This window comes from Gavia stellata, chromosome 9, assembly GCF_030936135.1.
Source record: "Gavia stellata isolate bGavSte3 chromosome 9, bGavSte3.hap2, whole genome shotgun sequence".
Lineage (NCBI taxonomy): Eukaryota > Metazoa > Chordata > Aves > Gaviiformes > Gaviidae > Gavia > Gavia stellata.
In genome coordinates this window covers 13,033,947-13,087,486 of record NC_082602.1, presented here as the reverse complement: position 1 = coordinate 13,087,486, position 53,540 = coordinate 13,033,947, and the positions used below count along the sequence as shown (strand labels likewise).

At 41.6% G+C, this 53,540-nt stretch overlaps 1 protein-coding gene across 2 annotated transcripts; it reads left to right on the top strand.

Moving 5' to 3' along the window:
- Nucleotides 1–26,246: 26,246 nt before the first annotated feature.
- Nucleotides 26,247–44,833, top strand: CSGALNACT2 (chondroitin sulfate N-acetylgalactosaminyltransferase 2). 2 transcript variants are annotated; one of them, XM_059821102.1, is made up of 7 exons: nt 26,247–27,229; nt 35,805–36,021; nt 36,559–36,660; nt 38,324–38,502; nt 40,097–40,191; nt 41,652–41,733; nt 42,906–44,833. In XM_059821102.1, exons 1-7 carry the CDS (start codon nt 26,566–26,568, stop codon nt 43,196–43,198), a joined length of 1,632 nt encoding a protein of 543 aa, XP_059677085.1. In that variant the 5' UTR covers nt 26,247–26,565; the 3' UTR covers nt 43,199–44,833. The 2 variants fall into 2 exon arrangements, with proteins under 2 accessions (XP_059677085.1, XP_059677086.1); XM_059821103.1 differs by lacking the exons at nt 38,324–38,502; nt 40,097–40,191; nt 42,906–44,833 and having other exon boundaries at nt 41,652–41,728.
- Nucleotides 44,834–53,540: the final 8,707 nt, after the last annotated feature.

The window sequence follows — 53,540 nt, the reverse complement described above, 5'->3', positions numbered from 1 at the left end:
AAAGGCTGAGATGTGGGAAAAGCCTATAGAAATACCCAAGAGATAAATACCAGATTTATAGTGTATTTTTTTTAAATGTGTATGCTGCTTCAAAAATCAGCCAGCAAGAAGCAAGCAGAGTTCTCCAAGATATTTCTTGTCTGGTCAGGACTGTCAGTGATTGGTTTGACAGCAGAAGACAAGAATGATTCTTTTTGCTACAGGGTATAAATAATTGAGAGAGGTTTTAGCCTTGAGTCAGGAAACCATTGAAACACCTACTTAACTGGTCTTCCTGTGCAGAGAGGCTTTCTGAACAGTGGCCTGGTCCAGACATAGCAAATAGAAAGGCATTAAGTTTATGCTGATAATAAGGATTTTTATTTTAAAACATGACTGTTGGAAGTCTCACCCAGTGTTTTTCTTCCAGGATCATTTGTTAAAGCGAACTGTGACAAGTTGTTAAATACTGAGCAGAAACAGATTATGTGGGGTTTTGTAAAAACACTACTGAGAATATTTTAATTTAGATTGAAAGACATTTTATCACCATTTTTACATGCACAAAGGTAAAGTAAGCAATCAAATTAGATTGCAACAAGTTGTTATCAGAGACAACTTTTTAACCAAACAGAAATGATGTTTATTGAATCATTTTGACTTGCTTAACTGAGTCTCCGTTATGGTTTACTAGTGCTACGAAATGTGAAATGAATGTTTTGAAATGCTAGGCCTTAAACTAGAGATTACTTATAATAGTTACCATTTCAAATGATAATCATATATTTATTAGGCAATATGTAACAGAACACTATTCATGCTGTTAGACCTTGAAATGCAGTAATACGAATAGCACATATTATCTTTATTGCTATACAAGGCATCAAACATACAGTAAAGACCTGGCCATACAAGATTTGAACATAGCTCTGGGGAGCAGAGGGAGAAGGTGGAGTACTGTACCTTGTGTATTGACCCTATAATCCACGTTACAACAGAAAGTGCACAAAAATATCACATGCCCCTCAGCAATTAAGCAGCACCTCCTCACGTGTCACAGGTATGCAAGAGTCCCTAGTTAATCTGGATACTGGAGTTAAGTTAAAAACAGAGATGAGGGCTTTTAGCCTACTTGCTTATTCCACGCAGCTCCCCGGTAGCTCCCCGTCCCCAGCGCTACGTTCGCTGTGCCCCAACCTCTCTCCGCAGCAGGGAGGCTGCTGCTGGCCGGGAAGCTGGGGCAGAAAGTTGTGCCAGTTCGTGCCAGACTGCTCCTGGCAGTTACCCATCTCAGGCAAGGGACGGCCAAGGATCCCTCACCTTTCCAGACCCCCAGCCCCGCTGGGTTTTCCCCACGTAAATAGCCTGTGTGCAGAAGCACAAGCGAGGGCCATCCTAACCGCCAGTCCTGCCTCTCCTCTCGCTGTTAGCTGGAGGATTCAGGACATGCTGCTTGTGTTTAGCCTGGGTCTTATCAAACCTTAGAGCCAGCCTGTACCAGGTGCAGCTATCAAGCAGAAGGCTTCTGCCTGAGAGATAGAAACTGTAGACATTTGCCCCACACAAACATATGCAATATAATCAGCAGCCTGTCAGCACTCACAGGTTAAGCTATTTTTTTTCACCTGCTATACCTAGCCAAATTCAATAAACCAGTCTGCAATTAACATCCTTATGTTTTGAGTACGCTTCAGTAACTTTAAGACTGCCTGCATACAGTTTCTAAGATGCTTGCATTGCAGTAACAGTCAATATTTCTCTCTATCCTTATGCTATCATAGATATGATTTGTTTTTTAAAATAGTACAAATCGTTGCTTATCCAGCACAGTCCAAGAACTGGTAACCGACATTCTTGAAATTTAAATTGAAGAGAAAAAAATTGAATAGATATATTTCCATTGCATTCCTTCTAGTAAATACTTCTGAACCTGATATTCCTTAATTTAAATGGGGCACAGGCTGCCAGATCAGATCTTTGTCATTCTAGTTCTAAAAATAGCAGCAGGAAAGGAGAAGCAGGAACAAATTTTTCCTTGCTCTTGAGGAGAAGTGGGAACAAATTCCAGTGAATTTCAGAGCATCTTGCTATTCAGCTGTCCTATGATTGCATTTCTAATGTCAAATCTTGCTTTTAGTTAATTTGATTTGGAGCTCCGTTTTACCAACAGATGTGAGCCATTGCAAGATTCTTATTAGCAAAGCTTTTTCTTAACAAAGATAAAGATAAAACAATTGTTACAAGTCAAAAATTAAAAGAGGAGCTTGTGAGACCATTAGGAAGGTAGTGCAGTGGCATTTCATCCTGACTTTGCAAATCAGTTCATCTTTACCAATTGGTTTTATAATGATAATAGCGAAGTCTCAACAGCGTGCTTTTCTCAAAATCAGCCGCTGTTTTTATGCACCACAGGATGAGATGCCGATTTCCATGAAAATCTGAACACAGTATTTTCAACTGCTCAATTAAGTTATGGTATTTTTTTCAGGTTATCTGTTAATATCTTGTGGTACCCAGGACGGGTCCCTCTTGATGAGGGAACAGTGTACATCCTACCTTCCTTCAGCCCTGTCTTACACCGTTTCAACACTGCAAGAATTTTTCAGTCCTTGATAGTAAAGTACTACTAATAAAATCAAACTTGTAATGTGATTTTATTATTATTTCCATGTTATTTTATGGGAGGAATAGTTTACAAATACAGAAAATATTGCACTTAAAGATATTTTAATGATGTACGTGCAACAATGAGTGGTACCAGAAACAAGAGAAACAAACATAACTTATTTTATGAACTAACTGACTGGAGTTTGTACTCAAAGGGAGGGAGACATTTTTTGGGCAGTTACAGACAAGCCTGTAGCTAACACTGGCAAAAAAAACCCCAAAACTGGATTGGAGTAGATAGATATTGGCAAAAATGGGCCAGCACAGTACAGACAATGAACACATGAGAAGTTTCTTTGTCTCTGGTCGGTCTATTGTACAAAGAAATGAACACCGGCTTTGTACTAACTGTTTGCTGATCTGTCAGCATGGATGATCATCTCGGGACTGTACCTTCCTACAGCTTTGTCTTTATTTTGTGTGGAAGATGGTGATGTTTTTTTTGGCTGCTGGACAGGGGCAGTGGGTACAACAGATTATACTGTAAGGCATATTAAATACTGATATACTGAATATTTTGTATAAAACATGAAGCATCTCAGATTAAGGAAGCTCAAATATTTCCCTCTGTAAAGATACTGTATTTAATGTAGATATTTATCTGAATAACTTGAGCTTTGGTGCGTGAGGTTTTCAAGTACAAAAAAGGAACACAACCAGATAACCAACTAAAAGACCTTGATAATTTACACTGTTATCTTCTCAGACACAGAGTGCTCATCAAAGATTGTCTGGCTTAAATCTCATATGTAGAATGATCTAACTTATTTCTCTTTCTGCATCCTAGACAGTGAAATCTACAGTTAAAAAAGTAATTTAAAAGGATGGATTTTAAATATATTACTTTATAGTTTTAACAGGTTACCGTTCTGTAATACTGGAGTAGAAAAAAAACCAGGAATGTGTCATTTTTGGTATGTTTTGCATAATATTGAGTCCTCTAGTCAAAGTCCTTCTAATTTGTTTTCCATTCTAGATACAGAATATGGCTGCTTGGACCTTGTTTCAGAGCTGCTTTATAGGCAATATATTTGTGACAAAATTGTCGTCTCTTTTTAGAAAAATGCCTAAAGCACTTCTTGGTGTCATGAGACGGAAGCTATATAGTAAAGGTGTCTTGGAACAGTCATAAGTAAACCAATAGAGAATTCCAGCACTACGTACGTGGGTACTTTCCATGCATGTTGTTACTGGTTAGTGTGGTGTGACACCCGGGTGCAGTTGCAAGTGAGCGGTGGAGCCCTGGGCATACGACCCATTGTGCCTGCCAGAAAAATAAGGCCATGTGGCCAGGAAAAACGATCAGCTACCACTGCAGAATATTGCCTGCTGCTCTCAGCTGGAGCAGGCAGCAGAGCCCGGGAGCTTAACACAGCTCCCTGCAATTCCCCTTCTGTGTTCCCGTTCCTCCGCGGCAAAAACCAAAGTGACGCCTGTATTTCTTGTACAGTAATGTTTCTGGGATCCATTTGCTACCATCAAAGAGTTCAGCAAATACTTGTTGCTAACAGTGACTATATATTGATTTCAAAAATAAAAAGTTATTTTAAGAGATTGTATCCAAACAATTCTGATATATCCTTCCATACGCTTTTCCAGATGCCAATACTATTGTTAAAAGTTAAACTAAATTATCACTATTCAAAGAAAAAACAAGTGGACTATAATAAGCATTTTTGTTACCAGAAGAAAGTTTTTTCAGATAGTAGATAAAACTAAATCTTATTTATATTCACTGACAGCTGTGATTGTATTGATTACCTTTTCCGGTAAGGAATGTCTTCTATTTTCATGAACAAGTATAAAAAATACTAAATCTGCTTTAATTTATGAAAAGACTCTATATAAATTTAAAGTTGGTTGATACTGTAGTTGATACAGTCTGTACAGACTGTTTTCTAACAGGAATTTCTGAAAGGAAGTAATTTAGGAACTATGATCTCAAAACAGCAGGAAAAAACAATCTATAGCAGTTCATTTCCCAAACATTACATAAATTATATGTTTCTGGGTCCAAAATTTAGTACATAATAATACCAATGAATTAGTATTTATTTGATACCAAACCACTACACAAATAAATGCAGTCCTTCAACATTCAAAGACGTAGAGGCTAAAAGTCTAAGCATTGCCAAAATCAAAATGTCGCTACAATGCAAAAGAAAGGGAACAGTAATAACAAATAGAGGAAGATTACTGCATGGTAGAGTTGCTCTGGTGTGTTGGTACAAAGTAAGTATGCACTGTCTCTCCTAAACCTATCATAAGTCAAGAGATGCTTTCAACCTCTAAAGCAGTGAAGTAAAATATCCAGACCTTCCAAGGACCTTTAACACTCATCGTAGATGCCCCATGACGACGATAAGACAGTAATGGTGTCCTTTTTACTTTGGGAGGTACAGACAAAGTGAGCCCTAGGTTAGCCTTTCAGTGACCTGGTTGATGCTCACACTACAGTGTCGACAGCAGAGCCTGAGGTCAAGGTTAGCATTCCCCAAGCCAGACATAAGTTAATTCTACTGTAGCGCACCACGTCTCCTATGATCCCATATTTCATAGCCCATAGCAACAAGATGTATTTGGACAGGACCAGTGACAAAGGATTATGGAATATAATTTAGACTAAAATCTCAAAATGAGGATTTTAAGGGAAGAAAATATAAATCAGGTTGATTAAAATACTGTAGGATGTTTATTTCAGGCTATTAAAAATTCTTTATACTTCTGGTTGTGTTGTTCAATACCTGTTATAAATAATTTGCAACAATTAAAACAAGGATAAAGAAAGCAGCTTCCATGGGATCGTGTTGGAATTGTGCCATCAGTAAGGCTGAGCTGTGGTATTTGACAAAAAGCCCTGTGTCAAGGCAAACTAATGACTATTGTTTGGCAATTAAAGCTCTGAATATTCAGGCAAAGTAATAGACCATTTTTCTTATTCCGCATACACATTTCATTTCGGCTCGAGAGGATAGGAGAACAAAAATATCCACTGTTGAAGGATTGATTTTTTTTCTTTTCTCCCTTGCTCTCATTTACATTACTCCTTGCTTCGGCATCATGTTCTCAGATCAGCTCCTCTCTCTTTTTTCTATTGTTTCTTCCCCTCCAGCCCACACATATGCTTAAAAAAAAAAAGGGGGCAAGAAAAAAAAAGAAAAGAAAAAAACCAAAAACCACTAGAGGCTGGAGCTAATGCTGTTCTGGAAAACCCTTCTTTTTTGTATCAGCTATTGCTAGCCACTTCCTTTCCCTTAACTGTACCAATTTAAGAACAGCATTTACCAAAGTTTAGCAAAACATTTTTAAATTCTGTTTCTAGGTCTCTAAAATAATCATACTATCATAATATTTTAGTAAAATTCAAAGCTGTGTTACCTACATATATACAGTTATTGCTTTCAGACGCTCAGAGGTCTGCAAATACCTCTCTAAGGAGAATCCCCAAGCTGAAATGAATTGTGTCTTAAAACACAGACATTTGCTAAATGTTTTATTGCCTGCTTTATTCACAAACAAACCAGCAACTCCTCTGTAGACCTCTAAGACTAACACCAAATAGGAACTACAACATCTGTCAGCATAAATATAGGTCTGAGGTATGTCTAATCTTGGAGTAGCTCATTCTAATAGAAAAGTCAGGAAGTTACACACAACATCACTGCAAAAATGTCATTTTTCCTGTCGTGCTAGACCTCTTATACAGAGACGACTATCAATACCCAAGTTGTTACTACTAGAGTTTAAGAAACCCATTCGTCTTTCCTTCTCTCAATCTGAAAAAAAAACAAAATAATTTTTCTGGGAGTGAAAGAACTCTGGTAAATAGAGGAAACCAGCACTTGAAAAAGAAGAAAAAGTATTCTGTGTACAATCTCCTGTAAGGTACTGTAGAGATCTCCCCACATAGGGGCAACTATCTCTTGTGCAGAAAAGCAGTACCTGGGAAGCCTCAAGGACAGTATTCAGTCTGGTTGCTCTCTGTAGACCAACCAGTGGGTGATGCAGGGTTGTCAGAGTTTGTTTGAGATCTACATTGTACGTTCGTTAATGAAATCAGTAATTTCAGTTATTTCCATTCTGTTATCTCCTTGTACTTCTAAATAATATTATATCTACAGAACACTGCAGTCTCCACTATCAGTAAAATAACACGGGTGTCTAGTAAACTCCTACCCGTTTACCACAACACAGAAGACAAGCACGAGCTAAGGGGTACTCAGCAGTCATCTGTAATAGGCAACACTGAAACTTCACATGAGGTCAGGTTTAAAATAGTGGTATATTAACATACTGTTTGAAAAAAAGAATGAACCGACGTTTACCTAGTTTCAGGAGCGCATATGTGAAAATCTAAAACCTTCTGATAACTCTCTTCTCTGTGAACTTCTTCAAATACATTTTTGATGGATACCTAACTTTGACGATCCAGCCTCATGACAAGCTTCAAAGGATAGGGAAGTGCCTGCACGGACGGCTGGTCACACCAGCCAAGTGTGGTTTCCCTGTCAATGGACCAGAGCAATGAAGTGGACCCTGACAGCAAAGAGTAGTAAGAGGGTTCCCAGTCCATATTGAAAAACCCTGTCTAATTTAAAATCACTGTTTATTTAAGGTATTCCCTGGAAAGACCTTTCTTGTCTGAGGGCTTGAAATCTAGATTGAACAGACCAGGTCCTTGGACACGCAGCCCCCGCTCCAGGCTGTGCGGTGTAGCTATTTATGAACGAATGGGTTTCCATCTGCCTTAAGACAAAGGGCTGCTCTGAGCTAAATGGGGTGCAGACCTCAACAGAGCAATAAGGTGACAGAGGAGGTGGCCTCCGCCGCTGAGACCATCGGGGGCTCCGCTCTGGAAAGCACTTAGTGCCTATCTTTCAGGCAGGTGAGCAGTCACAGGCAAACCAGCAGTGATGTCAGCTGGGGGGTGCAGGTCTTTGCAGAGCAACCTTTACTTGCTTCGGAGCGCCTGTGACTCTGTTTTTGATGAGTGGGGCCAAAACCATTTGATACATAGTTACGAAAGAACATTACTACCTCATCCCCTTCCTGAGCTGTTCGTGGCCTTACCCTTTTAAGCTGTTACAGGCCACCCTCCATGCAGATGGCTGAAAAGTGCATGAGATCCTAAGCCTGGCTTCCGTTCAAGTCAAACCCTGAAAAAAAAATTAAAAAATAATATAAATGACATGTTCTTCTGGAAATACAGAACTGTAGATAAACACTTGGGGAAGCAGAAAATAGTTATCAGTAAAGTCTGCTTGTTCTAGAGCCTGCGTCTCCAGCATAAAGGCTACATCACAATCCTAGGGTTGCGTTAACACCTGAAAAACCGGCATCGCTGTGCTGCTGCTGGACCTCTGCTAGCTCTTGCTCTCCACAGCTGGCACAGCAGCGTCCGCCGGCCGTCCTCGTGTTCTCCCTTCCCGGAGAAGGGCACGAGCACCCTGCGCCGCAGGGCTGGAAACGCCTGTCCGGGCGGAGCGGCTGTAGAAGACAGAGGGCGGCGGGTGCAAAGCAGCGCAGCGCAGCACGGCCCTCAGCAGCGCGGCTGCTTCCCTGTGCCACACGTGCAGCGGCGGTACCGCCAGTGGGATGCTGAGCACGCAGCGGGTCAGCGCCAGCGGAGAGGCCCTGCGCGAGGCGGGCAGCGCTCGCTCGCGGGCCCGGGGTCGGACGCGCCCTCCTTGCCCCCACGCCCCAGGGGACCTGCCGCGGTCGGTGCACGTTCCGCGCGGCCTAGGGCGCCGCAGCGATGATCAGTCCTGCCCCCCCGGTAGACCTGCGGGCTGCTTGTTCCCAGTCAGCCACGGGTCTGCCTATCACCCCCCTGACGTTAGCCCTCAGCCTCCCACTTCTCGCCTTTCCAGGGTGCACCGGAGCCCGACGTGCCGCCAGCCTCAGGGTGTCTGGAGGACGGGGTGAGGGCACCCCGGGGCGCTGGGCGGGCGGGAGGCCGCGGGGCACTGCCGGCCCCTCCCTGCCGCCGCTCCCGCCGCGCTACCGGACGCTCGGCGACGGCCCCGACGGCCCCACCGGCCCCCCCCAGCCCCCCCTCCGCGGGCACCCCGCGGATCGCCGCCACGTGCGGGGGGGGGGGGGGCGGCCGCTCCCACAGTGCGGCCGTCACCGGCACCCGGTCCCGCCCCGGGGGCGGTCGGTGACCGTCCCCTTTAAGGGCCGCGGCGGAGGCGCCCCGCCCGCTCATTTCCTAGCGCACAGGAAGTGGGGCAGCGGCGCCGCGGCGGGGCCCGCGCGGTGAGTACGGCCGCCTCGCGCCCCTCCGGCCCTCCCGCTCGGCGCCTCCCTCCCCCGCTCCCCTCCCCGGCCCGCTGCGCTCCTCGCCCGCCTCCTCGTTCCCTCACCTGCCCGCCGGCCTCGGCCCGCCGAGGGGGCTGGCCCGCGGCCGCCTCTCTGCTGCCGGGGGAAGGTGCCGAGCAGCGCCCCGGGAGCCCGCCCGCCCGGCGGGTCGCGGCAGCGCGGCGGGTCCGTCCCCGTCTGCCGGCCGGGCGCGGGTCGGGCTGCGCCGGGCGGCGCGGAGCGTGTGGCGGTGCCGCGTCCAGCCCGCGCTGACCGCCCCCAGCCGGCGGAGGGGAGAGGGAGGCGCGGCCGCGGGCCGGCCGGTGGTCTCCGCTCCGCTCTGCGGGTGGCGGCGGCGCCCGGGGGATAAGCAGATGGGGTCTCTGAGCTCGACTGCGCCTCGTCGTCCTCGTGGCGGGGCCTTACAACCCGAATTCGGTTTTTATCTTGGCGCTATCTCAGCACTGAAATTCCTCGCTCTTCCTCCCCGCGGTTGCGTTTCCATTGCGTGAACCAGCCTTAAATACGCAGGAGAGCGCGGTTTTGGAGATGCAGGCATCCGGAGGCAGCGCTGGAAATGCAGTGGGGTTTACCATCTCTGCAAAAGCAGCACTGCCCGTCTCCCCCGCCTCGTCGCCACCGGGCGTGATCGGTGAGGGCGCAAAGCTGGAGCGGTCACCGTGTCATCCCCCGTGCCAGTGCATGGGCTGCTCGGGGACTGTGCTTTAACTTGCTCAAACCGCTGCGAACGCAAATTCCTGCCACCGACACCCTCCCCTGCGCCTTCCCACCCCTCAAAGTAGGCGACAGGATGCCAAGGTGGCACTTAACCATTTTCAGTGGGACACTTAGACTTGTTTAACTATGGCCTATATCGCCTGCTTTTTGTCAGCCAGGGTCTTGCTCAGTAAATTCTGTGCTCTCTACATTTCGGAAGTTGGAACATTTCAGTATTGAACAACATAAAAAATAAAATTGTGTCATTGTCATCAGTCTATTAATCCTGAAGCAACTCATTTATTGGAGGAATACTAAAGCAGAAACAGGGGGTTTGCGATTTCCAAGATGGTTTTTAAAGCTGAGTATACGAAAAGTTGAACTTGATACTACATGTCTTCAGTGAAGTATAATCTGGATCTGCTTAATTAATGTATACTTTATTCTGTGGTTTTCATAGTTTGTTTGTGTTGTTTTTTCTCTTCAAGTCCTTCTATCAGGCGGAACTTGAGACACTGATCTCTTCTACTGTGCTTGTAGATGACGGATAAGGACTAAGTGTATTCTATTGCTCTGATGGGTAACTTGGAAGGGCTGCAAAAAAGAGTGAGGTTGTTTTAACACAGACTGAATATCCCTCAAGCTAAGGTCATACAGTAAAATTTTTTTTTATTTTTTTTTCCGAGACTGTAAATGCCAGGGCCTGTGAGTAAGACAGTTTCTTCTTTTCCAGCGTGTGCTAGCTGAAAGTTCCTATTCTGCTTCAGTGTGTTTGAAGGAAACTTCTGGCTTCCCTTTATTTATTAGCTAGATAGCGAGTCCCCAAACACTGTCAAAGACGGCAGCTTGGAAGTGTTCCCAGTAGCTGTCAGTGGAGGTAGATGTGTTCTGTGGAAGGGGTGTTAGCTATGGGCCTCAATTAAACCCTGAGGCTTTTATGGGAGACTCATTGCCAGTAAGTCCTTATTGTAAGTATCAGGAGACCCACACTGAGTGTTGCTACAGCACCACTGTCCTAAACCATCAGTAGGCTGAGAATGGAAGGAAGAACGATGATTTTTGAAGTACAGGACTGTACGGCACAAGTAGAAATAGTTTAGCTTGTCTGTTCCTGGAGGAAACCCTTGAAAACTTCAGTGTGATTAAGATCAGTTCATCGTGAATAGTTCTTTCCCTTCTTGATCCTGTGACTTTGTTTCAGTGTATTCCTCAGGCTTAAAGGGTGAAGAAAAAAAAACACCCCAAAAAACAACCAAATGAACAAAAAAATCAAACCCCCAAAACAAAAAAAACCCCCAAACCTATCATTAAGGCTGCTGCATCATGGTAGAAGTTGCACCAAATTGTTCTTGAATTTAAATTCTTTGCTTTTAAGTTCCAGCCCTGGGATATGGGTCTTCTCAAGTCAGTAAGAAACATCATCTGAGGGCATAGTTAAATGATAAGTAGCTGTGGTTTGTTGCCAAGAAAACCCACAGGCGTATCTGGCACAACAATTTCTACCCCTGTACCACAGTCTGCTACTTCCGTGCTTGCCAGAAGTGTTCTGTGGACCTCTTTGTAAAAAGGATCACCAGAATGACCTGAACTTTTAAAAGACATAAAACTAAACTTGGGGGAGGGAGGGTATGAGAAATATGAGGCCAGTTTTTTTTACTGCAGAAAACAAATTGCACAATATTTTTCTTAAGTCTGAAAGAGTCTGTCATTATGAAGCAAGCTTCATGACTTGCAGTATTTTTAAATAATGCTGAAGCACAATCGTAGAGGTGGGGTGAAACTCAGGCTTTGGATAAACACTGGAACTGATAATGTGCTTGCCTTTCCCTTAGCTCATCTGTCTTCTACCCTCTTAGAGGACCAGCCCTCCAGAATAAAAGTGTGGGAAGAGACCATAATAATCTTGCTTCTGGAAAAATAAAAAAGCAAATAGACAGGGATTTCAAGCACAAGACTTACTTTAAAAAAAAAAAAGTCTTTAAAAAAGAGTTCTCGAAGGGCACAATGGAAAGAAAAAGTTTCAGGAGCAAAATAGCTCTTGTAAAAAAGAAAAAAAAAATGGTGCTTTATCTATGCAACTAATTGTTTTCTTGCAAGCTTAGTGCTGGAAATGGGAAAATGAGGTCATAACTCACAAGATGTTCATAAAGAAATATAATGCTCTTTTTTAAGGGAATGGGAATATAGTTTTACTTCTGAGTTACAGCCACAGCTTGCAAGAGGAATTTGCAGAAGGACGCTTCTCACAGTCTGCCGGAACAGTTTCATTCTGAATGATGATTAGAAAAGCCCAGCACATCCATTAATATTATTGTTTATTAGAAAAATCTGAAAGTGTACAATGACTTAATACTCTTAATTTCTTTTTTATGAAGCTCTTTTGAAAAAAAAAAAAAAACATTTCTGGAGGCAGGAACAGTTCTGCAAGTTGCAGCCCTCCTTGTCATGAGTGCCTTCTGGTGCAGAGGGAGTGAGACAGAATACTCTCTGAGGCCTTTTTTAGGTGCATCTATCTGCTGCTTTCATCTAAGCCTGTTTAAAAATTTTTATAGTAAGGCTGTGGGTATCTTGTGTGTACCTAAAAATGTAGACAGGCGGGTTAGACAGCTTAATAGTTCTTGGGTATCTTACACCTTGTTATGTGTCTAATCCAAATTGATGATTCTGATGGTCACTGCTAGCTGAGAAACTTTTTTTAAAAAGTGAGAGTAACTACGTAATCATTGCAAGCTGTATGTAGTCACTAAAGATCAGAGGTTCAAGGGGAAAGGAAAATGAGCTTTTTTGCTAATCATGGAAGACGCTGCACATGAAAATACAGCATGCTAAAAATCCATATGAGAAGCTTGTATTCTTTCTATGCTGTCACTAGGCTGTCCATACTGCTTCTCTGTTGTTCATGGTAAGGCTGGCAGGAGACCCTTGCTCCACAATTATTTCAGAGTGGAGTGTAGTGGGAAGAATATCTTGGAATGATCTCTGGTTTACCTTGCCTGTTTTTAAAGTCTTTTCCCATTCACAAACCAAATGCTCTAAAACTCTTATTAGCGAGTTGATAAAGCAGCTGGCAAGACATTGCAGGTGCTGTGAGTGCAAATGTGAGTGTTGGAAGGAACATCAATGGAGTGTCAGTGTTTCAATGCAAAGTTCAGAGCATCCAAATACGACTTGAGGCAAGGAAGCTATCGTGTGAGGAAATCTTGTGCATACTTTTTTTTCAGTCTAGCCATTTCCTGCTGTTCTTAATCATATCCAGCTGTGATAAAAATAACTATAGTGATTGGCCTGTTTAGTCAGTAGTGTCTTTCTGCAGTACAGGTGCCTTGCAGCACCGTGCTCTTGGGTCTAATGGCTTCCTTTAGCCCTTACTGTTGTCCTACAGTTCTTGGTCTGGACCCCCTCTGCCTCCCTGGCCTGCAGTGGAGGGTGAGCGTGTCTTCTCAATAGGTGCGTTTGAGGATGGTGTTGTTGGCAGCTGCGTTGGTGGGTGACAGAAAGGGCAGGTCTGCCTGTGTTTTTCTTTCACCTTCTTCCTCCTTCGTATTAAACGAGTCTTTCACTGGTGGAGTGGGTGGGTGGTAAAGGGCAGGCCTGTCTCGCTGTTTGTCTTGCCCTTTCTTCCTCCCCCGTACTAAATGGTGCTGTTTCACTGGTGGAGCAGCTTCTGGAAGAGGATCCTTCTCATTGATGGTACTGGGGTTTCTGGTAGGGATGTCACTTAGGGCAGCTGTCTGGAAAGCCTGGATCAGCACCCGCCGGCCAGCATACGTGTTCTTCTCGTGTCAAAAGTGAGTCTTCCCAACAGCTTCTCTACCATGGCCAGAAATGACCTGAATTGTCAATTAATGCATTACTTCAATAGACGGAGGGGTAAGAACATTTACCTGTGAGAGTTCGAGTGCAAGTACACAACAGGCGACTAAAGAAAAAATGAATACTTGCACATATTAAATATTTCCAAGTAAAACTGCTAAACGGCTTAGGGTTTTTATCCCTATATAGATATCTGCTTCTCATATTTAACTTTGACAAATGAGCATCAACCACAAAAGGAGGTTAGTTTGTCTGCACTGTTAATGGTGCTTTTTGTCAAGACAATAGATCAGCGCTTTCGTAAAAGATCAAAATTGTAGGACACCTGAATTCTCCAAAAAGTTGTATATGAAGCTAGGCTAGTTTTGTATTAACATATTAGGATGTGGAAATCAAGGTGGCTAGTCCCAGATAATCTTGTAAGGAAAAGGGCCCTGATAATTTTTCAGATGCCAGTTGCAAGAGAAAGACATGGTAGGACAGTTTCTGGCTGGCAGGTGTCTGGTTGCAGAAAGCTGTGCGTGTTTAAAGCTGATGGCTGAGGTGCTTGTTGTACAGAGGTGCAGCAAGTATTTCTGCTTGTACATGTTGGAAGCTTGATTTGTGGGTATACCCTGGGACATTTAACATGTGATAGTTAATTGTAGCAAGGTAGCTAACCAGGCAGATTTTCTGCTACTCCAGTGTGTGTGTCTGGTGTTTGCATATGTGTATCTTCTCTGTAGCAACAGTAGAAATAAAACTTAAACAATTCTTCTGGGTTGAGGTTTTCCTTGCTGTTGCAAGGGCAGGTGTTGAACAGCGATACACACAGGGAACAACTGAAGCTCGTTGGGAACACTGCTGCATTAAAGCAGTGGAAATGTGTTAAAGCAGAGGAAACAAGGTAAACAAGCTTGTGTTTTGAAGCAGACTCTGAAAATACAAAATGCTAATCCTGTACACAATTTAGAGTCACTGGAATTAAATGGAGGGCTAAGTCATTAGTTTCTATGAAATAAAATCTGTCCTGGAAGAGTGTTTTGGGTGATGGCTTTCAGATGACTTGTGGTAGCACTTCTGCTGTCTCCTAAAGGTTTCCCCAAGCAGTGGTGTCAAAAACGGTAAGACACTTGTCAGCACTGTTGATAGTACTCGCAGCCCTGGGGGCAGCAGATGGCTTGCATGTCTTCCTAGCGCGCTGGTAGAGTGGAAGTGACGACTGCTGAGTGGTAGTAGTTTAGTCCATCTTTCATGTGATCTGGGAGCTTCTGATACAGATAGAAGTCTTCTGAAGAAGAGACATACAATTTGCGAATAGGAGATTGAGTATCGGTTGGGGTCGGTGCCAGCTGGACAGAGGCTGGTGCCACTGGTGTGCCTGCCTCTTCCCCACACACTCTGGAAGCAGTGCTCCAGTAAGATGTCTGTACAGGGCAAACTCTGCTGTAGCACCCCCTGTTTGGAACAGGACTGAGTCTTAACATCCCAAATGCTGTATTAGATATTGCTATTAAGTGCTACTAAGCCCTGTTTCTTTAATTTTTTTTTTTCAGATTTCAGACATAATCCAGTGACTATTAATATTTTGTATTTAACCCTTAAGAGTTGCTCCTTGTTGTTGTGTAAGGTCCTGAGCTTCTATTACAGTTTTACCTAGCTAGATGGAGAAGTGGAAGTGTGATAGGGGTTTAAGTCAACAGTCTGAAGGGGCAAGAGGAGAAAGTAACCAGATTTTAAACCAGTCTTAAAATAGCATAGCAGAAGTTGCTGCTGGTAGGATCATGTGTCAAATGTGGCACATTGAATAAATAGTTTGCAACAAGTGTCTGTGGTAACAACCTGTATTTCCCTGCTGTGAAGCAAAACTAGCAAAAACAAGTTGTGGAATATGAGCACAACGGAAGAATGGCACAAGGAACCTGCAAAAACTCAACAGAGATTTACAGAAACTCCTGGCTTCTCACCCCTCCAAATCATGATCATCTCTTTCTGAAGAGAAGAGGAGGAAAGACGGTCCAACTGGTCCAAAGGCTGACTTCAGGGACTTGAAAAATAAAACAAAGGGAGATGGAGCAGGGTCATGTGAAGTGTTGAGTGTTTGGCGTTTCTATTTTTCATACTGGTGACTTTTTCAGTAAAAGGCAATTTTAAAAAAAGACAAACCTAATATCAAGATAGATAGTTCTGACAAGCTGCTAGCTTCTCTGCTTTCAGTGAAGCCTGGTATTGCTAGTCCTTTAAGAGTAAGTTAATGCTTAGTTATAATGTCAAATTGAAAAATTACAGATGACATAAGTGTAGCTAGCTGTGCTTCTGGAACGCACCAGATGTTTCTCAATCATTTGGCATCCAGCTTTCACTTCTGGTGACATATTCATGGCTGATTTGTTGTGCTGAAAGTAAAACCTAAACTACTACGCTGATTTTTAGCTATTCTAAAAATATTTGTAGGTTGTGTTCCTCCTTCCATCTTAGATTCATGGACTGAAGAATAGCAAAGTGAGCCCAGTTTTGAATACCACGTGCAAACTTAAGCTAGCTGATTGAGTTTATTTAAGAAAGACTTGATTGATTTGTCAAGGCAACACTTTTCTCAGGATTTCTGTATCAAATTGTATTTCAAACTGGTTTTAGATATTTTAAAACTCTCAAGCCAAACTACCAGTTGGACAAAATATACAGAAATGTCTTCCAGTGGTCACTTCAGGAGTTTTATTGCTCTTCAAACTTGCAATGAAGAGATTTCTATGAAAATATTTCTTCATCCAGGGTACCCCCCACAAAATTTGGCAATAAATCATAACTTTAATGAGAATGCTGCTGTGGTAGTACTTGGTCCACAGTTATCCAATGAAACTTTTTAATGATATTTAAATTAATTGCCTTTATGTTTCTGCTTTTAAGGCAGATATTAATAGAAGTCTGAAAGTCGTCTTAAAGTTGCATGCGCTTGAGTATTTAACTTCTCACTATTTTCACTTCAGCTGTTACAGCTTCATCATAGTCTGGATTTTTACCTCCTTGAAAACAGTATAGCTCTTAACATGGATTTTTTTTTTTCTTTTTCTGTAATTTTTCTAACTCCTTCACAGGATTAAGTCTCTAACCATTTTTTAAAAGGCTGGCTAGTTAGCTGTGCAACTGTTAAAAAGAACACCCTGGCTAAGAACTGTCCTTTCCATCTCTTCTTTTCATAGGGTAAAAAAAAGAAATCTGTATGTGATAACCAGCTGTTAGGTACCTCTGAGACCCTCAAAGGGAATCTGGTTTGCTCTACAGCATTTTCAGATTTGCTTTACAAGTGTAAGGAAACTGGATGCATGACCTCTCTCCTTACCTCCCACAGTGGGAAATCTTCCACTGGCTCTGTATAGGAATTTGGATGACAACTATCCTTTAAAAATAGCATGAGTTTATGTATATTGGCATATATATTTTTCACTATGCTAAGGGTACAGTAACTATGTTGTCTTGATCTCCATACATAGAGAACTAGATGATAATGAGAGAGATGTGAGAAAACAGAACACGACTTGATTCTGAGAACATACTTAGGTGAAACAATTCCAAGAAACCCACGTCATTCTCAGCTCTTTGGTTTTGCCTGCTGCCATTCCCACAATGGACAATTTCAGTCATTCTCAGTGTTTGTTTTTTTAATGAATGGAAAATGGCATCAGTGAAAATGTGGGTATGCTGTGCAAATGCTATGCACCCGAGCTAGGATCACTAGTTACCTTTTACTGTTCTACTGCATTTGCTGGAGCATGTTCGACTTGTATGGGGGCCTTTTAAGATGTTTAGACACTTAGGGTGTCTAAAGAGTATTTTACCTTTCCTCAGTCACTGTAAGGTGATGCACTTTAAGTGTAACTGCTTTTTCTCTTCTTCTAAAACAAACTGTTTTCCTGTGCAAAAAAACCCCTCCTACAGCAGTACCTTTTTGAAGACTACTGGGCACCATAAGCTTTATTTCTGCTTCTTGCTGCAGCTGTTGCTCTGTCATCCTGAAAGGAGTGTAAAGATTTCATTGTAAAGATTTTTGTCCCTCACAGAGAGAATGTTGTTAATAAGGATATTGCATAGCACCTGGTAAAAGTAGGTCAGATTCTTGCTTAATGCTCATGTGAAAAATAACATCGCTTACGGGATGTTAGGAATACCGGTAGAAAGTGCTTCCCTGATAATTGTACTAAGGTAGCTACTTGTACCTTTGTTCCCATTTCTGGGTTGAACTTTAGCAACCAACAGGGTAGGCAAAATAAGTGTAGTCATATAATAACTGCTGTTCCTTTAATTCCCTTACAATAAGGGGAAGAAGACTTGCTTCCCTGAGTTTGGACGTTGTGGGGTTTTTGCCAAATTTAAAAGGGGGAATGGTGCCTACAGCAGTGCAAAACCCCACAAGGTAAATAGTATAAACTATAGGAAAAGGTGTGTAAAATGGAAAAGTTATTTATCGTATGGAAGCTGAAGATGGCGAGTCTTTCAGGATAGCTATTCAACAAAAATAACTTCAAAACAAGCAAGCAAACAAACAAAACTCCTTCAGCTAGTCTTACCTAGGACATTCTACCTAGCTTCTTTCTTGCCAAGCAGATGTTTCTCTTCATAAAAACAGTAAAGTGACTATGAGCTGACTTTTATTTCCTGGCCTTATCTGAAATGGGATAATACTGACCAGCGCAGTTAAGGTGTAGCTGGCTGGGTTTCAAGTTCCAATTTCAATTCAGCAGTTTCCAGACAAATGGGCTTGCTCTGGCTTCACTGAAGCCGAAGCAGGGCTGCTATTCATAAGCTCATTGCTTACTTTGGATTAGGTATAAAGTAAATAATGTGAATAATGTTGTTCTTTCATTTGTCCACTTAACTATGTAATGGATTTGGTTTTGTGTAGGAACAACAAATGCCGGGACATACGATAACTTGCTTGGTTCTCTAACTTATGGGGGATAAAACTGCTTCAGCAAAAGGCCTTTTTTTTAACTTGCTATTTCACAGTAGATTATGTAAGAATTGCATTTAAACCATTTCAGTACAGTTAATGTTTCTTTCATCTGAGGGTGACAGCATGTCTGCTTTTTCCAGAGACTGTTGTGACAAAAATATCACCATTTCTAGGTTGCTTGCTTGCTCTGCTATGGTAGCTGTAGCACTGAGAACGGAGACGATAAAACCCATATTATTTCCTCTTCTGTTAGCCTGGCGTGCTGATTTATCTCTTGGTTATGTATGCAGGGTGAGGAAAGGGGGTATGTGGTGCAGGGGCAGGACGGGTCCTTCGGCCAGCCCTGATGGTCTGTGTTGCTATTGTAAAAACACATGCCAGTGAACTTGTTGAAACTGAAGCACAAATTGAAGAGGGGGTTTGGGAAGTGTGTAAGGAGCAAGACCTACTTCGTTGTCCTTCATAGGCTAAACCTAGGTCGCCTCAGTCCTGCGATGATCAAGCTCCACTATTAAATTGAAACCATACTCTTTTCTATGTTTTCTTCTTTAAAGGCAGCTTCTGGTCAGTATAAAGTGTGCTGCTTCGGTTGCATCTTCTGAAAAGATGCAATTAATGAACAGCATCAGAGCCTTGTTTAGAAGTGGCAAAAGGCAGAGTTTCTTATCAATAAAGCCTCTAGTGTTGAGAGCAAGTTGGTCTGTGGCATGAAACAAGGGAGACAAGAAACCCCATAGGTTCCCCGTGTACTGGAGTCTCTGATGTGACAGTGGAAACCTGTGGAGGGTTAGTCTTAATTTTATTTCAGAGCACAGCATTTCTGCTGGCAAAACCACGATGTTGTGGGGTTGGGTTTTTTCCATGTGTTTAATTAAAAATGAGCTAAGATGCTCAGTGATCAGTGTGCAGCCGTCGTTGTCCCCCTGTCCCTGCGGGACTCTGGCTTTGGTAGTGTTTACCAGTGGGAGTTTATAACAAAGAAAGCGGAGGGAGACAAAAACCCCCAAACCTGTGAGTGCACAGAAGCAGTGCTAAACTGAAAGCTCAGCATCATCCTGGGCTGTTAGCTGATGAGCAGCCAGGTGAGGCTGGCTGCGGTAACGTAGAAGATGGCGTATCTTACTGCTTGGAGTCCACTGCGTGACTGATGGACGCGAGCTGAATGCAACCATTTTTCATGTTTATCAACCAGCTTGAGCTGATAAGCTTATAAGAATTAAGGATCACAGGTTTTGCGGGGCTGAGTTAGATCTGATGGAGAGCTGATTCTGTCACCTAGTCTCCCAAGGCAGATGTTTCGTTGGTTTGGGGTTTTTTAACTCTTGGACTTCTGGTTTAGATCTGCAATGTCTGGAAAAATAACTTCCTGCAGAAACTGCTCTGTCCTCTTGAGGAGTGCTGGTGTGTGCTTTTACAGGTTGGATCCTATACAGTATTGTCCATGTGAGCATGCCAAGGTAGTATGCTGTATGATGGGAAGGTACAGAGGAGGACATGAGGAAATTTTGATGAAAATCGTAAGAGGTAGCTGAAAGAAAAATTCACTTTCGTGTCAGTCAGATAATGTGAATAGCAAAGCTCAAGTTCTGTGCTTACAAACTGAACTTGCATGTTGTGATGAATTGGGTTAGTGTATTATGCTCTAAACTTTCAAAAAGTTGAAAATAAGCTGCGGCTTGTGCCTGATGTGATGGATTTACCGTGGACAGGGGTTGAGATGTGTATAAGCACAACTTTTAAATTCTTCGGGATTTACTATTAAACTGGTAATGTCTAAAACAATCACAAAATATTTTCACTTCCTTGCTGGTTTTCTTGAATATAGATCATCTTTCCTTAAATTGATAGTGGCTTTCACTTCTCTCTCATCCAGTAGTGTGTGTGCGTGCTTGTGTACTCAGGAGGCAGAGCTATAGCTGAAACAAATCGGATGGTGGAACTGTGGTAAAAGCATGTTATTTACAGTCAGTCCAGTGAGGGTGAGATGCTAGACTAAAGATTAATTTTCTGTAGAAAGTGAGAACTATGGCCCCTAACTCTTCTCTTGGATATTTTTTCTCTTCTTTGCTTTTCCCTTTCTATTAACCTTCCCGACAGCAGAAAAATCTGATTTTGGTACTCGTTTGATTAGAACTGCATAATAAAGCCCTGAACAAATTTCTCTGTGTCTTTTCTGAGGCTATACCTCAGCGGACTGTCTAAGCAGAGATGATGTGTTTTTGCGTACTTAAGGTATGGTTTGAGGTTTCTCATTCTAGGGTTTATGCAAAGATTGTCCGCAACAGCAGGCAGCCAGCTTGCTTTGTGGCGGTTTCGGCAAGTGAGAAAATAACTGTGTGTGCTCTGTGTTTCTCTAACATTCACAAGCAATTCTGTTTTCAGTGGCACTCTTCAGAATAAGATGGAATATTCAAGGGATGATATTGGACCTTACATTTTCATTGTGTAACTTGCCAAGGAGAGAAGTATGTGTGTGTGGTGGGGGTTTAAGACAGTGAATATCTGTGGCATCTGAATGAAATTATGAACAATAAAGTAACTATGAAAATCAGCTGGAATTTCATAAGCAGCTAAACTACGACCATCTAGGGCATGCTGAATGAAAAGGACATGTCTAAAGTAGAACAAGCGAAAATGAGGAATGTCCGTACAGTCTGGCATGAAGCAAGTGCATACTGGATTAGGTCACTGCTTTGAGTGTGAATGTTTCCCCTCTTTAGAAAGAGGTGCTCATCCTTTGCAACAAGGAACCAAAACAGAATGTTGCTGTAATAAAAACAAATTTAAAAGCATTGTCAATTAGCATGCTGGTCTATTCCCTTGTGCTTAGAGAATCAATGAGCTCTTTTGTAAGGAACAGAAACATTTCCATAGTTGAATATACATAAGGCCCTGGAAATGCAGAAAGAATAACAACCAGTTGCTTCTGGAAAATTTGCAAACCTTTAAGCATTGTATAAGCCTCAGATGTCTTACTCTTTGGAGATGATAGGGCATATTGCAAATAGACTTGTTTCAAAGAATTGAAGTAAAGTGAAATATCAGCATGTGCAATTTAAAGATTTGGAACTTAATCTTTAAACACTGAAATGCTGATCCCAGGGACTTCTGCGTGATTACTTATTTCCAGGTAATGGTATTGTTCTTTATAATAAACTTCCGAATGTACCATGTGACACTGAATTAATTTTTGTATTGTGATTCCTGGGATCCTGTGTGCTTTTGCTAATTCTGGGGTTTCACAGCCTGCTTGCCTTAGTAATCATCTTCTACAGCCTGAGAGTAGTTACTGGAATTCCCAAAACAGTGCTGTGCCAGGCCTAATTCATATCAAATTTGGGTTGTAAATATGCAAAACTAATGCTTTTCTGAGAAGAGAGTGTGGTGAAATACAGGGCTTGTAAATCCTTATTTTCTGATGGGATGAGAATTAAGATTCTTACTGGCTTCCCTCACTCTTTGAAGGATGCAAGATGAAATCTGTGTCTGATTCCTTTATGATGACTCTTTTCAGCAGAAGTAATACTGGGGGGGAGATGTCCAAATGGGCTCAGTCCCTGCTGCTTTAGCAAACTAACTTACCCCTTCAACTTTCCACGTGCAATTTAAAATTTTAATGTTGTTTAACATAACTGGTTGCACAAAAATTCCTTGCCTTTAAAGGCCCCAGGGAAACTAGTGGGAAAAAATGCCTGTTCTTCATGGCGTCGCATGAACGCTGCCAAAGATAAATAGGCAAGGCCTATCTCTGTGCAAAAAGGCTGTCTTGTTAACAAGATTGTCAGCAGCTCCCTAGGAAAGGGTTTTGACTAATGAAGGAATAATTAGAGCCTAGGAGGAAAAGAACCAGCGAGCTCTCTACAGTCTACCACATATAGTTTCCATTGCTTCAGGAATGGCTTATTGTTTTTCTTCCCTGAGCACCCCTTAAGGCAGTGCTCCATGAAACAGCCCTCTAGTGTAAATAGGTAAAGCGCCAGTAGGAAGGCTCGGAAATCTGCAGTTATTCATCATCTTTTGTTCTTGCACTGGTGGTGCAATGCAAGTGGTGAGTTGCTGTAGAGGCATGCTGACTTCCTTAATCCATGCTTACCATAATGATGTACATTTGGCCACAGTTAAGAAAGTTATTAAGAACAGAGTTGTTCTTTCATTGCTCCCTGCTATTGTCTGAGGGAATCTTAATCTCCCAGTACATTGTGTCCTCTTGACACCACGTCAGGAAATCTGTTGTCACTTGCTTCTAAGATGTGAATGAGACCTAAAGAAACTTAGTGACTCATCAAAGTTGAACACAAGGCAAGTTATTGGTAGAGCAAGAATAGAATAAAGGCCTACTAGGCTAATGCCCCAGCCTCAGGGTGTCTATTTATCTCTTAACAAGGGTTGGTGATTGTTTAAAGCCCATGGTGGTAGGAGGTTGGGTGACTTAGGTGGCTTTAAGCTAGGGGTTCAGTGGTGAACCAAATCCAGCAGTGGTTTGCAGCTGCTTGCACTGCCTGTCATCAAGCTGTACCATGGTAGCCCAAATAATCTCTTAAGACAGTCTTAACTAGAAATACTAGCCCCTGCTTTCTGGTACATGCTTTCATTTTCTTTAATTATCCTGTAAAAGTGAGGAGAAAAGTAAAGGAAAAACTCAAAGCTCTCTTCTTCACATCCTACTGAGTTGTGAGATTTAGTCTTGTTTCCTACCCTGTCCCCAGTACCAAAGGCATCTCTTCATAACTTGAAAACCTGATTTCTGTAGAGATATGGTGGCTGTGTTTGTGTATACAGCAATGCAAAAAATGCTGTTGTTCTTGACAGCGGTAATTAAGTCCATGCAGGGAAAAATGTTTGGGACTGGATTTGTCAGTATTCTATGCAAGTCAGATAGTTTGATCTTCCTTCAGCATGCCTTGACTGATCTAAGATGTGCCAGCTTCCGCATGGAGTGGCTTTAGTACAGTCTAGCATTTATCTAGATTTAAAGAAACATATGGTTCTTTGTTACTAATTGTGGCTTCACCTCTTCCCTTCTAACAGAACAAAATTCGGGAAGAAGAAATGTGCAAAAACATCATATGGGCAACTTTGTACTAAAGAAAGCTTGGGATGATATTACATCATTTCTGTGAACTGGTTTTATCCTGTGGATTGTTTTTTCTGTCTCCCTTGATCCACCACATCTGGACCCTGGTCAATAGTCTGAGGATACATCTGGTGTTGATCACTCTTTATAGGCATTTAACTTGCATTTATATAATGTTGTGTTGTGCAGTGAGGAGTGACTAACGTCTGTCTTATTTGGACTTAAAAGGATGTCATCTACAATTCAGTTGATAAAACTGTTACTTATTTTGTACCAAAGTGTCCAGTAGCTTTACATGAGTTCAAAAAGCTTCAGTTTCAGAGAACTATTGCCTTTGAGCTTCTGTATTAAGAATTTCTACATAATGGATCTAATTTATTTGTGAACAGGGTCATAGGCAGGGATTCTAGCACCAGAAATACTAATAACTGCTTCAAGTAGTCCTGTAGGCTTCAGTTGGACAACTCTGAGGTGTGCAGCTCTTGCAAAACTTAGTGTGTGTGATGTGCACGCAGACTTAGGATCAGGTATCGCAGGCATTGGCGTTGGTGCTATGAATAAATTTCTTAATCTTTCAGGCCTTGTTATTGGAGCTTTCTTGCAAATGAGGATGCTGGATATCTTGATACCACTGATAGGTGGTGCCTGTTTCTCACCAAAGCAATAGGCTGATGCCGGAAGCTGAATGGGAAGGGAGAAATGTTGCAAGGACATAATCGGGGAGAAACATTGCAAGGTGTTTGTTGTAAACACCTGGAGTGCATTGTGGCACTGACTTATTTGCAAGGACGGAGGAAGGTGGAGTTGGTGGCTGCTGGCAGTTTTAGATAACAATCTGTCCAACAGGTATATAAGGAGTTGTTGCGGTTTAACCCCAGCTGGCAACTAAGCACCACACAGCTGCTCGCTTGCTCCCCCCCAACGGGATGGGGGGAAGAGAATTGGAGGGGTAAAAGTGAGAAAAGTCATGGGTTGAGATAAAGACAGTTTAATAACTGAAATAAAATAATAATAATAATAAATTGTAAGGAAAATAACAGAGAGAGAAATAAAACCCGAGAAAGTCAAGTGATGCAAATGAACACAATTGCTCATCACCAACCGACTGATGCCCAGCCTGTCCCCAAGCAGTGGCCTCCCTGCCAACCTTCCCCCTAGTTTTACTGCTGAGCATGACATCTTATGGTATGGAATATCCCTTTGGTCAGTTGGGGTCAGCTGTCCCGGCTGTGTCCCCCCCCAACTCCTTGTGCACCCCCAGCCTACTCGCTGGTCGGGCAGTGTGAGGAGCAGAAAAGGCCTTGACTCTGTGTAAGCACTGCTCAGCAGTAACTAAAACATCCCTGTGCTATCAACACTGTTTCCAGCACAAATCCAAAACACAGCCCCATACTAAGCTACTATGAAGAAATTTAACTCTACCCCAGCCAAAACCAGCACAGGACTATTGGAGTGGACAATTTTTTTTCTAATCTCATAAGCATACTGAAACTAAACTGAAGTTACTCAAGTCCCAGAACTTCCCCCAAACAATAATTACACAACACAGTGGAAATGGATGTGGAGCTAATAGATCTCTGGGTAAATTTTAATAAGCTTCACTTATTTTCTACAATGAAGTTTTAAACGGAAGTATTTTGTTAATGTTAGAAAGTAGACTAACATGCACTGATCTTACTACTTATCTCTTTGTGCTGTCATTGAAGAGGCCCATAAACTGTTGTGCTGAGTAGGATTTTTATTATCCCTCTCTTGTGTAACTGTGGTCTTTTCCCTGGTCTTTTCCTCCAAGCCAGTTTGGTCAGCGGTGTAAGAGGGTAACCCATGCAAAGGGTCAATGCCTCTTCACGCTGCTATCCAAATCAAAAGGTGGAAATGTTAGTGAATGGCTAGTCTGAGGCTCCCTTTCATCAGTCAGGAATTGGGGTTTGAATTTGAATGTCTGTTGAATTTGACCTGTTCTGAAATGGTGTTTCTATGAACTTTGGTATTTAAATCTGCAATCCTTTATTCATGAGTGAATAATTATTCCCTAAAAGATATTTACTTAAAGTAAAAGCAGATGGAAATGCAAGCTGCTGCTGCTTCAAAATAGTTCTTGAATTTTTTTTTTTTTTTAAGTTTAGAGGAGTAGGAAGGGCATGGGTTTTGTTGGGATTTTTCCTCCCCCGGAGGAAAACAAAACAAAAAACTCCAAGAAGGAATGGGGGAGTTAAAACAAATAAAACTTGGTGACACTAGAGGAACGCTTACTGCTTTAGCTATCTTTGTGAAAAATGTATTTCATTAGACTGTCCATATTGCTGTTTTCCAGATGCTATGTCACAGGGAATCACTGATGGATAATGCAATGGAAAGAAATAATGTTTTCTCTTTCTCCTTTTCCCATCCCTTCCCCTAACGATCCTTTGCATCCATGTGTTACAACTTTGTTTGTGTGTTTTCCAAATGACTGGCTGCTTTGTAGTTCTAATATGCACCTTTCTTTTAATTGTAGGTTCTGTCTTCATTTTGCTGACTCAAACCGCAGATTCCAAGGAAAGGAGGGAGAGATGGAATAAAATACTCAAGTGCCAGAGGAAAAGCCAGACTAACCAATGAAAATTACTGTTACTAAACTGTAGACTGCTCTCACTTACACATAGTGAAGGGAAAAAATTGCTGTCGATTCAAAGTTTATAGAATGACTTTTGCAGACTTCCCTCACTGAACTTCAAATAGGCTAAAACCCTTCAACTAGGGTTGAATTAGGAAATGGAAGTATGATTCCTTGCTGGTGTCTTCTATATTCCTCCCTCTCTGCAGTTTTTTTTGTTTGGGGTAGTAAATCCTGAACAAATTGTATGGCGTCAACCGAACTTACAGTTGATGGTTATGGATGACATAGGAACTCCAGATTTATGTCGCTGCAATGACACCTGATTAAGGCAAAGGTTGAAAACTGCTCATCTACTACTTCATCAAAACTTGTAGTAACTATTACAGTCATGCTTTCTTTCTCTTTCTAAGATTTGAACTCTGGGGTGATGTTCCCTGGAAGGCATGAGCAGATAAGTAATTTTCTTGGATTGGAAACAGAAATAATATGAGAATGCCCAGAAGAGGCTTAGTAATTCAAGCCAGGACTCGTTGGCTATTAGTGGGCCTTGCTTTACTGTTCAGTTTAGTCTTGCTCATGTATTTGCTCGAGTGTGCTCCACAAACAGATGGTAATGGATCTCTACCTGGTGTTGTAGGCGAAAACATGGGTAAAGAATACTATCAAGCTCTCTTGCAGGAACAAGAAGAGCATTATCAAAACCGAGCAACCAGTCTGAAACGTCAGATTGCCCAGTTAAAGCAAGAGCTTCAGGAAATGAGTGATAAGTTGAAATCCCTGCAGGAAAAAAAGAGCCCCAAGGTCAATGGTATGAACTACCAGGGCACCAAAGAACAAGCATCCAACGACCTCCTAGAGTTTCTTCATTCCCAGATTGACAAAGCAGAGGTGAGCGTGGGGGCCAAACTGCCTAGCGAATATGGTGTCATTCCGTTTGAAAGTTTTACGTCCATGAAAGTATTCCAGTTGGAGATGGGGCTCACTCGGCATCCAGAAGAGAAGCCCGTTAGAAAGGATAAGCGAGATGAACTGGTGGAAGTTATTGAGGCAGGCCTAGAAGTTATCAATAATCCAGATGAAGATGATGGACAAGATGAAGATGATGGAGTAGGAGAGAGGCAGCTGTATAGTGAAAATGATTTCATAGAAGGTATGTTTACTACATGCTTTTCAGCCAGTTAACAGAATGTCACAACAGGCATTTAATAGTATTTGTATTTTTAGGGGTTTTAACTACTTGAATATAGTCTTGAACAGTAATTACACAGTAAGAACCTTTATTTCTAATGATGAGAATATTACTGCTTCATTATGTTGTGTTTTGAGTAGGGAGCAAGAAGTCCATTTCAGAAGAAGGGCTTACCACAAAAGTGTATAGGGGAGGTTGTAACCGCTTAAAATCCTGAGGCATTTGTAGTTGATTGTAGCTGAAGTCAGTGTGACACAACCACTTATGGTACTAAATAACTGAAAGACTTCCAGTGAAACTGGTGGCAGTGGGAGGGAGAAATGGATTCATCTCTCTTGTTCCAGTGTAGTTAAGTAATTCAGTATGAAGCTACAGGGTTTTTCTTCGCTCATCTCTGTTATTCTTAGTTGATATTTAGGCTTTTGACTCTCGTAGAGCTGGCTCCTCATACTGGAGGGAGAGCATTGGTAGTCTAACGTGTTCTGGTCACGTCAGCCGAAGAATTTGGTGTCCTGAATAGACCCTTCATGGTATACTAGCTATGGGGTTCACTAAGCTGTGCAACTTTGAACTGTTCTCTTGTTCTCTATTCGATTCTCTTTCAGTGCTTGTAAATTTAATTACAGAACACATTATTATATAAACAAATCTAGCAGTTAATGCTTTCAACATTTAGTGACACCCTTAAAAGATGCATTAGTGATGATTCCCGTAGAAGTTGGCTTTCAAGGTACAGTGTAATGCTGGTAGAGATAAGTATTATCAAAAACTGCCCTAGTACCTCTTTTTTGTATTTACAGTATTAAATACAGTTCATGCTGCCATAAAAACCCCAAAAGTTGGACCATGTTATAAGAGCATTACTGTAAAAGGGATTCTGGATCTCAGCAGTACTGATGTCTGCACTATTAAGCAAACACATGCTGGAGAAAGGTACTGTTGGCCTTGAAATAATCAGTTCTTTCAGTCTAAGATGATGTAATTGGTCTGTAGTGCAAGAAGTCTCTGCTTTTAACAGCTACTGTGTTTAAAGTTTAATGCAAGTACTCTTCTTTGTTCCAGAAGGTGGGGCAGGGCGTACAATCCACTCAACTGTCTCAGTGTAACACTGCCAGTGCGGTGTTAGGCTCTTAGTACAGTTTTCACTTAAAAGCATATTATTTTGTCTGGAAGTAGTCATTCTTGCAGTCTTTTAATTGTTTTCTTTTTATATTAAGTGTGCAGCTGTTTTTCCTTTACTGTTTTAGATACTGCTTATATTCTACTGGATTTTTTTACCAGTACTGAAACAGTTCATTTTTCTCAGTGTACTGCCTTTAATGACTGCAGACCTCTAAGAACGCAAGGAGATGTTGGACCTTAGAACTGTACATATACCTCTGTTCACACCAGTATATTGATAACTGGTTTTGGAAGTTGAACTAGTTCCCTTTCATTGTCCAGGCAGTTTCTTCAAGCATAGGTTGCAGGAACTGTAGAAAAAAATATGCAGCACTTAAGCTACAGCATAAAAATACTTTCTTGTATATGGATGTGTTAGCAGCTAGCTGTAGTGGTATATATCAGTGTCTTGTTTCAGACAGAAGTTGTGGGTTGTGTGGGTATTCTGTGTTTGCGTATGTGAGAATACTACTGGCTAATTTAGGCACTGGGCCAGCGAAAAAAGCAGCTTCTGAATATTAACACTTTTTTTTTTCTTCTTCTATTGTTCCAAAACTTAGAGGTGAGAAATGGAACCACCCAGTAGTGGTACCTGCAGGCCCTTCACCCTGCAGCCCTGTGGCTGAGCTCTAGTGTCCTACCTCGGTTGTCAGCTTGTGCATCCTCGTTTGATGGATTTGCAGTTGGGAAGTTCATGTCTTTCCATTTGTAAGATACTGTCCTCTTAAGCTATCATAAACTGGTGGGTTCAAGTTTCATAGCAGACTTGGTGTATCTACTGAAGTCACACCAGTTCCTGTAAATGTACTAAGAGCACAACTAAATTGTTGCTGGATTAGCACTGCTCACTTAGAGAAACAGTTTGTTAAAGTTGGCTTGAGTTAAAACAAATAGTTTGTCACTTAAGTTCTGTATCCTCTTCAACTGCGAAAAGATTATTTTGTAATAAGTGCGTTAGGACTTTTATGCAATTTGAAACAAGAGGCTGAGAAACTTGGTGTGTGGATTACTTGGGGGGGGCAAAAGAGAAAACTGATGCTGCATTAGTTAATACATAGCCATCATATTTTATGCTTAATATAGATAAACTGATTTTGCTTTTGTTCTGACTTGCAGGAATTTTTTCTCAAAACTAACAAGTATATATCTACAAAAACTTACCCACAAAACTGTGCCATAAGTATAAGCTAAACTAGAAACAGGCATTTTTATTCTAGAAGTGTTCTAGCTTCCTACCTCAATAGGCTAACTTTTCATGTAAGTAAATGTTTGGTTCTGGGAATTATTTCAGCTTTCTTCCTAGATTTGTGAGATATTAGACTAAACTTCGAGCTATGTAATCTTTTGTGGTATGTACTTTAAGTTGTATTAGTAAACCCTTAGAGAGCTTGGTGGCTGTTTAAATAAGTTTAGAATCTTTTATCTTACAGACAATTTTACCTAATGGTATCTCTTCATCACCACTGAAGTTCTTCCCCAGTATTTACATTTTCCTTTGCCCACTTAGTGGAATATCACTGTCTTGATTTGCAAAAGCATTAAGAAATTTTTCTTACTGTATTTTAGGATTTACCTATATTGGAGTCACTTGTGACAACAAAGATTAATGACATGAATTTAAACTTAATCTGCTTTTTCTATTTTATAAATAGACTTTTCCTACATAAACTTTTCTGAAAAAGTACGCTTAATTACTCAACTCAACGGTAGCCTGGATCAACTGATTTTTATTACTCTAATACCGCATGGGCCAAAAAATTTCAAAATACTTGCTGATGGATTGTGACTTTCTTGTTGCTGCTCTGTTTTTTGCTCTGTGCCCTTGATTTAACTGTTCATGCAGCTTTTTTGCTGCATGCTCACCCTCTATGGTCTCTACATGAAGATATTCTGCTTTCTACCAGTGGTGCAAGGAAGCTGTATCCATGATAGGGAGCAACCTGTTCAAATGCTATTCAAACTGATGTTCTTTTTTTAGCATTGCAAAACAAAGTAATGACCAAATGTGTTTTGGAGTTGTGATTAGGCAGAGCTGCCACAGCCACATTATGGCTATTGGCAGGTTTCAAGCAATAACACCAGGTGAAAAAAAGATTTGCAAGTATGCATTGCAATTATAAAGATCATAGAATCATATAATGGTTTGGGTTGGAAGGGACGTTAAAAATCACCTAGTTCCAACTCCCCTGCCATGGGCAGGAACACCTTCCACTAGACCAGGTTGCTCAAAGCCCCGTCCAACCTGGCCTTGAACACTTCCAGGGTTGGGGCATCCACAACTTCTCTGGGCAACCTGCTCCAGTGCCTCACCACCTCATGGTAGAAAATTTCTTCCTTGTATCTAATGTAAATCTATCCTCCTTCAGTTTAAAGCCATTACTCCTTGTCCTATCATTACATGCTCTTGTAAAAAGTCCCTCTCCAGCTTTCTTGTAGGCCCCTGTCAGATACTGGAAGGCTGCAATAAAGCCTTCCCAGAGCCTTCTCTTCTCCAGGCTGAACAACCCCAACTCTCTCAGCCTGTCTGCATGGGAGAGGTGCTCCAGCCCTCTGATTGTCTTCGTGGCCCTCCTCCGGACTTGCTCCAACAGGTCCATGTCCTTCTTATGTTGGGGGCCCCAGGGCTGAATGCAGTACCCCAGGTGGGGTCTCACGAGAGCGGAGTAGAGGGGGAGAATCACGTCCCTCGACCTGCTGGTCACGCTTCTTGTGATGCAGCCCAGGCTATGGTTGGCTTTCTGGGCTGCAGGTTCGCACTGCCGGCTCATGTTGAGCTTCTCGTCAACCAACACCCCCAAGTCCTTCTCAGGGCTGCTCTCAATCCATTCTCCACCCAGCCTGTATTTGTGCTTGGGATTGCCCTGACCCGCATGCAGGACCTTGCACTTGGGCTTGTTGAACTTCGTGAGGTTTGCATGGGCCCACCTCTCGAGCCTGTCAAGGACCCTCTGGATGGCATCGTTTCCCTCCAGCGTGTTGATAGCACCACACAGCTTGGTGTCGTCAGCAAACTTGCGGAAAGTGCACTCAATCCCACTGTCCACGTTGCCGACAAAGATGTTAAACAGCGTTGGTCCCAATACCGATCCCTGAGATACTTTCTGAAAGCTCCAAATTATTTTTCACAAGGCTCAGTTGACTTGCTCTGCTGATGAAGAGAAAAACAGCAAGTTTCTCAGCCCTGCAGGGCTCCGTTTGCTGCATTGTTACCTTTTTTGCTTTGCTGCAACCCAGAATGAAACTTGCAGAATTCTAATAGAACAAAAACCTGACCTTAAAAAAAGTCTTGTTCTGCAGTTGCTGTTTGAGAAACACTTTGAAGGTTTTTTTTCTTAGTATTTCCATTAGATCTAAGCGTATGAGAAACAGGAGTACACTGTTCCCCTTGGATGAAGAGTATCCCTAGAGAGAATAAAAGTTGCAATATTACATATTTTCACAAATGAAGGGGTCTAGGACTACAAACAATGAACCTAATTGCTGAATTGGGCATTCTAAGATAGTCTTGGATTAAAAATAGATTTCTCTGAGATCAGTGTTTGATAATATTGAGAAACAGGATAAGAAAGATGGGAAGAGCATAATAGTATTACTTCTGTCCATCCCCTTTCTTCAGAAGCCTGTGACATTAAGTCTTGAATAGTGATGCAAAACGCATTAACCTTCATGGATATCTGTCCTTTACTATCAGTATAACTGGTTTATTTGGGTTACGTTTATCAGTGTGACGGGTTTATTTTATCAAGAGATTAAAAGCTTTTCCATTGGATAGACATTTTATATTAACCTTTGGAAAATCGAGGCATTAGCATATTTTCAGAAGCTAATTAGCAATTAGTTAATCTCTAATAAAGGTCTTGTTATTGAATGTCTACCAGAATTAGAGTGCTGCTGTTGGGGTGCGCTTCTCTTGCTTCTGGGTTTCTAGTTGGAACTGGGCAAAGTCCAGAAACTATCTTTAGGTCTGAATCTCAAGGGAAGACTCCCCACCCAAAATATGTCCTTGGCATGTAAAAATTGTTTATCCCAATGCTGCAAGCTCAAAGTCAAAACTCTTCCGGAGTCCTTGCCATCCATAGAACAGTGTGGGCTGTTTGTCATGCAAACACCCCCTTTTGTATGTCCTGCATAAGGCAAGAAACTGGCCAGTGTCTGGGGGACTTCAATGGAGAATTTTAATGCACGAAATAAAGGACATATGTCTTAAATTCCGTAGACCAAACACTTTCTTGGTATCTTTCTTGGTAGTTGTAAAACAAGTAATGGTATTCAGTGCAATAGAAGAACAGCTTTTTGGCTTCGATAGTAATGGATCCTTAGTTTTCCTAAGATTTAATTTGTTTGGTGAGAAACAGAAGTTCTGCAAAGGGAGTAAAGTTTCATGGACCAGGAATAACAGCTGTTAAATTATTTCTGGTGCTTTTTACCTCTTTGCTTATAGAGCTCTATCTTGGATGGCAGCCAGCGTATGCTAGTTGGAAGGTGAGATAGCAGGTTTTATTATATGAGTCAGTCCCAAGTGTTAAAAACCTGAATATGCTAAGAAGTAAAACAGATGTGGGTTCTTTTTCTGGCTGTTCTCAGTTATGGCTTCTGGGTATAGAAGTTTTAATTCCATAAAAGTATTCAAATTAGTAGATTACCTATGGAGGTTAGCTTATAGCATGGAGAATAACTCAAGGAGCACATACTTACTATTTAAAAGAAGTGTGGTGCTGGTAGGATGTTGAGATTCAAAGTTTGGAATCTTATATTCCAGCAACTGAATGTTGACAAGGCACTACTCAAATTTGGACTTGCATATTATGGTCTTCATGAAGTTACAGCAGCATTTTTTTTTAAAGTTACCTTAATCTAGAAATTTTTATTCGGTACTACAGCCTTCTGTTGTAGACTGGCATCTAAGCTTATCCTTTGATTAAAGGTAAGCTATTGGCAACAGTGATGTGCTTTTGAAAAACTTGACTTATATTGTAAATGGTATTTTCATCTGTAAATGGCTATTGGATACTACAGAAAAGAATTCAATGTACAATACTGAATGTTAATTTATGCAGGAGTACTGGTACAAAGTATTTGCTGCATATTGCGTGAGGGCGTGGTGTGCAGACACTGTGGTGCATCAGCTGCTCCAATAACCAAGAAGCTGTTTTCAAGCTACAGTGTTGGACTACGCAGCACAAATGGTTGGAATGGAAAAGGATTGAGAGGGATTTAAGATCTTTTTCTGCTTCTAACAGTCAACTCTCTGGACTTTCATTGTTTGAAACACCCTTTTCAGTACTTGTAATTAATACTGATTTGAAACTGCTGTGCTTTTTCTGAGCATTAGAAAGTGGTGCGTAATTTATGCAGCTCTCTGTTCACAAAGTAATAAATGTGGATTTCTCCCTCTTAAAGGAGTGCATTGCAAAACTTCGTTCAAAGGGTGAAAAGCATTTAAGTTAGATTCACGCTAACTTCCAGTGTGATGGCACTAGCTTGTTCTGCTACATGCTGTCTCCCACAGACCCTGTGCGGTGGTCATCTGCATTTCCCCTCGGGTCTGCTGGTGCACACGCTCACCTGCAAGAAAGAGTGCATTACAGAGCTGAATATTGGAGGGGAATAGGGAGCTTGCTGTAAAAGAGAGGCTGTTGGGCAGATACAGGACAGGGGCAGAAGGAGGGAACATCAGTGAATGAAACTGAATTTGGTTTGGGGAGGGAGGCTGGAGCAGAGGAACGTGGAGGGAATTAGGTAGGTTGAGGGAAAGGACGCTTTGTAAGGGGGCCTGGGGCATAGAGGAGGACAGTTGGGGCAAGGTGCTGTACACATTCCTTTGTTTCTTGTATTGAATGAGAAGGTAATGGGAGGAAGGGAACGTGGAGGAATATTGGCCTGGGGATAGGGAGAGAGGCAAAGTTGCAAGATCACTTCTTTCTAGTTCCTGAGATAGGGAAACAAAACCAAGCTGCTCTAAGTTTGAGGGCTGCTCCCTTCACATACCTTGACCGCTCTTGACTTCAGTTGCAAAGAAGACAGTAACAACAAAAGGACGGTGTCAATACTGAGCACAAAAGACAAATCCTTTGCATCACCAGAACAGTTCACCTGTTGTGTGCCCTGCCACCTTCTTTCTGGGTGGGAGGCTGGGAGAGGATCTCAGCTGCTCTGGAGGCTGATTTGCAAGAGAAGAGGCGGTTCAGGCCTGCCAAGTGAATGGAAATACGCTGGTTGCATGGTGTGAAGGCAGGTGTGCTCATCACACTTGGGGATATGCAGGTATTCATCATTTTCTCAATGGTCTGTGTGGCCAGCTCAACTGAAAGTTATTTGGTTCATCGTGTAGCTTATGTTTTTTGTCTATAATACACCTTTTCCTCCTGGGGGAGAGCTGAGATGGGATGAACGTAAGTCAGCTCTGTTGGAGGATTTTTCCTGTCATCATTTTATACTCTCAGGTTGGTATAGATACAGGATTATCACCACAGAGATCAGTTCAGTCAAAGCCACAGATGAGTCTTGGTCTCTTCCTTTGTGGTGTAAAATTAGAGAAGCTGTTGGCTTGAGTTGCTTCCTTGATGGTCCTTAAATGAAAGCAATCAGCTAACCTAAATATTTGTTCTGAATGTGACAGATTTCCCTACCCATTAGGAGTAAAATGTCTCTAAATAGGTAATCCTGTTTATAGAGAACTGGTAACACTCTGAGAAAACAATACAGCTATGTAGAAAACTTCTGCTTATGTCCTTAGAGGACCATAGCTACAGTAAAACGCCACTATCCTTATTTATGGGATAGAAAGCCCCATAGCTAGTGGTCAGCAGCAAAAACAGTTTTAAAACATTCCAGCGTTTATCGCATGGATTATTTTTTTTAGATATCGCATTTCAGATTTTACAGGCTTTGTCAAGCGAGTTATTGTGTCATTTGTTCTGCCCACAGCTTGTGTTGTGTTGATCGCTGGCCAGATGATCTCAGCTTTTACTGTGGACTAGCTCAGGGGAGGATCCTTACTGAAGGGCTTAAGAACAGGCAATATTAGATTTCAGCCATCCTTTTCCATAGCGAATAGCTGAATTCCCTTTTTGTTGGGAAGACCCCACTCTAATTCTGCCCAAGAAGTTGATGTAGGACCATAAAAACTATCTAAGAAGCAGGAAAAGCTGGAGGTTGGTTGAGATTGTTTTTCAGATCTGGTCTAACGAAGGTAGGAGGGTGATTGTGCTAATTGGTGGTTTGTGGATATTTTTGTTTTTAGGAAAAACCCAGAAGCTTTCCCCAAAAAGCTTTATTTTTCACTTTTTTATAGTTTTTAGGAAAAACAGTGTTTCTGAAATACAATTGCTGGGATCTTTGACTTTACAAATTACTTGTGTGACTTATTCTTCAGGTTACTATCGTACAGAAAGAGATAAGGGGACACAGTATGAGCTGTTTTATAAGAAGATGGATGGCATGGAATACAGGCATGTCACCTTGTTCCGGCCTTTTGGACCCCTCATGAAAGTGAAGAGTGAAACGGTCGATATTTCTAGATCAATCATTAACATTATTGTCCCTCTTGCTGGAAGAACTGAGGCATTTGCACAATTTATGCAAAACTTTAGGTAGGTGCATGAGATTATATAGCAAGCTGTATTGCTGATTTTCAGTATTTTGTTTCGTTTTCAAAATGAATTTCTGATTTGGTGAATTTGTGACAGAACTAATGATTCCAACATTGTGTGCAACTGCCTTGGGATGTTTGTAATTGAACCTATTGTATGGAAAAAATATTCCTTCTAAAAGGATTTAAGAGATTCGCGAACTGCACCAAAACCCCTTTTAGACCAAATGCCAGGGCCACTGTGAACCTGGACAGAGGTGATCTTGAAAATAATTTCTGTATTTACAACAGTTTTTGAGCTCTTGTTTATAAAATAAGGTGTTGGAATGAAACACAGTATTGGAACCTTCTGATTCAAATGGGAAAGATGGGGAAAGAAGAGGGAAAACATTTTTCCTTGTTTTCTTTAGAAGCTAGTTGAAGTCTGACCAGAATACTTAAATCTGCTAATACTTTCAAATGCAATAGCTTTTAAGTACCTGAAGCTTCTATTTTGTTGCAAGTAATTACTAATATCAGCTTATCCTTATGCTTATAGGGATGTGTGTATTCATCAGGATAAGCGTGTTCACCTCACAGTGGTGTATTTTGGACAAGATGGGCTGTCAGAAGTAAAAAGCATCCTAGAATCCGTAGCTAGGTAAGTGTGTCGATCCAATGTCAGTCAATACAAACTATATTGATTGGCATTTAAATTGGTTTTTAAAAAAGATTAAATAATAAAAAGAATAATTTTGTAGTCCATTAAAGGTTAATATGAAAAGTAAGCTTTATTTACAGTACACTATTCTTTGGTTGGCATTTTACAGCTTAAGTTGCAAAAGTCTCCTGAAGACTACTAAAGATCAAGTTACAGGTCAAAAAAGACTAACACTAATGGCTTTGAGGTTTCTGTCTGACAGTCCAAAAAACAACAGGGGTCAGTTTTGCAGTGGATATTCAGTCATGCTAACAGATTGATCAGAATTAAAGTTCTTTGGAACTGGGACGTATGTTTAGATAGTTCTTTCACTGGAGAATCAATTTTATGTAATGATAAGGAAGAGAAATGTAGTCAAATAGGCTGGTCGGCTGCTGAGTCTGAGAAGCTAAGCTTTGCCCTCTATCCTCTAGGACTAGGTAATTGGGCCCGTACTTACCCTCTGCTATGAAACAACTTCAAACACTGTTTTATTGTGGCTGTCTCAGCAAATAGCGTTACAGTAGTATGGATGTAAAATTCCCAAATGTTGCTTTTTTTTGCTCCAGAGGGATGGAACAGGTAATAGCATCCATAAGCCTGTAGCTGAGGGGCTCCTTCTCTGCCTGAGCTCTTGCACTCGTCCCTGAGCTGGGAGCCTGTTACCCTTGTTAGCCAAGCATGAGCTGGGCTCCCCAGTATCCCCATCCCACCACGCAGGCCAAGGCTCTGCTCGATGAAATGTATTGGGCACAGGCTATTGTGTCACTGGCTTAAAATGTGACAGCGAGTTGGCCTGGCATGCACAGACATCTTCTAGGAAGGGAGGAGTGCTTCTGCCTTCCTCCCACAGAGCCTCCCTGGCATCTAGCTTGCCGAGTGCTGTCCGCCTCTGTTTGAGGCGGGCATTTAGCTGGTCCTTTGTCATCTTAGTGGTGCTACTGTTGAGTATCTTCACTCTGTTCTCTACAGGCATTGACCTCTGAAGTGTCTCCAAAGTAGACACTTAACTTTGCTTGAAGATATTCCCTGGGTGTATTTCCAATCTCCCTTTGCTGCTCCTTCCCTTTTCTGTGATGAGTAGAGGCATGTGTGGTATGAAATAGCAAGAGGCAAACTGACCGGGTTATGGTGGCATCACCAGACGGATGGCCTTTTGCCTCATGAGTTTGGTGGTGCCAAGACTCTGGCTTTCCGTTTGCCCTCCTCTCTGACATAGTGGAGACAGAGATACTGCTGTATTAGTCAGGACTTCTTAGTTTGTGGGGACAAATTTTAGATGGCATTGTAATTTCAGAGAACACTTTAATTCACATTAGTTGCCAAAAGGCCTTAAATCTGTCTGAATGATTAAATGCAAAGCGAAGTTATGAAGTAAGACTGAGGTCCGTGTTTTTATAATGTCTCAACACTTAAAATAGACAACTAAGTGGAACAGATATTTTTTTTCTCATCCTGATGATATAACTGGCTTTTTAAAAATGTCCGGAATGAAATTACTGTAAAATGCTGAAAAAGTATAAATGGTCCCTTCTGCCCCTGCCTTCCTACCCGCCCCATTCCCCCTGCGCCCGCCCCACCCCCCCCCCAATTTATTTTGGGTTTGGCTCTGTTTTTCTTCCAGAGAAACTAACTTCCACAATTACACACTCGTCTCTCTGAATGAGGAATTTAACCGAGGCCGGGGACTTGACATGGGTGCCAGAGCCTGGGAAAAGGGCGAGGTCCTGATGTTCTTCTGTGATGTTGATGTTTATTTCACAGCCGAGTTCCTCAACAGTTGTCGCTTAAATGCTGAGCCTGGTATGTTCCTTTACAGTTGCTGTAACTGAGTCTTGTCATCTTGTTTGGCTTAAACTGACCTGTGTTGAACATATAGAAAACTAACTTGAATGGTGGAGCTTATTCAGTACCATGTACATAGGAAAATGAAAAATACTCTGTGCACAAAAGACAATAGTATTTAGACTGAGAAATAACTTCTGCCTTAGTGTAGCTTGTTTTAAGAACACGTCGTCTTTGTACAATAAGTACAATTTTCACATTTTCTTAAGATTTGGCTGTCTAAAAGAAAGCTGGACAGTTTAATTGCTTTAACAATTAGACTGCATGTAAATTTGCATAACAAAACTCAATGCAGCACTTACGGTGGAATATTATTTTTGTTATACTGAAATCTCTAACAAGTTTGGTTTATGTCTTTGCACACTTGTATGGCCAAGACACATCACATACAAAAGGTTTTCAGTAAAGCTACACAATGTGCTCCTTACAGAGACTGAGCTAATGTTCCATATTTACATCCCAAGCTCTGAAATTTTCTGGCCATTTTCCTCAAGTTTGTATGAAGCTTGCTTGTTCTACAAGCTTCTGCCAAGAGGGATAAAGCTTTCTTGAGTTAACAAGCATTCTAGGTAAGACCTCCTCCTGTCAAACATTTGTTTGGGCTTTTTTGTTTTAAATGCTTACTCTTATTCCAGATTTGTTGCAGCCAGAAACCATTTTCTCCAAATGTCAATTTGGAATGAATAGATACTTTTTATTCACAAAATAAACAGGCAAGAAAGTCAGCTATAAGCCAGATACTTGGATTCTATTTCTTGCTTTTTCTTTCATTTCTGTCTGTCTCTGCACTTCATGAAATGAGTTGTATAAATAATTGGAAAAAATTTGGAGAGGAGCGTCTTGTGAGCTTTCACAAGGAAGGGAGTTTGAGAGACTGCTTGACAATTCATACTGGCAGTTTGTCACCTTTGCTTCAAGTGAGACCAGAAAATGCTTCTCACACGTTCAGATTTCATGCCCAAATCAGGGTACTGAGTATTCTCGTGGGCTGTTGTTGATACCTTTGCACCACTGGCAATGCAAGACATCCTTGAAAAATATTTATCTGGCTTCTGTAATAATAGGCACAGAACTGGTGTCACAGCATAATTAGGATACTCACAGTCCTCAATGTTCTTACAGTGAATGTACACACTTTTAAATGCTTGTGAAAGAGGCACGCTCATAAAACTCAAGCTATGCAAGGTGTTACTTGGACTTGGTTATTTTTTAGCTTTACTGTATATCATTATTGCAGGGATTTTTCACTGTCATCTAATGTGGTATTGTGATATATAATATTTTATATGTATATACGTATGTATAACTATATGCAAATGTATACCTATAGAGTACATATAAATATGTGTACTACTTTTTTAATCCTGTGGGCTCTGCCTCACTAGATGTTATAGGCTACCTTAATGGGAAATCCTAACAGTTAGACCTTAAATTTATTTCTTTTCACTAGATGGCTAATAGCTAATATTTCACATAAAGAGACTATTTCTAGCTTCCTCTTGCCTTCAGAAAGGATGCCCACAGTGAGTAACAATTACCTTTTTACTTTCAGGGAAAAAGGTTTTTTATCCTGTGGTATTCAGCCTTTATAACCCTGCTATTGTCTATGCCAACCAAGATATACCACCCCCTGTGGAGCAACAATTGGTAAGCAGCTTGATTTATTCTTCATAGAGTTAGTTGTGCTTTGTATTAAAACAAAATTAAGTGTAACTTAATAGTCTGTTTTGGATATCTTATGACCTTTGGCAGTGCGTATCTAAACACTTTTGTCCATTATGGGCAAAGCACTTGGAAGAAAAGCTTATCAAACAGTACACAACTTGTTCTTAGATAAACTTGGAGTTCTACCTAGATTAAAAAAAAGGTGCTATTAATCAAATAAAGTTGGTAGTTCTGATCTGTTGCTTAATTCTGGCCTGGAAAGCCAGCATTTTAGGAGGATAGTGGCATAACATGGCAGCAACTTTCGTTTTGTGTTCCAGCAAAGAAAGAAGTGGTGGAAGTTAAAAAACTATGAATGGTGCTTGATAAGCTACCCTCAGTATTGACACTCTTTGCCAACTACCAAATGGTAGTTGCAGGAAGAGTGCCATGTAGCTCAAAGTGGGCTAAGATGTTAGGTCAGTTGCTTTTTTCGTGCTGTGGACAGCTGTACTCTGTGCAAATTGGTTTTTTGCCTTTGTCATCCAACATCTGCCAGAACCATGGGCTGTTATACCGCTAATTTCATCTTTCTTTTGGAATGAGAAACACTGCTTCTAGGGAAGCTTGTAGTCAAAATAATAAAGAAATAAACCCTGCAAACATTCAAGAGAAAAGGTTTAAGGATAATTTGGGGCTCAGCAGAAAGAAGGAAGTACTGTATTTCTGGGTCTTTGTTGCCTGAAGGTGGGATGGCCACGGTCAATGTCCAGCCTGACTCTCTCTCAAGAGACTGCATAAATGAAATCGGGGATTTGCAGCTGGGACTTCTGAGGTAGACAGGTTTGGAGGAGAGAAAGGAGAGTGCAACACAGCCTTACTAAAAGAAAAACCATAATAACCCGCACCCCTACCTTGTTTGCGAGGATCCTACTGAAGGAAGGAGGGAAGCTTTTGCATATGGCCTCAGGTAGTTGCAGCTGAGCGAGGAGTGAGCTCCTGCCTGACAAGTCTGCTGCTTACTTTTCTGAATCCAACAACTTTATGGTTGCTGACTTCAATCACAAAATTTACTTTTCTTGTCATATCGGAACAAGAAGAGACAAATGTGGCCTTAGAAAAGGGGTAGAAATTGGAGTATCAGCAACAAATGATTTGGCAATAGACTACCAAAAATTTATTACTTGGTCTGAGCAGATATATAGAAAATAGAGGTGGCATGGCAGAAGGTAAATGTGGAAACTGCAATAAGAGTAAGTATTTGGAATCGGATGGCAAAGGGAGACGTGTGAACAGCAGGTAATTAGGGAAGTCCATATCTGTGCATGACACAGAAATACTACAAGTGTTATAGGCTGCACTGAGCAAATGATCGGAAGAGCTTAGCTTTTTACAAAACCAAGTGCAGTGTATCTGCTTTGATGTATTCTGCATTTCAAAATGATACTGTTTTAAAATTGCAGGTACACAAGAAGGATTCTGGTTTCTGGAGGGATTTTGGCTTTGGGATGACGTGTCAATATCGGACAGACTTTCTGACTGTTGGTAAGATGAAACTGTAAAAAAAATTTTCTGTGTGTTTAAAAATTGATTCTCTGTTCTTATCTAATGACAGGAAAGTAATGCATTTACTTCTTTTATTATTTTCCCAATCCCAGCAGTCAGACTTGCTTGACAAGTTTGACCAATGAGAATAATTAGTTTTTCTAGATTTTCATGTCCCATTTGATGAGAGTTTGTTAGAAGTCTCAATATTGTTTAGTAACAACATTTCACTCTAGAACTTCTAAAAAAGTTTCATTTTTGTTGTACTTTGTGACTGTCTGAAGCAGATTTATCAAGTTTACGAAACACATCCCTCAAGTAAACCACTAACATAGACAAGAAGCATTCGAATTCTTTCTTTTAAATAACCTTTAGTAGCTGAATATAGTTGTTTGAGGCTTTAGAAATGCGCTTTGGCACTCCCTTGTGGCATGCTGTTAAAACTGAGAGCAGCTTGCTGTGTTTGCATTTGGAAGACTGTCTTGAAGATAGTCTGCCAGAAGTTGTAATGATACAGCCCTATGCACTGTATAATGGCTTGAATGCAGGCCGATTTCTCATAGCAGTCATGTTGCCCTGTGTATGGTATATGCTAAATGAGGACTTCATAATTCTAGAGTTCTGAAATTGTGCAGGAGTCTGGGTCGATTTTCACTGTGGTCCTGGAAAGGCAAGAGGACTTGAAATGGTGGCACAGGTTCCTTTCCTTAATCCAGCTTTTTGAGTTGTGACCTGTGGAGTAATTGCTGGCATTTTTAGAGGGGGCTTTTCATATGGTGCATGACTGCTTCATTTTCCAGCTGCTAAAATCCATTATGATTGCTAAAAATAACCCAAAAGCATAGCCAGTGAGGTTTGCCTACAGTTTTCTGCAGCTGTCACATGGGATGTCATGCATAATGCAATTTGGAGACGCTGTTGTAAGAGACTTTCTGAAGCAAGCAGTGCATGATCTGTGTCCTGGGCAGTTTCCACCGCAAAGGATGTGGTATGCTTGAAGCTCCTCTCCCTCAATTTGGCATGCTTTGGCATGGAGAAATTGAAGTTAATTGTTCCAGAGTTTCTGGTATGCCGTACCAGATTCGGTAATACATTACACAAGGAGTGTTGCTCTTTTTGCCTTACATCTAGCCTGTGTGCCAAAATAACCTTTTCTGATCTTGTTTTTATAGGGGGTTTTGACTTGGAAGTGAAAGGCTGGGGCGGTGAGGATGTTCACCTTTACAGAAAGTACTTGCATGGTGACCTTATTGTGATCAGGACACCGGTCCCTGGTCTCTTTCACCTCTGGCACGAGAAACATTGTGCAGACGAACTCACTCCAGAGCAGTATCGCATGTGTATCCAGTCCAAAGCCATGAACGAGGCCTCTCACTCGCACCTTGGGATGCTGGTCTTCAGGGAGGAGATCGAGACTCACCTCCGTAAGCAGGCTTACAGGACTAACAGCGAAGCAGTGGGTTAAATGTCACCCCCGTGACGTTTGATGACTTCACATTCACAATGAACCAGCATCATTTTACAGCCTTAATTCAGCTTAAAAATGCAGTGCCTCTCTTTTTCAGTGAAGAAGAGTTTAAGAGGGTCTTTGGTTCTTGTATTTGTTTTCTGAGTAATTCTTTGACTGATATGCTATTACCTACATATCTGGCAAGTTCAAGCACCTCAAATAAATTGGAAAGCGTATGTAGTTCAAGAAAGTGTCGTCAGTATGGATTGGAAAAATCAATGGAATGTACAACTCAACACTTTTCCACATGGTACATTTCAATTCTTATATTTGCATTATTTTAAGAATTAAATTAAATAATCTTTTGTGTTGTCTTGAGTATTTTCAGTCTGTATGGCTCACTGCACTGTGACTTTAGAAGGATACTATACTTACACTCCATTGTAGAAACAGAGAAAGGTGTGAAAAAGAATCTCACTGTGAAAGGTCTACGGGACATGCTGACTGGTATGCCAACTGTTCAGGTTGCTGATTTCACAGCAAGGGCTTAGTCCCGCATTTGCTGTATTGACAGACATTCACATGGTTGAATGTAGAGTAATTCTTGGGGGAGGAATGAACATCTTTTTAGGTGGAATTTTAGAGCATATAATGTAATTTCACACTGCAAAAGATACACCAGCTTCTTATCTCGGTGATGGGTCAGACAAGCTGGGAACATTCCAGTTGGGCGTTTCTGGGTCTGGTCTCTTCCCACAGTAGACGCTACATCACAGAATCCTTTCTATAAACTGAGCTACACTATTAAACTTGTTTGTTTAAAGATTTTTGGCCCCACACCTCCTTATTCAAAGGCCCTGCCTGTACATCTTGTCCTTTAAGTTGAGGAACCGTCTTTTCATCCCCGCATAAATTTATTAGAGGCCTGTTTGCTATTACGCCAATATTGCCCTTTTGCTTTCTTTTTCTCTTTCTGGAGTTTTTGACATATGTTTTCGGGAGGCAGTCATATACTCTTAGCTGTTTCAGTGACTGAAAAAGCAAGTGCTATTACAGTCATTCATCATACAATGCTCTCCATTCCACTGATTATCCTAGTAGCCTTATTCTTCACTTTTTCAGTTTGAGGGGGTTTTAGGGTTTTTGTTTTCTTTTTTCTCTGTTTTTTTGTTTGTCTTTTTGAGCATGCATAAGCAGAATTATGCTGTGGTCTCATTAGTGCCTTGTACAATGGCACTAGTACTTCACTACTTCCCTTTTGGGTATTTTGGGATGCATAAACAGTTGAAATGCAGGCAGGTCATTTTTCTCCATGTTGTCTTATATGCTACCATATGGCATGCCTCATTTTTAATACATTTGTTTATAGAATGAATGCTGAGAATGCTAATTCAGTGGTAAAACCATTTGCATGGTCTCCACTGAATTTAGAAATTAGTTGAAAACCCTTCTCAAACCAGGTAATTAAGATCTGTTTGTGAATTCAGTTTGCTTCAAGAATTCTGAAGGCAACTAAAGATTTAAATGGTTGATTTCTGAATAGCAGATATGCTGTACAAATAGTTCTGGGCACTGATCCTTTTTATATGTACATAAAATTTGCCTTTATGTAACTTATTGTGGAGAACAATGTACTGTATTGTACTTAGAGTGAAGAGAATGCATTGCAAGACTTCTTGCAATTTATATGCTCAACATAATAAATGGAATTTCTGCATTTTAGAAATTGTTTTAAGCTGTTTCTTTAAAACAAGTTTTACAATAATATTTTACAAGGCAGATGACGCGCCAGATTCAAGTAATAGTATTTGCAGCGAGAAGTTCAACCAGCTCATTTTTGCATCTCAAGTGAGTATCTACCCAGACCAGATACAAAAGTGCAGAGTTAGTTCCCCAGACAACTTAAACTTATATTAGATGTTATCTTACTTTAAGAGATCGTGGTGGTTCCTAACAAAAATGATAAGGTATCAATGAGGAAAAGATTAAATACGTAGGCATGATGATTTGGAGTAAAGATACAAGTGGGGCTTTCTACTGAGACTTCAGCTACTGCTGTCCTTGCTCTGCTGCACGAGAATAAGCATCAAAAATGACTGAGGTAGTGCAGAGGTGTTAAGCGTTGCGGCAGCTCAGCTCTTATCACTCAAGCACTACCTCAGAAGGATCCGGTTGTCCTACTTTCCATGTTTCAGAAATACAGCAGACTGCTGATGCTGATAGCCAGATCTCTTACCTTCTGCTATTTTCCACTGGGTGGTTGTGCTTATCAGTAATGGTGAGGAAGGAGAACAGTGTCAGCTGTCTGCATCTCTGTGATCAAAAACAGTCTACGGTGTCAATGCTGGAAGGCTATCAAGGAAGTCTGGAGCTGAATACAGTCAACAGGAACCACTTTTGAAAACTTTTTTCCATTCATCATCCCATCCCAAAATGTAGAAGTGAATGCATTGGAGTTAAAAGGAAGTCAGAACTCTTAGAAATAGTTAATGTCAGGGTTGGGTATTGACACAAGTAGTCTGAATGACTGATTATTTGAGGACTCGTGAACCCTCAGGGGCCCTTGCAGGCCTGGTCTTTCTCTTGTCTTAGTTCAGCTCCCTGCAATAACTGCCTCTGTAAGAACAAGTTGCTATGGCACAGAAGAGCTGGGCAGCTCATTAGGAGCACGGGCAACCATCACCTATTGTGTTCATTACAAAAGCCAGAGATAGTGTTACGGGCTGCGTGCTGTGTTAAGTCAACGCGAGGTACTCGCAGCCCAACGGTAGTAACAAGAGCAAGAATAATATTAAGCATGGAATCTCCTCGAGATGCATTTTGCTGCTGTGTGGTACTGGATTCGGTACACATGCCTCACCACGTGCATCTGCAGGGAAGGTGGTTTTACAGCTAATAATCAATCTGTAGAACATTTACAGCAGGCAAATACTCAGCTCTAATAGTGCTTTACAGATTGTGGGGTAGCTTATTAGCAACTTGGACATTAGAAGTTAAATCAGTTACTTAAATTAAAAGCTGTTATTCATGATTTAGAATTTGCACTTCCAGGGAATTATTACTACTCATGTACAGTTCATGTTCCCTAATGACTTGACATTTTACCTACTCATTTGTCTCTATTATATAATTATACTAAAAATTATAAATAACTACCATAAACTTACAGCTTTTAAGTAAATCTTAAAACAAGGGGGTTTTATTATAATTCTCAAGTATTTTAACTTTTGCTTTTGGGCTAGGCTACAGGCTTCGACTAGTTAAAAAAAAAATACCTAAAATTTTTACTTTGGATAGTGATTGTCCCTCAATGACTTAGTAGGTATTTTTTCAAAATAAGATGCAATGTTTTCCTGTAAGCAAGGCCCTCCCTGAACTGCGTTAACTGATGAATATTATAGGGATGGATTATTTTGTCTATTTTAACAGGGATTCCCCAGCAGAGGACAGGATGCTTTATGTATCCCTAGTAATCCCAAAATAGATAGAGAAAAGGTTGAAACCTACAAATTGCAGAGAGAATGATTCTGTTCAGTGTACTGCTCCAAAAGTTATTCAGGTTTATACAAATACATCATAAGACCACCACATGGTGACTGCTTTCCAGGTCCTTTTCTGCTTTTATCATTCTTTGTCTGGGAGTTTTTCCTGGCAAAAAGTCCTCAGGAGCTGCTTCACTTTTTCTTGCTCCTCCGCCACAGTCTCGGGGAAAGGCATGGGTAGAGCCACTTCAGGACTCAGATTTTGCGGTTGTTGTCAGTTACTGCTGCATTACCCCAAGCTAACTCATCAAGTGTCTTCTCTTCTATGTGGCTGTGGATGACAGCGACGCTTCAGTTGCGCTCCCGAGCAGTTAACACAAAGCTAAGTCACTGCCCAGCGTTGGTCAGAAAAACGTACGAATCTGGAGAGCAGTTTGTTTTGCCCGAGTCCTTAGCATACCTAAAATAAATTGCATGCGCTGTATAAATATATTATATCCTGAAAACTTGGATGACTCTTTTCTTCATCTCTTTAAATCTCACATTGTGTTGCCCTGTGTGTTTCTTCACTGGGTTTCTTGTATTATGCTTTGTCTATCTCTGTGCTACCTTCCTTGTTAACCCAGTCTATTTTTTCTTTGATAAGGCTCCTCTCTTATTTTGTCCAACTCTGTGCCTTAAAGCCTTCGACCTTTTATAAGCTCCAGTCCTGGCTCTTCGGCGATGCGGGAGCTGATGGGGGTCCCAGCTGACGGAGCTGCGGTGGGGATGAGCGGTGATGCCTGGCAAGGGAAAGCACAGTGCCCGGACCCTGTGAGTGGGACGGGAGCTGCCAGGCGGGGCAGGAACTGCTCTCTGCCGTTTACCAGCTCCAAGAACTGGCTTTAAACCATAAAGGATTCCTATAATGAACTCTGTGCTATGGATTAGGCTTTTTTCTTATTTCTGTATTTGTCATAATATTTCAAGCTGAAATACAGTAAACTCTTAACAGCAACGTGAAGTTCATGGCAAAGAGCAGTAATTTAAGACCATTACCCATACCCAGTGTTTGATTGCACACCGTTGCTGCTGCTCTGTAATGGAACTGGAACAGAAATAGTAGGATGTGCCTTTATTATAAAGTGAGTTTGCAAGTGATTTCACTTAGCTGAGTGTATTGAACTTCTGATAGCTTTTTGGCATAGCCATGCGGTGATAGGAGCACATGTGTTTGTATACAGCTGTGTAGCTGTTTTCCCGTTACTGCTGCAATGCAGTAATGCAGGGTAGGTTTGCTCTTTCCCCAGTAAAATGTGTAATTCTTCCTTGAAGGTGTTTCCCAACCTCATCCAAGAAAGGGAGGAAATTAGTCATGTTTCAAATACGAAAATTTCTCACTTGAATAATGAAATCTATTCTGCATGTTGCTTTAGGCATAAATCTGGCTAAATGGCTGGAAAATGTTAGCTAAGTGTCTAGTCTCAAACTTGTAACTCGGGGGTGGGGGACTGCAGAGATAACATCACCGTGCGGATCCGCAGCCGCATGCCTCACCTGGGGCTGCAGCCCGTGCAAAGAGCCCGGCTGCCGGGTCGGGCGGCAGGAATGGGGCGGCCGAAGGCTGCAAACTCGGCATCGCTGTCCTCTCCGCAGGTGAGAAGCTCCTGGCAGCCGGTGCTGCCCGGCCGCCTCCTTGGGAGCCTTGGGCTGGGTTTGCGGTCTACTTTAGCAACAGGCATGGAATTGAGTTACGCGAGGGAGAAGTTAAACCCCAGGGGTGTCTCCATCCACAGAAATAGTTCAGTAATTTAATTATTAAGGTTTCAGTGTTGATGCTGAGCTCACGTTATTGCCAGTCCCCCTCCAGCCCAAGCCAGCACAAAAGCAAACCCCCGTTGGGTTGATGCCCTTCGGTTGGAGCCACAGGCAATTGCTGGAGAAAAAGGGAACGGCAAGGTTTTGAGTGGTGCTCTTGGGTCACCTTCGGTTGTCACTGCTGCGACCTGCACGGCTCCAAGGGGCTCGGAAACAGGGGGGTTTGCCATGCACGGACCATCGCTGGCTCGGTGGAGGAGGCCTGCACATGGCTTTCCCAAGACGTGCTCCGCCTGGGGAGGGAGAATAAATCCCACACTGTTCAGCTTGGGCTGCCTGCCACTGGGGCATTGCAAAGATAAATGAAAATACTATGCTTTGGAGTCAGAATCAACTGCCTGCCCATGTCTGCGCTCAGGGTACGTGGCTGGGTGTTGGGCTGCGTTGCCCTGTTTTGACAGATGCTGTTTATATAACACACCATTTCCCTTTTTTAAGCTGTGCTCCAAGTGTAAAAAGCCAGCTGTGTTTTCCTGGAGGAGTCACTGCATTTTAGTGTTAGAGCAGTAAATATAGTAACATTTGTTTAAACAGGAACATGCTCCACTGAACTGACAAGTAATATTTTTTTTTTTATTTATTTTTAGCTGTTGTATGCTGTATGCATTAATTGTAACCTTTTCCAAGGAACTTGCAATCTGTGGAGGGAAGGGGAAGTGTTCTTGATTAAGGGAAGTCAAAATGAGGTTAGCTCAGGGCATACTTTTACGTTAGACCCTTTACAGGAGTGAATTCAGGTTGTGCTTTTGAATTTGCAAACTCTAATTTGTTTAAAAATGTGTCATTCAATGGGACTACTAGATACTGTTTGGGAGAGTCAGAAAATACAGATGAAAAAGTGGGGAAAATACAGGTTCTGTGTCCGCTGCATCCAGAAGAAAATACTTTTTTTAAATTTCGTAAAAGCGTGTGACCCTTTGAACTTTGAGATACACACACCTATGAAACACTTATTAAAACTTCTTTGTAAGCTGCTTAGATTGTGCTGATGAATGTTCAGCACCTCTCAGTATTTAAGACCGGAGCATTGCATAAGGAGGGAAAGAGAAGTGGTGGGTAAGCCCTAACTACTTGTGCCCGAATGGAGACAAACATTTAAATTGCAGGTTTTAGCGCACGCTGGAATGTAAACTTTAGCACAAAATTAAACAGCTTTTTGCTTTGTCAGATCAGTGAAGGAAAAGAAAAGAACTTCAAATAGCCTTTAAAATGATGGTTCAGCATGAATGTAGTAACTCACTGACTACTGCATCGGTGTAATGATAAAAGTTTTTTGTGTAGCAAAGGTGGTTTTAGCTTTCGTTTGCCTGAGGAGCACTTGTTGTGTGTATGACCCCCACCTGCACCTTAAAGAGATTAATCATTCGCATTTTACTCAGCTGTGAAGTAAGACGAGGAACGTCAGGATATGGCTGAAGTTAAGCAGTGTTGGTTCATGCCCCCACGGTGCTCACCTCCTCCTTGTCAGGCCTGACTGCTTGCAAACCAAAGGGTTCCTGCTCTTTCTTCACTGCAAGAGCTTTACAGCGAGGGAGACTAGGAGGAAATGCTGCTCTTCACATTTCTGCGGTTGCCCTGCCTCTGTAGACCTCTGCTTTTATTGATGCAGTATCAACTGTTCTTAATGCATCGCAGTAAGGAGTGCATTTGGGCAGTGGGGCTGTGCAGGAGACTCCCGGCAGCGGGCTGGGGCGAGCACCCCTCTGCAATCAAAATTCCCCTGGGCTGGCCTACTATCCAGGGTCCAGACTTCCAGCTGTTTTAAATTTTAGTATCACAATAGCCTTCGGCCTCTTGTGAATTTGTATCAGCTGGGAGAGACACCCCACACCTTCATTAGGGCCTCGTGGAATAATTGGCTGCTCTCCTATGGTACTTGGAGTTGGAAGGGTTTCCTGCTTCTTTCCCAGGCAACATGGTCTTTCTCCTTCTGGGTTAGAATAAGGTAAATGTTTTATTAGTTTTTCTGGGCTATACTACTCTGAGATTATACCAAAAGGGGAATGGCTTTCCTCTTTTTAGCAGGAGAGCCTGCGTGCGCCCGTAAAGGATACGTTGTGCTGGGGTTGAAGAATGGGTGTTGTAGCTGGGACCTGTGTGGTGTTACTGTGTGTGTGGCAAAAGTACTTCTGAACTTAAGGTGGAATGTTAAATAAATCTGTTTTACATGTAGGTCTAAATGTTTGTATAAGGTTATATGAAAACGCAGCCCTGCGTTGGTTAGCTCAGTCCTGTTCTGGGGTAAGTGAAGTAAGTCCCTGGACTTGAAGTGCCTGGATAGGAGTTTGTGGTGATTTAACCGCTCTAAGTTTGTAGGTAGTGTGGTGAGTTTTCCAAAATGAGTATTTTTAACCCCAATGGTTTCAAGGTTGCCTTGTAACTATAGGATTCGTATGTCTTGCATGACTTAAGTTTCTTGACCGAAGTCCTCTAAGCTTTCACTCCAACTGCTGTAAAACCCCTTTGCTGATGCAAGTTAACTTAGTTAAAGGATTTATCATTTTCTTCTGTAGGCAGAATGCTTTGCAGTCTGTACCCAAATTGCACGGAAAAGAGGATGTTAACCCATCCCTGCCATTTGCAATGCCACTGACTCACCAAATTCTTTTCAAGATGATCCTTGTGCTTATAATGTTGGTGGGGTCTAATTTTAAAAATTCCAGCAACTAATTTTTTTTTTTTGCAATTGCGTTGGCATTTGCGTGTCTGTGGGGGGCGCATGTGCTCTTTGCTAGTGCCTGAGTGTGCTCAGCCTTCTGCTTAAAAATGCCCTTTTAAAAAAATATATATATATCTGGAGCAAAATAAAATTCAATGTAGAGGCTATGAAACAACCTTCCTGGATGTGGCATATGAGCTGGCTGGCTCCTGCTGAAGGCGGTGGCAAGCGTGCAGTCATGGTTGTGAAACGAACCGGGAGTTTCTCCTGCGAGAAGCCGTGGTGTGCGTTTGCACAGTGTGATGAATGTGGAGGAGACAGCAGATGAAGCTGTGCAGAGCTGTGGCAACATGAGCTAACGGGCACAGCAGTGGCTTTGGCCCTGGGAGAGCCTGAGCTCTTGCGTGGATTTCCTACAGCCTTGTGCAAGAATAACTGCCTTCTCTCTGTCTTTATTACAAGCCATGGGGGAAATGATCATTTTCTATCAATTAAAGGGGTAGTTTGAAGAAAAAAGGAAAGCCTTTGAGATCGCTTGGTGCTCAGGTATGCTCTGGAGAGGAGCTTAGAGACAGGTCAAAGCTCAGGCTACTCTCAGCATATGAGTTTCACGCTTCCCTGGGCTGTGCGGTTACCGGGGCGCAGCTGGGACGGTGTTCCGGCCTGCAGATACAGTCCGCGTAGAGTAGTTGTTGGGTGTTTTTGTGTGTGTTTGCTTTTAAAAACTTTTCAAAGTGACTTTTTGGCCACTGGGTTCTTGTGAAATTCTTCTTGGGATACTTGGATACTGTGAAATTTCTGAAGAGTAAAGTGAGGTAAGAGACGTATAGGGAAAGAAATGGATTTGCTTGGATTTGTGGATTTATTTATTACTTCCTTGGACTTTATGTTTTTGAAGTATTTTGGGACTTTTTTTTTCAAATTGAGACAAGTTCTTCAGCACTGAGCTAATAATGTTCGCAGACAGGAATAGTTCAATGTTTCATTAAATTCTGCTAGTGCTGTAAGTGTCAAAGACTTTAATCAAATACGTCATTTACAGCTGTGCTTCCTGGGTCCCCAAGGGCTCTGCTGCTGCAACTGAGAATATGTTGCACTTCACTTCTCTATTTTAACAGATATTTCAGGAGGTGGAGTGTTGTTATTGATATCTTCTTTAAATTGAATGTAAACAACTGGATGTTGCTTAAATATTTTAAAAGGAAACTTTCAATGTTGAAGCTGATGGATAGACAGATTCTTTGCATTTAAGACACCCCAGAATCAGAAGAGGCCTTAGTGTGCTCATGTGACAGCGATTAAAAAGATGTTAAGTACTTTTCTGTCTGTGTAATGAGATTCTGTTGGATCTCATTGGACTTCTGCCTCCAAACAGAATTATATTAATTTTAAGATACCTGCTTAATCTGAAGAAGCTAGATAAAATTAGAAATATTGGAAGCAAATTTCCACCAAATTTAAAGTTACTTCTTTCCTGACCCAGATGAGAGAGGGATGTTTGAATCTGGTGCTTTGGTTTGTGTTGGCTTTCAGCTTTCTTTCAATCCTGTAAAATGATCCCCACACCTTGCGCTGAGGGGGGGGTTGTTAACGGGAATCCTCTGCATGGCAACAGCCCTGGGTTTTGGGGTTTTTGTTTGTTTGTGTCTTTTTCTTTTTTTTTTTTTTTTCCTGGTAGATGCTAGTAATAGTTTCAAGCAACTGTATACTAGTTTTGCCAAACACTGTTTCTTACAGAACTTTTATATTAAAAAAAAAGTGGTTTTCATGAGTATTAGTTCTTAGAAGCCTAAATATTCTTAATATCATAAGGTATGCATCCTAGCAGATAAGAAACAGTATATTTATTGGCTTAGCATTTTCTTAATTTAATGTTGCATTTCCTGGTGTTTTGAATTTCTTCTTCATCACATCTCTTGAGAAGGCAGAATATCTATGCGAGACTGTATCAGTACTCCCTGCATGACATAAACTTGATTGCTTTTTAATATTTCATTATAAAAACAAACCAATATCTCAAAGTTATTTTGCAGCAATCAATTGAATCCATTTTCTGTGCAGAAGCTGAATGTATCAAGAAGCCACAAAAATGCTGATAAGAATTGCTTACAACGTTGGAAATAGTAGAAACATTTAAATTCTTTACTGTTAGGAATGAAGTTACAGAAATGGTTACGCTTCAGACTATACCTCCAAATCACTGCAGAAATACACGCCCAAACATTGTTTCTCTCTCTTCCAAGGCCCACCTTGGGGAGTGGTGGAGGAAGGCAAACCTCTGCAGTGTCAGGGAACCTCTATTGGAGGCCTAATGTCCAAAGTGCCGAAACCTCAAAACATACCCAGTTATCCTTGCCTT

Excerpts from the sequence above, each read along its gene's own strand:
- CSGALNACT2 (XM_059821102.1), top strand. The coding sequence starts at position 26,566 with ATGAGAATGCCCAGAAGAGGCTTAGTAATTCAAGCCAGGACTCGTTGG. Across the intron at positions 27,230-35,804 it reads TGAAAATGATTTCATAGAAG|GTTACTATCGTACAGAAAGA; the intron begins GTATGTTTACTA and ends CTTATTCTTCAG. Across the intron at positions 38,503-40,096 it reads TCGCTTAAATGCTGAGCCTG|GGAAAAAGGTTTTTTATCCT; the intron begins GTATGTTCCTTT and ends TTTTACTTTCAG.